At 43.1% G+C, this 72,089-nt stretch overlaps 1 protein-coding gene across 1 annotated transcript; it reads right to left on the reverse strand.

Moving 5' to 3' along the window:
* Window positions 1–29,176: 29,176 nt before the first annotated feature.
* Window positions 29,177–55,123, reverse strand: CA4 (carbonic anhydrase 4). The gene is made up of 8 exons (XM_040422277.1): window positions 55,019–55,123; window positions 48,277–48,315; window positions 41,780–41,944; window positions 38,161–38,306; window positions 37,601–37,693; window positions 35,062–35,125; window positions 31,439–31,602; window positions 29,177–29,380 (listed from the first exon to the last, which is right to left on the reverse strand). Exons 1-8 carry the CDS (start codon window positions 55,080–55,082, stop codon window positions 29,177–29,179), a joined length of 939 nt encoding a protein of 312 aa, XP_040278211.1. The 5' UTR covers window positions 55,083–55,123.
* Between the last annotated feature and the right edge of the window lie 16,966 nt (window positions 55,124–72,089).

Here is a 72,089-nt window from a genome sequence, read left to right on the forward strand (position 1 = left end):
TAAGCGGCCACCTAGGAGTTCTGTGTACGTGAATTTCTTTGTATAATAGCCCTCATAAAGTGTCTTAAATAAACAAGACATTCATGAATTTCTTGCATAAACAGCAGAAGCACCCACTGCTATAAATCCTCTAAAAGAAGCTGATTTAAAGGGATTTTCTGGGTTTATCGTATAAAAAGTAGTTGGGCACTCATACAGTCGGAAGCACATGGAAAGAACATAGGTATCCCATAATAATTATTTTATTAATCTAAAAAAATTATAAATACTAATAAGTAATCTAAACTGCAGACAATCACATCTAAAACTTATGTAAAAAAATAAAAAACATGCATACATAAAAATCAAAGATGATCAGGAGATTGAGTCTCGTCTCCTAATTCACCGCTTTAAAGTACCATGTGACAATTTGTAAGCAAGTAGTTACTAACATATAGATGCTCTGGCATAAAGTGCCATTAATTAATATATATAACGATCTATAAGCCAGTTGTTAGTAGCATATAAACGCTCCAGCATATAAAAGCTCCAGCATATAGAAGTTCCCAATACAGTTTGTAAGGATTCCTGCTTATTAGAATTCCCAATACAGTCTATATCCAATCCAATATTACAAGAAAAATTTGACTGGCATATTCTTATTCATAGTCATAGGTGCATATCCATAAAGCAAACATAATTAATAAAAAAAATAATGGCTGCACACACATATAAGCAGTAAAGCTGAGAAAAGGGGATCATTCTAAATTCAAGTCCTTATTATCAGGGCAGTGAAATGTGCGTTAAGAGCTTCCATTGATCCATTTATGGTAGGTATAGTACCACTTAAATTTAGAATGATCCCGATTTCTCAGCTTTACTGCTTATATGTGAGTGCAGCCATTTTTTTTTTTTTTATTATGTTTGCTTTATGGATATGCACCTATGACTATGTATAAGAATTTGCCAGTCTAAATTTTATTGTAATATTTATTTGAGAGTAGCGCCTCTTTTAGACTGAGCACACGCCCATCTGCCTGGGGCTTCTGAGCAAAGTACAAATGTAGCTGGTTCCTTCACTGCCCTGATAATGTGGACTTGGATAAGTCCAAGAGAGATGGTATATTAGTGATAGGGACCCGTCTGCGGAAGCCACCTTGACGCTTGGTAGATGGGCCCGACACAAGTTTGATCAAAATGTGCGCTAAGAGCTTCCATTGATCCATTTATAGTAGGTATAGTACCACTTGAATTTAGAATGATTCCCATTTCTCAGCTCTACTGCTTATATGTGTGTGCAGCCATTATTTTTTTATTAATTATATCCAATCCAATGACATCGGTTATCTTCACTACTCAATACAACATATACATTCGTGGCGTCCCACGTGTATGATGGAGGTAAGTTATATTACTGTTTCTATTAATAAGAAATAAATCATAACAGATATGTACTTATCTGAAGATATCCGATCTGGTGATCTATCACTCAGTGGTAGGATCTGTAAGCGCTGTATAGTAGTCAAGTGTTCGGCGTCTTTTGCACCACGAGTCTTCGCCGAAGAGCAAGCACCCGGCGTCCCACGTGTTGTAATCTCCGCGGACAGTTAGCGCAGGTATCGTGGGATCGGCGTCTCACGCGCTCAAGATCTTACACAGATACAGCGATATAAGGGATATAGTAATAATAAAGTTATAATAAAGTCCCGAAATGGTCTCTTCCTGGATCCTGTAAGTTCTTATCTTAAGAAAATAGCCTTGAGATCAAATCATTCATAATTGCATGAAGCGCTTCATTTTTCTTCGGAGATAGAGTTACTCACTGTACTCATATTCTCTCTTTGTATTGTCCTTATTCGTTGTGCAAATAATGGTGAAAACACCAGACGCGTTTTGGAGTGTAGCATTACTCCTTCATCAGTGGGTATATTTGCACAAAATGAATTCCAAATTTATATCCTTCATTGTCAAGTTCATAGGGAAAGCTGGACTGGATTTGGGAACATGGAGATAATTCTTAAAGAGATATTTTTATTCTCAAAATGACAATGCTACTTTAATGCGGTTCTAATGCGTTTTTTGAAGTATTAATGCGTTTTCTAGTATATCATGTTTAGACAACCTTTAGATCATTGTCAATGTGTTTTTAAATCGTAAAAAGATTGCCTTATATCAAAAAACAACAAATAAAATGTAAACATAAAAAGAAGAAATGTAAAAACATTTCTATCACTATTTACAACTGTAAAGTAGCATACATGTATATATATGATACATTAGTAATCCCCCGTGTATGTTTTGTTTCTTTTCATTTTGTGGATCACTATAAATTATATATTCATATCAGCTGTGGATTCCATAATAATGTGGATTCCATCATGATGTAGATGGTGGGAGCCCTCCACTAAGGGGGGACCACGCTGATACTGAACAGTCATTGTTCCCCGTCAATGGGGGGAACCCACCATGGGAATCAGAGAAAGCCAGTAGTTGCCAATGGTGGCGGTGGGGTTATGGTATAGGCAGGCGTATGTTATGGACAACGAACACAGGTGCATTTTATTGATGGAATTTTGAATGCACAGAGATACCGTGACGAGATCCTGAGGCCCATTGTTGTGCCATTCATCCACGACCATCACCTCATGTTGCAGCATGATAATGCACGGCCCCAGATTGCAAGAATCTGTACACAATTCCTGGAGGCTGAAAACATCCCAGCATACTCACCAGACATGTCACCCATTGAGCATGTTTGGGATGCTCTGGATCGGCGTATACGACTGCGTGTTCCAGTTCCTGCCAATATTCTGCAACTTCGCACAGCTATTAAGGGCTCTTTCACACTTGCGTTGTTGTGTTCCGACATAGAGTTCCGTCGTCGGGGCTCTATGCCGGAAGAATTCTGATCAGGATTATCCCCATGCATTCTGAATGGAGAGAAATCTGTTCAGGATGCATCAGGATGTCTTCAGTTCCGGAACGGAACGTTTTTTGGCCGGAGAAAATACCACAGCATGCTGCGCTTTTTGCTCTGGTCAAAAATCCTGAACACTTGCCGCAAGGCCGGATCCGGAATTAATGCCCATTGAAAGGCATTAATCCGGATCCGGCCTTAAGCTAAACGTCGTTTCGGCGCATTACCGGATCCGACGTTTAGCTTTTTCTGAATGGTTACCATGGCTGCCAGGACACTAAAGTCCTGTTTGCCATGGTAAAGTGTAGTGGGGAGCGGGGGAGCAGTATACTTACCGTCCGTGCGGCTCCCGGGGCGCTTCAGAGTGACGTCAGGGCGCCCCACGCGCATGGATGACGTGATCGCATGCGCGCCCCGGGAGCCGCACGGACTGTAAGTATACTGCTCCCACGCTCCCCACTACTACTATGGCAGCCAGGACTTTAATAGCGTCCTGGGTACCATAGTAACACTAAACGCATTTTGAAGACGGATCCGTCTTCAAATGCTTTCAGTTCACTTGCGGTGTTACGGATCCGGCGGGCACCTCCCGCAAATGGAGTGCACGACGGATCCGGACAACGCAAGTGTGAAAGAGGCCTAAAGAGGAGTGGACCAACATTCCACAGGCCACAATCAACAACCTGATCAACTCTAGGCGACGGAGATGTGTTGCACTGCGTGAGGCAAATGGTGGCCACACTAGATACTGACTGGTTTTCTGACCCCCCGACCCTCCGTCCAGTAAAACAAAACTGTGCAAATTTTAGAGTGGCCTTTTATTGTGGTGCAATATTCATGCTGTCTAATCAGCACCTTGATATGCCACACCTAGGAGGTGGGATGGATTATCTCAGCAAAGGAGAAGTGCTCACTAACAAAGATTTAGACTGATTTGTGAAATGGGAAATGGGAGCAAAGCCGAAAGTGTTGCGTTTATATTTTTGCTCAGTGTATAAAGCATATAAAGCATATGATACCAGTTTCAATAACACACATCTGCCCTCTGGTCCACCCTCCTTGCCTACTTTATATCAGATCAGGCTTCTGTTAGGTCTGTATCCTGGGAGGGCTGGAGCAGTTAGGCAGATGTGGGAAGTTGGGGGGAGACGAGGTCGGATGAGGTGGGGGATGAGGTGCAGGGGGTAGGGTAGAGAAAGCCGGCACAATAGACATTAAGATAAGAAATGAAGTTCGCTGAAGCAAGGCTGCTCTTATATGGAGATGTTAATTACTACATACCTCTCCACTCCTGACAGACCAAGAAGCAGCGGAGAGAGAGTCATACACCCCTCTAGTTATTAGAGGGAGAAGCAGTTCCGTTACTATCATCCGATTTCCACAGGGCCCATATTTTGAAAAACTTAGGGTAAGACCTGTGTGACCAGCTCATCATTTCTTCAAACCTGCATATCTGGTTAACCTTATCAATCCACTGTGCATGAGTCGGTGGGAGCAATTGTCGCCAGTGCAGTGGTATAAGACTTTTTGCTGCTGCAGTGAGATGAGAGATTAAATTGGTCTTTGACAGCGTATAATCTGTCTCTGGTTTCGCCAGGAACACCATAACTGGAGTCAAAGTGAGCTGCGACCCGCGTACCTTCTTTATACTTTGTTCTATCTTAGACCAAAAGGGTTGTATCAGGGTAAAAGTCCACCAGATATGCAGATAGGTACCTTCATGAGCTGAACATCTCCAACATGTGTTATCCAAAGCTAAATTGTGCCTCAGCAGAAAGTCGGAGGTTCTATACCAGCGACATAGCAATTTGTAATGGTTCTCTCGAAGCGTACACAGGTGGAGAATGCATGAGAATGTGTCAAAATAGACTTGGTATCTGCAAATGATAGGGATGTGCCTAATTCCTTTTCCCAAGCTTGGAGATACAGTGGCTTGTCCTCAGTGTGGGGTGAGACAAAGGAGCGTACTAAAAAGGCCATAGTCCTCGCTGATCATGTTGTAACTAACAGAACTCATTCAAATTCAGTGAGCTCTCTAGACCAGCTATTAAAGTGCGTGGCTAAAGAGCTGTTCCTCTTAAGGTGAGCATAATGAAGAAAGTTGAGAGAGAAAGGCTGGACTACCTCCTGAATGTCTGATTGTTTGGCCATGGTGCCTTTAGGGAATAGTTGAGCGAAAGGGAACCTATTGAGTAGCTGCCACATTGTCTCGTATGGCTGCACAGGTTTTCCAATAACTATAGGTAGCAGGCATTAACAGAGAAGGGGTAGGTGATAGCTCTGGTCCAATTGCCTGACACACTTCACAAATCTCTTGCATCATTGGGTCAAAGTCTGATTTCTTAAACTGCGTTGTGGACGGAAGCCAGAGATCCCTAAGGAAATTATCTCCCAGGGATGTTTGTGCTATAGTCTTGATTTGCCAAAGTCAGTCATTGTTGTAGCTGTATGGCTCTATAATATGCATAGGGCTCCGTTAGTGTCATTCCCCCCTCCGATCTAGACCTGGTAAGTAGGGTGTTTGACAACCTAGGTCTCCTGCCTGCCTACATAGCGTAAGAATGCTTGCTTCAATGTCTTAAAGAAAGTTGCAGGTAATCTGGTAGGTTTCATCTGTATACGATATAATACCTTTGGGAGAATGTAGCTTTTTATCAGATTGATTCTGCCCATCCAGGAGATCATGGGTAGATCATAGGACTTCAAGAGCCCTGAAACCTCAGTTTACAATGGGGTGAAATTAAGGTCATACAGCTTAGAGAGATGACTTGGAACTCTTACCCCTAGATATTTAATGGAGCCAGCGCACCACATAAAGGGTGTGGATGATTTAATATCCTGTACCTCTGAATGTGTTAGGGTGATGTTCATCACTTTGGATTTGTTAGCGTTCATTTTAAAATTCGACAGGCGGCAAAAGTGGTTCAAGAGTCTAGCTACTGCCAGAAGACCAGAATGTGGATTAGTATTCACAAATAACAAATCATCAGCAAAAGCCAGAAATTATTTTTTTAATTATTAAATATTTTATTTTCTTCAATGGTGATTACAAAAACTTTTCAACAGAGCCGGAAACAAAAAGATACCAAAAAAGGCTTATACACATATAAAAAACATATTACTATAGTTTCAACATAATTACAAACAATACCATTAGATCCATCTCTATAGACTCAAACCTAATACCTTTGAGCCCATCCATTCCCCCCCCTTCCCTTCCCTTAGTTGCTGTCGCTGGTAGCCCGAACCCCATACCCCCCATACCCGTCCTGATGGTCCGCCCGTCAAACCAACATAGTCAGTCCATCTCGCCTCTACAAAACAGAAAAGAGTCGCATGCCCAACCTTCTCCGCCTCTCAACCTCCTCATAGATCTTTATTTGGGACATGATCCGTCTCCACTCCTCAAATACCGGAGAAATGGGGGATCCCCATCTCTTAACTATCAAAGCCTTAGCGATCAGGCAGCCCTTCAGCCAGCTCAATTGATGTGTAGAAGAGTTAGGATTTTCTGGTATAAAGACACCCAGAATTACGGAGATCATATCCGGTGCACATGATTGGGGAAAATCCCCCTGCAATGCTGTAAATACCTGCTCCCAAGAGTGCTTTATCACACTACATTCCCATAAAAGGTGAGTGTATCCAACATTGGGGCTACCGCACTTTTGACAGAAAAATTCACAACCTCTGTTGTTAGCGAACTTAGCCTGCATTTGCGGTGTATAGTATAACCTGTGTAAGATCTTAAACTGAATAAATCTATAGCTGGATGCAGATACTACCCTTTTGATGTTTTTAAAGATCTGTGGCCAGGGGAGGGGGGAGGTTTTCAGTTCCTGCTCCCATTTATGTATACTTTTAAAAGGGAACACAGTGGGCAGTGATTCTCGCATTTTTGAATAAATCTGTGCCATTTTAATCTTTTTCCCTAAGTGAAGCAATAATCAAAGAATGAATGTTGTTGACTGATCATGTATGTTTTATTAAGTGTGGCTTCGTGTGCATGTTTTAAACGTGCGTACATAAATCGGTCTAAAAAAGTGTTTGTGAAATTAAAGTCCCCTAAAACTTTAAAGCAGTCTGCAACAAACAAATGTGCCACTCTAGTAATACCCCTAGAACTCCAATAAGTGTAATCAGTTATTTTCAAAAATTCCAGTAAATTCCGATGGTCCCTCTTAGTTTTGTAAATTCATCCCTAATTATTGTGATATCCCCTTGTAACGCAGCCATTGTAGTTGTTAATTGAGATACGGTGCTATTAGTCATATTCACTGCCCCCAGAATCTCAGCTAATTTATTATTAACACTATCTAGGCCTTCCCTATCAACCTCCTTAGCCTCCGTGGAAGCCGGCATTGTAACAATAGGCTTATTTCCTCCCAATTCAGGGTGGCCTCCGGCTTTTTGGGAACCCCCCCTGGTTTTGGGGGTTGGAAACCGCAAAAATTTATCAAGACGCACTTGGGGACTAGTGCCTCCTTTCGGGGGACTCCCCCCCCCCCCCCCCCCCCGATTTCCGAAACTTAGGGGGCATTATAACTGAGTATTTTACCACACTATATCCTAAAGCGTAACCAGAGTTTACATTTACAGAGGGAAGACCTAGGGAGAAAAAAGAAGTTCACTTCATGCAAAATAGATCAAAAGCATACAACCATATCCGTATTTTCAAAGCATAATGATAAACCGCCTATTAGAGAAAGAGTAAAGATTGAAGCAGGTTGGAACTTAAATGTTGTTATAAGATAAATATAAACACTCCATTCAGTCCAAGTTAGTCGAGGTTAGTCTCTGTTAGTGAACATATTATATTTTTTTTTTTAAACTCGTTTTATTGAACGAATCATTAGAAAATTACAGATCATAGTACACATGAAGATCAATGAGACATTCAAATACAAAGTACAACAAAACAGTACCATATTCATACTAACATCCACTTCAAGTTACACTTCATAGTTATAATGGATGCATAAAGCAGTCATGACAGGTAGGACATATATCTATAGTGTGTATACAAGCATTTTACCTTAACATTGTATTAAGGTTATCTATAAATCTGTGAGCTGAATACATCGTATGCATGGATGAACACCAAGATCCCCATACTTTATTAAACTTCTGGGAACACCCTCGGTTTTTAAATACAATATTCTCATAGGACACTACGCTGTTCACAAGTACTTTCCATTGGTTAATAGAAGGTCGTCTATCACCCATCCAGCGAATTGCAATAGCCTTTCGTGCGAGAAATAATGTTTCTCTTAAAAATATTGTACAATGATGTGGGTATACTTCCTCGTCCAGAATACCAAACAAGCACACCTGTGGAGTCAATGCCACAGAAGGGTGCGTGAGTGTATTGAGGAAATTTATAATGTCAGACCAGAAGTTTTGTATATATGGACATTCCCATATAAGGTGCCAAAAATTTGCCCCTTCCGCGTCACATCTGTGACACCTGGAATGTGTCAATTTGCCTATCCTTTGTAGCCGCACGGGTGATAGATAACTTTGGTGGACAATACATAGCTGTATGAATTTATTGTTGATAGATGGGGAAACCAACACAGAGGATTCTAATATATCATTAATTTCCTCATTAGTAATACCTGGTATTAGTGCTTCCCATTTAGATAGCACCAAGAGGGGGGTTCCATGCATTTTAGTATTCAGTAGGTGAGTGTAGAGAGCAGAGATAAATCCCTTGGGGCCCTGGGAGCGTATGACACCAATCAGTGGATAATCAGAAATGGATATTGTAGTATTTCCAAAGTGAGTGCTCATTGCATGACGTATCTGGAGGTATTTAAAAAAGGATGTTCTAGGGAGATCATGGCGATCCTTCAATTGTTCAAAGGAATTAAACACATTACTGGTGTACAAATCCCCCAGTATACCTACCCCATGATCCCTCCAGAACCGTCCATCTATTCCTATGCGAAGGGAAGGAAACATGGGGTTATCCCATAGAGGTACCTCAGGTATCAAGTCTGTGTGAGAGTGCAGTTTCCTGCCAGCTTCCCAGACCTGGGCGGCTAGTTTGTGTATAGGTAGGAGCATTCGACCAAACAGTTTTGGTTGTTCCAGTACTGACCATAATGATAAGATATCTAAGAACACCGCTAACTGTTTTTCCGCTCTGGTTAGAGTACCCTCGGAGGAAATCCATGATCTTAGCTGCCTCATTTGCCCTGCCAGGTAATACAAATATAAATCAGGCAAGGACATACCTCCTTCACCTTTTGGCCTACATAGCACATCAATAGACAATTTACGTCTGTTATTACCCCATATGAATGGAGATAGGAGAGACCTGAAGCGTTGAAATATTTTTTTGGGCACTATGCAGGGAGCATGCTCCAGAACATATAGCCATTTAGGCAAGATAATCAGTTTGATTAGGTTAATTCGACCCGAAACAGACAGAGGAAGTCCACTCCAAATCCTGAACTTATCCGCACTGTAGTTCAGGAGAGGCTGTATGTTGAGGGTGTGAAAAGACGTTACGTCTTTGGTAATATGGATTCCCAGATATTTAAACTCAGATACTATAGGTAACTCTGTATTCAGAGAGGATGGAGACAAGGTATACAGTGGAAATAAAACAGATTAAGTCCAGTTAATCTTGAGACCTGAAAACTGACTAAATGTTTCAATGAGATGAGTGGCTCGGGGTAGTGTGGATTCTACATCTGACATAAATAATATCATGTCATCCGCATATAAACCCACTCTGTCCTCTTGATCTCCTATGTGTATCCCCTGGAATAGGGCATCAGATCTTATTCGAATAGCCAGAGGCTCAATCGCCAAGGCAAATAATAATGGTGACAGTGGGCACCCTTGTCTGGTCCCACGGCCCAGATCAAAGTTCGCAGAACTCATACCGTTCACCAGAATACCAGCTGAGGGATGCTTATACAGTACTGAAATCCACTTAATAAATGCTGGACCTATCCCAAAACATTCTAAAGTCGCCAATAGGTAGGGCCATTCCACTGAATCAAATGCCTTAGCTGTATCTAATGAGGCAAGGGCCCAATGTTTTTTCCATTGAAGGCCAATCTGGGTGACCACCTGTACTCTACGTATATTATCTGTCGTAGACCTACCGGGCAAGAATCCAGACTGATCGGGATGAATAAGATTTACTATAACCCCATTCAGCCTCTGTGCTAAAATCTTAGCTAGAATCTTATAGTCTAGATTCAATAATGATATGGGTCTGTATGATCCGCAATCAGTCGGGTCCTTGCCCGGTTTGAGCAATATTACAATAGTAGCCTCATACAGTGAAGCCGGTAGGACACCCTTTGAGAAGGAGTCATAGTACATTTGCAATAAGGGATTTACCAACTGATCAGCATATCTAGAGTATATTTCTAAAGGTAGCCCATCCGGACCAGGGGATTTTCCATTCGCTAAATATTTGATGGCGTCCACTATTTCCCTTTCCAATATTGGACCTTCCAAAGATTGAGCTAAATTTTGTGAGAGCTTGGGATAGTTTAACTCCTGCAGGTAAGTATTGACTGTTTCCGTAGTATAATTAACACGAGCCTCATATAGATCTTTATAGAATTCACGGAAGCGCTGAGCTATAGCCTCTGGTTCCACTATTATAGTTCCCCCTCCATCTTTAATACGCAGGATAGCAGGAGACGCCTGGTTCTGGTGAACGATATGAGCCAGCAACTTACTAGACTGATTGCCCAATTCAAAAAAAGATTGTTTGGTGAAAAACATTTTACGTTGAGCTTTTTCTTGTAGTAACGTAAGATAACGTCTCCCAACTTGTAACCACTCCTCCCTATTCTGAGATGTTGGGTCCGCAACATACAGCCTCTCCCTTCCAGCACATTCCTCAGCCAGGTCTCTTTCTTGTTTAGCAGAATTCCGTTTGATAAATGAAATGGACGATCTCAGGCATCCCTTCAAATATGCCTTCAACGTCTCCCATACTATCGACCTATCTGTATAGGCGACATGTTCAGACAGAAACATAGACAATTGGTCTGGGATATGATCTGAGGGCGGGAACAATGTTAACCAGAAGGGATGCACCCTCATGGAACGTCCCACTCCCCTGGCAGACATTAGCAAGGACAATAGTATAGGGCTATGATCTGATACCCCTCTAACACCATACTCCACCTGATAGGAGAGTGAACTCACTGTGGAGTTACCAAAGGCGTAATCAATGCGGGACAGGGAGTGATGACTTGCTGACTGGCACGAGTAGACCCTGTCATCTGGGTGTTTAAGGCGCCACAGGTCCTCCCACCCCACTTCCGTCATCAATTTAGATAGTGGTGAGTCTGTCTGAGACACCCCGTGGGGCTGTCCCTGCCCTTGAAAACGATCCAGCAGGGGGTGTAGGGTCATGTTAAGGTCTCCCATACATATGACTCGTGCTGTGGGAAATGAGGCTGCGAAACATATTGCTTGGTGCAATACTTGGAGGGAAGAGGGGGGAGGAATATAAATTCCTAGTATAACATATAATATGCAGTTAATGTATGCTGCCACAAAAATGAACCTTCCCGCATTGTCCACCTGTAGCTTCTCCACCTCCCATCTCAGAGATTTATGAACCATGAGAGAAACTCCCCTTGCCAAGTTGGAATAGCATGAGTGACTAGACCACTGAACCCAAGGCCTACATAATCTTCTAGTCTTATCATGGAGTAGATGGGTCTCTTCCAAACACAGGATATGAGGATTAAACCTTCTGATCGCTGTAAACACCATTGTGCGTTTCCTAACACTCCCAAGGCCCCTGACATTCCAGGACATCAACCGTATTTCTGCCATTGTGGTATATTAAAATACACGCTTCTCCTCCCATCCTTTGTCATACACATCCGTTTCCCATCATGACCCTGCAGATTGTTCACACAGTGTATTGGTACAAATATAAGCATGAAATGGTAGCTATAAACTAGTAAACACCAAACAATTAACATTGGTTTCAAAGAGAACATCATAAAGATGGGTCCAGCGCCAAGCATCCAGGGCATTGTAAGTATGCAGCAGGATGCCCGGCGGTAGATCCAGTGTGGCACACAAGTACACGGGGTGTGCTACTGGTTAGTTTAACCTATCGCACTGTAAATATGATAGGAAGGATAGGAGCTTATGCCCCAACTTTGCACTTTACAAGCACAGTTATCTGAGAGGGAGGCCCCTCATTCTTATACCAACAATCACACCATCTTTTCCCCATAATCAGTATGTTATAGAACACTGCATTTACTGCTGAGATATACGCTGCGTACAGCCGCTAGAATACCATGGTATTACTTACAGCAGTATCATGCCGTGGACACATATGACGCAGAAAAACTGCATAGTAGATGATAAAAGAGAAAAGAGGAAACTAGCAGAAATGGCATAATACTATAGCTTGAGTAAGGCACATCGGTTATGCATGAGAGGAGAAAGAAAAAAAAAAAAAAGGGAAAACCTGGGTAGGCAATAGCATCGAACAGGGGCAGAGAGTGTTCATCTCTGGGGTCTTGCTGGGCGCGGTTGTCCGTCCAACCAGGCCACAGCCTCAGCAGGATTATTAAAGAACTTGATGGAGTCCCCATCCACTACCCGTAGCCTGGCTGGGTAGGCCATAGAATAAGGTATGTTTAACTCATGAAGACGCCTCTTAATCACTGTGAACGTTGCTCTGCGCTTCTGGAGTTCTGCAGAGAAGTCCGGAAAGAGCATAACCGTTACATTCTCAAAGCGGAGCTCCTGCTTGCGTCGGGCCAACTGCAGAATGTGATCACGATCCGCTGATGTCAAAAGGCGCGCCAGCAATGGCCGCGGTGGAGCTCCAGGCGGTAAAGGCTTGGCCGGCACCCTGTGCGCTCTTTCTATAATAAAGGCAGTGGAAAAGGCGGCATCCGGGAAAGTGGCACGCAGCCATGTTGCTACAAAATCACATGGGTTATTTCCCTCTGCACGTTCAGGGAGTCCCACTATGCGCAGGTTGTTGCGGCGTGAGCGATTTTCGTAGTCGTCACACTTTTGCTGCCAATAATCCACCTTCTTCTCCAATTCAGTTAGGCGGGCAGGTATTGGGTTCAATTGGTCTTCTGCCGTGGATACACGATTCTCCACTTCCGCAATACGATCCCGCATATTCTGCATATCATGTCTCAGGAGGCCTATATCTATCTTTACCTCCTCCATTTTCCCAGACAGAGAGGAGCGGCAAATAGCAATCGCCTGAAGCAACTGGTCGGTTACTTGCTTGAGTGAGGGCTCAGCATCCGGTGAACCTTCCTCACTAGGAGCAGGTGAGACACTCCGAGAAGCAACCACTTGTGCGCGTTGTTCAGAGCCGGCGCCATCTTGGGGATCTGCCCTGGCAAATTCTCTGAGTTTTTCAGTCGCCGACTGCGCCTTATTGCGTGCCATCCCTGTTCTCCCTGTTTTACGGGGACGTCCCGATCTCCTCTCCTCCGTGGGTGATATGATTGCGGTCGGTAAGTTCAGGATAATGGCAAAGTCAGGGCTTCAGTGACGGAGCTCAGTTATGCACGTCCGTCCATGTTGCGCTCAGGCCACGCCCCCCGAACATATTATATTTAAGGTTAGATAGTTAAAGAAGGGGGTGACCCCTTCAAGTCTCACCAATCTTCAGCCCTTTTCTCTTGGTTTTCTCAACGAAAGGACAGCATAGAAACTGCCAGCCGGGCCTGAAAGGTTCCAACAATATAAATCAGTACAGTTCAGTGCAGAGCAAGAACGCACGGGCAAGGGCAGCGGCACATAACGTGCAGGCCTCTCCCCCTCTCACAGGGATCCGATCTTCATCCCCATCTGGGGTAGTGCAGAGATCAGGTCGAACTATTAATTACGCAGCCACACCAGAGACGGGGGCAAGTATGAGGCCGTATCCGGACTTGGGGCACTCTTACTCTCACCCAGTGCGCCCTTCAGCCCAGGACATCAACAACCTTAGGGCCCCAAGGGAACTCTACTCCCCACACCAGCACTACACGCCAGTACTGAGAGGGGGAAGCAAATCTGCCCAGTATCTATGGCCTCAAGTCACTACAAGTTAGGGGCACCTGAGAGCATAGAAAGGCTGCGTCTAAGTCTGGCTATACGCCCTCCATCCGTGTCCAGGCCACACAAGGCCCATATACCAGCCCGAAAATATACCAGCCCCAAGAATGCTCCTTTAGTCCGGCGCCTCAGAGTCACCCAATAATAAATGCCGATGCTCCACCTCATATAACTGCTTACAGCAGTAGGAAATGATCGAATAAGGCGAGCACACAGCCGCAACCCAAGCTTCACCAAGTCATCCAGCCATCCTGCTGAAGACTCACGGGCGACGGAGCTGTAAACGGTAAGGAGAAGTCACCTGGACATCAGCGCACTGCAGCAGGGATTAAGGCGGTGATGGAGTGGTACACGAGGTACACACACCGAGGAGGGTGGCCGCTTGACATCATCCGGACATCCGGTGTCCCACAGAGACTAGCGGCGGAGCGGTGGAGCGTCAGAGCAGGAGCAAGGCGTGGGGGCGGGGCGCAGCACGTCCTACATCAAGCCAGAAATTTGAATTTAGATCTCCTGCATCTATATCCCTTAATATCTGGCACTTGTCGAATAGCTTGTAAGAGAGCTTCCGCTACCAGTATAAATAAAGTAGGGGAGAGCGGCAGCCCTGACGAGTACCATTTTTTACCTCAAATGTCAGGGACAATGTTCCTGTCGTGAGGTTTAGCATACAGGGTAAAGACCGCATCTAAAAACTGTGGCGGGAAACGTAACTTCAGTATGGTCTGCTTCATAAAAGACCAATCCACCCGGTCAAATGCCTTCTCAGCGTCGACTCCCAGCAATGCCAGCGGGGTCTTGGTTTTATGAGTCATATGGACAATGTGGAACAGCTTATGTGTGTTATTCTTCCCTTCCCTTCCTGGGACAAATCCCACTTGGATTGTTCCCACTAATAACGGGATGTATGCTTTCTTTCTAAAGGCCAAGAATTTATTCAGGAGTGAGATTGGCCGATAGCTGCCACATAGCTGGGGATCTTTTCCTTCTTTTGTGATCAGGGTTAGGGTACTTTCACACTAGCGTTTTTCTTTTCCGGCATAGAGTTCCGTCCTAGGGGCTCTATACCGGAAAAGAACTGATCAGTTTTATCCCCATGCATTCTGAATGGAGAGCAATCCGTTCAGGATGCATCAGGATGTTTTCAGTTCAGTCTTTTTGACTGTTCAGGAAGGAGATAATACCGCAGCATGCTACGGTTTTATCTCCGGCCCAAAAAACTGAAGACTTGCCTGAATGCCGGATCCAGCATTTTTTTTCCATAGGAATGTTAAGTGCCGGATCCGGCATTCAAAATACCACAATGCCGGATCCGTCCTTCCGGTCTGCGCATGCCCAGACCGGTAAAAATGTGAAAAAAATATATAACGGATCCGTTTCTCCGGATGACAAACGGAGAGACAGATCCATTATTGCAATGCATTCGTAAGACGGATCCGCATCTGGATCCGTCTACAAATGCTTTTCGTTGTTAGGCAGATTGCCGGATCCGGCAGACAGTTCCGGCAACGGAACTGCTTGCCGGATCACTCTGCCGCAAGTGTGAAAGTACCCTTACATAAGCCTTGTGTTTGCCTGTGAATATGAGCCCCATTTAACAGATCATTACACAGTGTGGTCAAGTGTGGATAAAGTTGGTCGGAGAAAGTTCTATAATAGTGTAGTGAGAGGCCATTCCTCCAGTGATACCGGCCCCACTAGTTCTTTAGCAGCTTGATGGTCTATTGTAGGCAAATTCAAGGTAAGCAAAAAGGACTTTATAGACTGATCTCTAGAGGAAATGGATGTTTGGTGGTCTGACTGCTGTAGGTTGTATAATCCTGCGTAGAAGGTTTGAAAGGCTTTAGCGATGTCAGGTGTTGCATTTGCCATCTGACCTTGAGCATTTTTAACTGCTGATATATGAGATAGCGATTTATTTTTCTTAATCATAGATTACATCAGACGGCCTCCTTTATTACCATGTGCATATATCAGCTGTTGAAAATATAGATAGCGCTTGGACGATCTGAGGCTAAGTTGGTTTTTTAGATGTTCTCTGACCTGTCTTAACTCTACCTGAGCTTCTGATGCGCTAGATCTTTTATGGATGTGTTCAATGGATGCTATCTTTTTAAGTGTGTCATCAATGTCTTTTTGGGCTAATTTCTTATATCTAGAGCCCAACTCTATGAAAACCCCTCTAATACTGTATAATATAATCCTTATGAGTCTCCCATATGGTGGGAAAACTAACCTCAGTGGTCTTATTATTCGTAAAAAAGGATTCTATATGTGAAGTCACTTCTTGTTTCACCTGTGTCTTATTTAAAAGTGACTCATTGAGTCTCCAATTCCATGACCTAGGGGTTAGAGCATTCAGTGTGATCATGGTCCAACAGGGAGCGTGATCAGATACAGTAAAAGACCCTATGTCTGATTTCTTTGTGGCCCCTAGCAGAGTTCTAGAGAGCAGGAGGTAGTCCAGTCTTTGGTAGCTGTCGTTAGGTGCTGAATAAAAGGTGTATTCCTTAGTGGATAGAGGGTGAGTTCTCCAAACATCCACTAGGTCCAACTTCTGGAGTTTTGCCTGCAGTTTGCTAAGGGCTCTTTGTGCCACTTGGGATCTGGCTGTGTTCCCTCTAAGCTGCGCGGGTGTGCGGCTGCGTAGCAATTATGGTGCCCCGCTCACAAGTTTTTAATGTCCGCTCAGAGCTCACCCTGCTGGTAAAATGACCACACTTATTTCTCCTGCATCCTACTCCTACAGCACGTTCTGTGTGAGGCTCAGTGAGGCGCCGCCTACCCCATATTGACGCGCTACTGATTCCTCCTCCTTCTTTTTCCAACCGGAAGAGGAGGACTGAGCACGCAGCAGCAGGGAGAAGTAACATGGAGGCGGCGGCAGCGGCGGCGCCATCTGAGAGACTTGAGTGAGTCTCTAATGAGCGTAGTGTTTTTCTTCTCCCTTCAGCTCAGGGTAAATGAATGAGGAGATGAAGTGTCAGGCTGTCAGCTCAGCATCAGCAATAAGAGTTAGAATGCACTCAGCAGCAATACACTGGCCGCATTGTTTCTCCCTGCTAGCACTAGAATGATGGCCTCCTCATTGTATAAAGGTGATATGCGGTATGATGGTATAACCGGGGAATCTCTGCTCCTGTACATAATTATATATGTATAGCTGCTATAAGTTATACATATTGCAGTTATATGGACCATGATGCTGGTATAACCTAGGTATTCACCTGTATTATACAGGAGACTCCCACTTACCTAGGTTATACCAGCATGCGTCATATCACTATATACAAGAAGATGTATAACTTATACCAGTTGTACATATATAATTATATACAGGAGATACTCAGGTTATACCAGCATGGTCCATTACTATATACAAGAGGATGTATGACTTATACCAGCTGCATATATATATTTATATTCATGGGAGATGCCCAGGTTATACCAGCATGGTCCATATCGCTATATACAAGAAGATGTATAACTTGCTGTACATATATAATTATATACAGGAGATATCCAGGCTATACCAGCATGCTTCATATCACTATATGCAAATTAAGTATAACTTATACCAGCTGTATATCTCTATATATATATATATATATATACACTCACCTAAAGAATTATTAGGAACACCATACTAATACGATGTTTGACCCCCTTTTGCCTTCAGAACTGCCTTAATTCTACGTGGCATTGATTCAACAAGGTGCTGATAGCATTCTTTAGAAATGTTGGCCCATATTGATAGGATAGCATCTTGCAGTTGATGGAGATTTGAGGGATGCACATCCAGGGCACGAAGCTCCCGTTCCACCACATCCCAAAGATGCTCTATTGGGTTGAGATCTGGTGACTGTGGGGGGCATTTTAGTACAGTGAACTCATTGTCATGTTCAAGAAACCAATTTGAAATGATTCGAGCTTTGTGAAATGGTGCATTATCCTGCTGGAAGTAGCCATCAGAGGATGGATACATGTTCTCATTCTGTTTACGCCAAATTCGGACTCTACCATTTGAATGTCTCAACAGAAATCGAGACTCATCAGACCAGGCAACATTTTTCCAGTCTTCAACAGTCCAATTTTGGTGAGCTTGTGCAAATTGTAGCCTCTTTTTCCTATTTGTAGTGGAGATGAGTGGTACCCGGTGGGGTCTTTTGCTGTTGTAGCCCATCCGCCTCAAGGTTGTGCATGTTGTGGCTTCACAAATGCTTTGCTGCATACCTCGGTTGTAACGAGTGGTTATTTCAGTCAACGTTGCTCTTCTATCAGCTTGAATCAGTCGGCCCATTCTCCTCTGACCTCTAGCATCCACAAGGCATTTTTGCCCAAAGGACTGCCGCATACTGGATGTTTTTCCCTTTTCACACTATTCTTTGTAAACCCTAGAAATGGTTGGGCTTGAAAATCCCAGTAACTGAGCAGATTGTGAAATATACTCAGACCGGCCCGTCTGGCACCAACAACCATGCCATGCTCAAAATTGCTTAAATCACCTTTCTTTCCCATTCTGACATTCAGTTTGGAGTTCAGGAGATTGTCTTGACCAGGACCACACCCCTAAATGCATTGAAGCAACTGCCATGTGATTGGTTGACTAGATAATTGCATTAATGAGAAATAGAACAGGTGTTCCTAATAATTCTTTAGGTGAGTGTATATATATATATATATATATATGATTATATACAACGATTATCTCTTGTTTGATTGTCCTATCGCCCACCTTTGACTAAGCATTGCCCATCTCTAAGCCGACCCCGCTCAGCAGCTTCCAAGGCTTAGAGGGGACACTGCTGTTGAGGAGGGTTAAGAACCGTACAATCTCTTTCTAACATTACAATCTCTTTCTATATGACAGTCTTTCTATATGATGGCCCTTTTTGCTGCAGCTGAGGAGGCAGCTAAAAGATGGAACTATGCATGTGTGTCAACACCAGAGAACAGAAGAATAATAGGAAGAAAAACAAACAGCAGGTGGCGCTATACATTTTATTGAATAAATTAGTGGCTACAGTACATTTTTCATTAAATTTCGTTACAAAAGTATTTATATCCAGGTGCTGGTTTGAAAACTACAGAATATTTTTTTGTGGGACAACCCCTTTACACCATTTGTCTAGAAATGCTACTCCAGTCTTTTATGCTACCCTTTCCCCCACTGGCGTGACTTTGTGACTTTTTTTGGAACTTTTTAAAGAAAGAACACTAATTGTGATGAAAAGAACAGTAATTGTGATAAACTACTTACCATAGTAAACCTCATCACTTTTCCACACACTTGTAAAAAGTAGAAGAGCAGCATAATATGCCATAAAGTCATAAATGTTGGCACAAAACTGGAATTGAGTCATAATTTGTGACAATTCAATGCCAGAAAATGGCAAGGACCTTTGATACATTACCCCCTTAATCTCTGACCCAATGGCATCAGATGTGCCGGAATTGTTAAGAAGGACACACCTCTTAATAATTGTGGCACATGCCTCTTGATAATGTTGGCACATATTGGGCAGTCTGATGATCCGTCATTAGGGCACCCCAACTACCATCAGGGAGAGAGGAAAGGGTGTGCCCTCCATTTACTGTGCATGGCCCTTAGAGAGCCAGGGTGAGGAATTCCACTATGAACTGTGATTACTACTACCACCATCATAGCCACTACCACATAGCCATCCTCATCTACTCATTGAAGTGGCTGCACTATTACTAAAGATAAAGGATGATATCATATAGCATAGAAATTAAAGGATTGGAGATAAGTATCCAATCACTGAGGGTCCAACCACTGGGACCATCATTGATCACAACAATAGAGGTCCCGAAGTGTTCCATAAGAATGTAGTGGTAGGCAAACAATGAAGAGGCCGCAGTGCTCGCATGTGCGCCACAGCTACTTTAAAAAGTTGATTGTTAGGGGTGCTGTTGTTTGGACCCCCACCAATCTGATATTTATGGCCTATCCATGAACAGTTTAAACCCAGAAAATGAAAGTTAAAAATATGGGAGGCTTACCCCTTGCCAATATGGAAAAGGTGCTCCAAACTAATATTGATGCACCATCAATAATGAATTAAGGAAAATCGTATAAAAAGCAGTTGGGCACTCATACAGTCGGAAGCACATGGAAAGAACATAGGTATCCCATAATATTTATTTTATTAATCTAAAAAAATGATAAATACTAACAAGTAGTCTAAACTGCAGACAATCACATCTAAAACGTATATAAAAAATAAAAAACATTGCTCGTTGGTATAAAACTCCTGAGTTTCTTTATGCACATGGCCTCTCCCCCACTAATCAGTGTTGGAGATGTAACTCTCAGGTTGGGACGCATACTTATATATGGTTGGACTGCACGATTATACGACCCTTTTGGTCTGAAATTGAACGTATAGCAAGAGAAATTTTGGGTACACAACTAACGTTGAATCCAGCTCTGGTTCTACTTGGGTCTTCGTCATCGGACACACGCCAACACTCCTTGGCCTTGATTAATCATTTTTTAGCAGCAGCCAAATCTCTAATTCCCTTGAAATGGCTAAATACTGCTCCCCCCACTACTAACGAATGGCTCGAAAAGTTACATCAGATTTGTAGGTTTGAAGAGATGTCCAGTAGATCATGTCGCACCCATCATAAGTTCCTCAAAATTTGGGACGCTCGGCTGAAATCATCATACTGCAGAGAAACACGTGCCAATCTTGCCTTTAATGCCTAGTGAGGTAGTGTCTGAAATAGCTTCCTGAAATACTCCTGTCATCCCCCTCCCCCCCCTCCCTCATTTGCCTAGCATATCTTCTCCTATATGCATACTAACTCGATACTCTAGTCTATGGATATAAAACAAGTTTGTTACCCTATATGATGTCATCAGGATATGTAACTCAGTATGATGTAATACTAGTCATATGCTGTATCTTTAATATGTCATGTTATTCTTTGATATCCATGACCCCGGTTGTGGTTTGTTTGTATTTGTACTTTCTCATGACCATATTGGATATCTTCTTTTAGCTATCCAAAACAATAAAAACACAGCAAGTAGTTACTAACATATAGACGCTCTGGCATAAAGTGCCATTAATTAATATATACAGTATAACGATCTATAAGCCAGTTGTTAGTAGCATATAAACGCTCCAGCATATAAAAGCTCCAGCATATAGAAATTCTCAATACAGTTTGTAAGGATTTCCAATACAGTCCATATCCAATCCAGTGACATTGGTTATCTGTACTACTCAATACAACATATACATTCGTGGCGTCCCACGTGTATGATGGAGGTAAGTTTTATTACTGTTTCTGTTAATAAGAAATAAATGATAACAGATATGTACTTATCTGAAAATATCCAATCTGGTGATCTATCACTCAGTGGTAGGATCTGTATGTGCCGTATAGTAGTCAATTGTTCAGCGTCTTTTGCACCACGAGTCTTCGCCGAAGAGCGAGCACCCGGCGTCCCACATGTTGTAATCTTCACTGATAGTAAGCGCAGGTATCGTGGGATCGGTGTCTCACGTGCTCAAGATCTTCCACAGATACGGCGATAATATAATAAAGTCCCGAAATGGTCTCTTCCTGGATCCTGTAAGTTCTTATCTTAAGAATATAGCCTTAAGATCAAATCATTCATAATTGCATGAAGCGCTTCATTTTTCTTCGGAGATAGAGTTACGCACTGTACTCATATTCTCTCTTTGTATTGTCCTTATTCATTGTGCAAATAATGGCGATAACACCAGACGCGTTTTAGAGCCACAATGTTAGGGTCCATTCACACGTCCGTAAGTGTTTTGCGGATCCGCAAATTGCGGATCTGCAAAACACGGACACCTGCAATGTGCGATCCGCAATTTGCGGATCCGCACATCACAGACACTATAATAGAAAATGCCTTTTCTGGTCCGCAATTGCGGACAAGAATAGGACATGTTCTATTTTTTCCAGGAACGAAAAAACGGATCCCGAAAAAACGGATGCGGACCCAGAAAAAACAGATGCGGATCCAGGAAATGTGGATTTGCATCCGTTCCAGCCCCATTGAAAGTGAATGGGTCCGCAAATTGCAGAACGAATGCGGACCCAAATTACGGACGTGTGAATGGACCCTTAACGTCAGCAAACTGCTCACCCACACGACGCCACAAACGCTGTCTGCCATCTGTCCTGAACAGCGAAAACCGGGACTCATCCATGAACAGAACGCCTCTCCAACGTGCAAGACGCCATCGAATGTGAGCATTTGCCCACTCAAGTCTGTTACGACGACGAACTGCAGTCAGGTCCAGACCCCAAAGAGGACAACGAGCATGCAGATGAGCTTCCCTGAGACGGTTTCTGACAGTTTGTGCATTGTTGCTGCAGCTGTCCGGGTGGCTGTTCTCAGACGATCATGGAGGTGGACATGCTGGATGTGGAGGTCCTGGGCTGGTGTGGTTACACGTGTTCTGCGGTTGTGAGGCCGGTTGGATGTACTGCCAAATTCTCTGAAACGCCTTTGAAGACGGCTTATGGTAGAGAAATGAACATTCATTGCACGGGCAACCGCTCTGGTAGACATTCCTGCAGGTCAGCATGCCAATTGCACGCTCTCCCTCAAACGTTGCGACATCTGTGGCATTGTGCTGATCAAACTGCACATTTCAGAGTGGTCTTTTATTGTGGGCAGCCTAAGGCACACCTGTGAAATATTCATGCTGTCTAATCAGCACTTTGATATGCCACACCTGTGAGGCGGGATGGATTATCTCGGCAAAAGAGAAGTGCTCACTAAGGGCTCTTTCACACTTGCGTTCTTTTCTTCCGGCATAGAGTTCCGTCGTCGGGGCTCTATGCCGGAAGAATCCTGATCAGTTTTATCCTAATGCATTCTGAATGGAGAGAAATCCGTTCAGGATGCATCAGGATGTCTTCAGTTCCGGACCGGAACGTTTTTTGGCCGGAGAAAATACCGCAGCATGCTGCGCTTTTTGCTCCGGCCAAAAATCCTGAAGGCATTGATCCGGATCCGGCCTTAAGCTAAACGTCGTTTCGGCGCATTGCCGGATCCGACGTTTAGCTTTTTCTGAATGGTTACCATGGCTGCAAGGACGCTAAAGTCCTGGCAGCCATGGTAAAGTGTAGCGGGGAGCGGGGAAGCAGTATACTTACCGTCCGTGCGGCTCCCCGGGCGCTTCAGAGTGACGTCAGGGCGCCCCACGTGCATGGGTGACGTGATCACATGGATCACGTCATCATGCGCATGGGGCGCTCTGACGTCATTCTGGAGCGCCCCGGGAGCCGCACAGACGGTAAGTATACTGCTCCCCACTACTACTATGGCAACCAGGACTTTAATAGCGTCCTGGGTGCCATAGTAACACTGAACGCATTTTGAAGACGGATCCGTCTTCAAATGCTTTCAGTTGACTTGCGTTTTTCCGGATCCGGCGGGCACCTCCGGCAAACGGAGTGCACGACGGATCCGGACAACGCAAGTGTGAAAGAGCCCTAACACAGATTTAGACAGATTTGGGAACAATATTTGAGAGTAATGGGTCTTTTGTGTATGTAGAAAATGTTTCAGATCTTTGAGTTCAGCTCATGCAAAATGGGAGCAAAACTGAAAGTGTTGCATTTATATTTTTGCTCAGTGTATGTGCCCGCATTTCATTTTGTTTACTGCCATAATTTGTGGCTTTGTTTATTTTGTACATTTGAGATGCTTCTTATTAATAAACAAAATTTATTATTAGATATATGCCAGTATATATCCTTGTACGGCATCACAGTAACTATTGCGCATGCGCCGGCTAACGACGCCGATGGACCGCCTCCTTTGTTGTGTTTTTGCATCGTTAGCCGGCGCATGCGCAATAGTTACTGTGATGCCGTACAAGGAATGGGCATCGCAGTGCGCATGAGCCGGCCAAAGGAATGAGTGTGCAGGCGCGGGATATCGGCAGAATAACAAGTTAGTACAAAGGCGGTCAGAGGGAAAGGATGGGCGGGCGGAGGGTAGGAAGGGGCGGGGGGACGCAATGAAAAGGCTGAGCAAGCAGGGCACCTAAGAGAGTAACGCCGCCCCTGGGCACTTGCGAGCCCTCATTTGCATATCTTATAAAGATCGTTTTTGAGGGTTCTATAAGTCCAGGATTGATGCCAGAGGTAACGTTTTTTTTAACTGTAAGCATGCTAGGGAGCTGTGGGAAGGGTTAAAAAAGTGAAATGCTGGTGGCAGACTCCCTTTAACAGCATTACCTACAAAATTGTTAACCTGTTGCCAAGGATCCTCAGCATTCTGTATCTGCATCTCACCAACTCATCAGCATTCTTAACCTTTGCAATTTTCCTATTAGTTTCCTCCATACTGAATGTAAGTGACATTCAAAATATACAAATATATATCAATTCCAATGCCACGATCGAATCCCTCCTACCTGGATTGCCAAATTTCTAAGAAATTATTATATATAAATATATCTTAAATATATACTATATATAATCCGCCTTCTTACTGGGTCTGTAAAGTTACTATCCTCTGAATATACAGATGTTGAGGGCCAATATAAAAGACTGGTGCAAAGGACAGACAGTAAATGCAATCACTCGTTTATGGCAACAGGTCTTACTGCTAGCAGAAAAGGTATATTGCTTCCCCACCCACCATGCTTTTATCACGGATTATTAGCTATCCGTTGGATCATCTACGCCCTGCTGTAGGAACTGTAATACATATTGTGAATGTGCACCCGTTTGGTCGACTTGGAAAGTTGTTTGGAGTTAAAAGACTCAGTGTCAGCCATCTTGCAGTTTGCTATTCTATATTCAGCCTTGGAAAGATTGTGGATTTACTCTGGAGAGGCTGAAGCCACCAGTGTCTTTGTTTATAAACTGCCTAACCTACCTCAGTAAAGAACCAGGATTTGCTATCGCTACAATGGCCTGATTATTGCCTTGCACCACCATTGCACTGCTGCTATTATGCAGTCCTGCACCTACCCTCCTGTCCTGCACCCTGCCAAACGTTCACTTCAAGGGCACTGCAACTACCACCCTGTGGACATCCTCAAAAGGCCCAGCATGTGCCTCAAGCAAAGAAAGGGTGCGCCCTCCGTTCACTGCAGAGTGAGGACAGCTACCGTGAACTACTACTATTCCTATCTGTGCCATTACTACCACTCCTATCCTCTTCACAGCATGCCCCAGCTAGTTTATGATGACCCAGTCCACTGTCTGCTTGAGCAGTAAGTGTGTCTGAAATGGTCATACACATTAATAAATAAGCCCCACATTAGGATTGTAGTTTAGCTTGTGTTAGAATCCTATTGAAATCAGTAGCACCTTGTCTAGTACTCAAAGCCCTACCTGTAGTCCACCTCCTGCATCAGTGTATGGCCCCACCGCAGGTTTAACTCCTAGCCTCATAGATGCCTATGGTGCTGTGAGTTTGATGCCATTAAACCCACGCTCAGACCATGACACGTCTGGAATATGCTCATGTCTTAGGGTGCCGGGGAAACCTATTTTTATTATTTCCCCTAGACAACTGCCTTTACTCTACTTTCACACTAGCGTTTTTGCTGGATCCTGCAGGGTTCAGCAAAAACGCTTCCGTTACTGATAATACAACCATCTGTATCCGTTATAAATGGATCTGGTTGTATTATCTTTAGCATAGCCAAGACAGATCTGTCATGAACTCCATTGAAAGTCAAAAGGAGACGGATCCGTTTTCTTTTGTGTCAGAGTTAAACGGATCCCTCCCCATTGACTTGCATTGTGGGTCATGATGGATCCATCTTGCTCCGCATCCCATGACGTAAAGAAAACCTATTGACAATGAATGGGGACAAAACGGAAGCATATTTTTTCGGTATTTAGACCCTATGAGGGATCTCAATACCGGAAAACCGAAAAGCTAGTGTGAAAGTAGCCTAAGTTATATAGTCCTGAGCTGCATTCACAGTACTGATGGTCGTCATTAGAAACATCTGACAAGTGTGTTGACCACAAATTTCTAAAAACTTAGCTAAGCTCCTTTATTACAACAGGAGCCATTTTTGCTATCTGGATTACTATACAGTGCTTGGTGTAAAGTTTATACTTTCTTGAACTTCAAATCACCAGACAAATGTATACAGTAACAGTTAATAAGGCTGAAAAAAGACATATGTAAATCCAGTTCAGTCTGGTAGAAGCCAATTTTCCTCATTTTTAGGGAAAAAAATTCCTTCCCGACTCCAATCAGGCAATGAGAATACCTCCCTGGATCAGTGACATCAACAGAAATCACCAGAAGAAAGTATGCAAACTTCATAAGCTTGCAGAAGTGAAAATGCAGCTCTGAACCTAAATGTAGGACCAGGGCAAGAGTTTTGATAGGCCTTAAAGGGGTTTCAAGAATTGTGGACAGGTTATCAGTATCCGATCGGTGGGGGTCCGACACCCCGAACCCCGTCGATCAGCTGTTTAAGAAGACAGTGAAACTCTTTGTGCACTGTGGCCATCTCTCTGCTTTTTCTAGGCCGAGTGACGACACGTTCATGTGTCACGTGGCCTAGGAGCAGCTCAGCCCCATAGAAGTGAATGGGGCTGAGCGCGATACTAATCACAACTGCTATACAATGTACGTTGTTGTGCTTGGTAAGCTGCAAGAAGGCAGCGGCGGTTTTGGACCCCGGCCAATCAGATACTGATGACCTATCCTCAGAATAGGTCATCAGTTAAAAAATCCTGGGAAACCCTTTTAAATGGTCAAGACAGATGGTGTACAATCCTCTAAACAAAGCCCTTTTGGAAGAGAACCCTGTCGTCTAGGGTTAAATCTGTGTTGCCAAAGCATTTTACATTCACTTTTAACCCTTTATGAGCACAATGATTTATGTGACTTTTCACAGTGGTAGCTGAATATCATGTAAACTAGAGGAAAACAAATATTTAGCATTACAGAAATATTTCACTCTGCTATTTTGGTATTCTACATATTTTCTATATTGTATTCATGTAGTATTAGGCCTCATGTGCACCACAGACCTGGGACCATTGAGCCTATATGCCGGCATATGATATTCCTACAGTTTTGGGCTTCATGTACACAAACATATTTTTCATCTATTTTTTGTGGATAGCATACTGACCCAATCATTTCTATGGGGACATGAACACATCCGCCTACCTCCCAACTTTTTGGATGGTCAAAGAGGGACACTTATGGTTCATTGTGTGAAAGTCCATTTTTCCTGCATATTTTTACACTTTAATAGTTTAAAGCTAAAGTCAGAATCTAAAGATTTCTAAAATCTAATTGTATCAAATAATGAAATAATATACAAGGCGGGGTCTAATATACAGATAGGAACCAGACCATCAATTTCTGGGTCAATATTGTAAATGTAACAATGCAAATCTATACCTCAGATCAAAAAGAGGCACATTTATGTAGCAAAAAGGGACAGAGGGACTAGAGTCAAAAAGAGGGACACTTGGGAGGTCTTCACCCGTATGCTTTGCAGATCCATTTGGCTGCTCCGTAAATCATGTCCAAAACATGTCCTGTTTGGCCTGCATTGTGGATGAGACATAGGCATATTGATGGGAGTAAAAAAAAAATGGGAGATGCACATGGAAGGTATCTGTATTTTGTGGATCAGTGGTTTGCAGACTGAAATATGGACATGCCTGTGTGCATGAAGCCTCATTATGGAGACACAGGCACTCTGTGTGAGAGCTCTTTGGTGCCTTCATACAGCATTGTATTACCCCATAGAAGCTATGCTTTGAGTCAATATGATGGAACGTGCCACAATTTATTTTCTCATAGATGAAAGTAAACCTCCATGTCCTCCTTATGAAAATGATGTATTAGTATGAGCCCATAGATTTCTATGGATGGTCTTATAAAAATTTGTGCAAGAACATCTTGCCCTATGGAAAGCTATGTAAAGAGCTTTTAGTTACTATTTCAAGTCAAGCCTTAATTTTACATAGAAATGAAGTCATAAGAACAGCACCCAATACAACTTTGATTTCTTCCCGAATATGTTTTTATTTATTGCAATTTTCTCAGAATCCATAATTTATGTATATAATAACATCAGCATTTTCCATTAAAGATCATAGTACAAAGAATAATAAATGCACCAAGTAGATGAGGTTCTGACAGCATTTCATTTTACACTCAAGTCCCTTTAGACTAGAGCAATAGTGCACATTTAGTAAAAGAAATGCAGAAGAAGTGGTTACAAGATGCAGATGATTCCAGTGAACGGTAACACATTTTATACGTATCAGACCTTAGTGCATACATATCATTTATAGAGTTTTATATAGTCACAGTTTCTTCGCTCGTCTGAGCTTACAATCTTATCTTCAGTGGGACAAAGAGTTAGTTGTCCAAAGCAAATATTCATATACTAGGTAACACTTGGCATCATTACTATTAAGGTATGAAAAAAACTAGAGTATATCGACCTGAGATTTATTTTATGTGTTTAATATTTATACCCTTCAAAATAGAAAACATTGCATATTTTTATAACTACGGATTTTATTCCAGTGTATATTGGATAATTAAAGGGGTTTTCTAGGTGTTTGATATTGATGACCTATCCTAAGGATGGGTCATCAATATCAGATCGGCGTGGTCCGACTCCTGGTACCCTTGCTGATCCAATGTTTGAGAAGGCCTCCTTGCAGCTTACCAAGCACAGTGCCATCCATTGTGTAATGGTTGTGCCTGGCATTGCATCTCAGTCCCATTCACTTAGATAGGTGCATAGGCCATGTGACCAATGAATGCCACTCATTGGCTTATGAAAAGGACCGCTATGGCCTCTTCAAACAGCTGATCAGATATTGGTGACCTATCCTGAGGATAGGCCATCAATTTGAAAATATCAGACAACCCCTTTAACTATGTTTATAGTCATAGTCTGAAATGTAAAAAATAACTTACAACATATTTATATATTCTATGCACTCATATATACTATATATTAATTGTTTTAGGTTTATTTTACATAACCTGTATTAATTACATTGTGATTGTATACATGGTTATAATATAATTTGGAATTTGGAGACATCTTATTAATACATTTGTGCCTGAGATGTGTGCTTCTTACTAAGCCTTGGCAAAGGGAGGAAGGAGCTAAATGGTATATGCAGTGGGAAAACCTTATAGTGTTACTATGTACCAACTCAACATGAGTTTAAGGTGGAGGCTGACCCCTCTGATGTTAAATAAAACACAAGCAATGAGATCAGCAAATATCCACTGTAAGGTAAGATCGCATCAACGCCAGAAGTATAGATAGTTCTTTCATTCAGTTTTTGAATAGGCCTGAAATTCTCTGTCATGAGTTTGCCATCAATGTACTTTAGGTTTGTGTAGAAAGCATCAATCTGTAGAAGAAAAAAAATTAGCTTGTCTTATGTGTACTATAAAATTAATGTTGGGGTATTAGATTTATATGCACAAAATGTAATATGTAATGAATATGTATTACTATGGGTATAGATTAGAAGTTGCAAATATCATAGATTCATCCATGTTGGTTTGAAAATGTTCACAGCCTGACCTTAAAGTAGATATTGTATACTTTTAAAAAAAAATAAAAAAATCATCATCATATGTAATAATTGAAGTTCATCAGCTCAATTTATTTGTACATACATACAGTTCAGAAAACTTACTGTTAAACCCAGAGTGCCATGTAGGGCTAGCTCAGCTGAATGTAATGATACCTTTCACTTAATGATCTGTTGCTTCATTCATGGGGAAAGAGAACTTTTAATCCAAATGCAAATAAGCAATTAAGTGCACCATGGGCAGGCCCAAGCCAATCTGTGCACCCTTGCTCCTTTCGCTTCCCTTGCCATACCTTGTCTCTCCTTCTTGAAAAAACCACAGTGACCTCCTGGCAGGGGAACCTGCAATCTAAGATGAAGCTTTTTCAACCACGCAACACCTTTCATTGGTAATGATCAACGTTACTGCCTGAGCTACAGATATCAGATTTTCTATTCCCATACACCAGGCTTGATCTCCTGTGCCCTGGAGTAAGATACGCCTCTTAATAAATTAGGCGCAACTCTGGCATACCGTAGACTTGGGCTATAACTTCAGCTATAACCAGTTTCTGGCATAAGATATAGTTGGCTGTGGAAGGCTCCCCTGTTTCACCACTTTAGAAAAGTGTTGAGATGCTAAAAAAGTTGCACGTTATGATGCAAATATGGCATGTGCCATAATTTGCAACTTTTTAATGTCACAATACTGGCAGAAATAGCTTCAGAAATGACCCTCTCTGTTTATATTAAAGACCAAAAAAGAAAACTATATATAGTGTGTGTGTAGGTCTGTAGGAAAATCAACAACAACAAAAACTGTGCCAGAAGATGCAAATAGGCAACAGAAGCATTGGGTTGTTCGGCTTGTGGAGCGAAGCATACGTTATGTTTTCCAAGCCGCTCCGCTGGGTTCCAACTTCTTTGGCCCCCTGCAACAGCTGCCTCTCTCCAGTCTCTGTGCGTAAACTTTCTGTTTGATGCAGATCACGTGGCCCCTGCAGCCGAGGTGATCACGTGGCCCCTGCAGCCGAGCCATAGAGGTGATATATCTACCATGCGTTACATGGCTCACGTAGGGGTGGGGGGGGGGCAATCCGGACGCAAACTGATGGCATTTGTCAAGACGGATCCGGATTCGTCTGACAAATGCATTGCAATACCGGATCCGTCTCTCCGGTGTCATCCGGAAAAACGGATCCGGTATTAATTTTTTTGGGCATTTCTAAAGGTCTGCGCATGCACTAATACATTTCAATATAAATTAATGCCGGCATTCCGGCAAGTGTTCAGTATTTTTGGCCGGAGATAAAACTGCAGCATGTTGCGGTATTTTCTCTGTCCAAAAAACGTAAAAGGGACTAAACCTGAACGGAATGCTCTCCATTCAGAATGCATTAGTATAAAACTGATCATTTTTTTTCAAGTATTGAGCTCCTGTGATGGAACTCGATACCGGAAAACAAAAACGCTAGTGTGAAAGTACCCTTAGATGTTCCATAGAATGCATATCCTTAATGCATGCATGATCTATCACTGAGGGAGGGGCAGGTTGTTTCCAAAAGAGGGATATGAGACATTTATCTGTGGTGACTATATGGAGAAGCAAGCTGGCACCGGATTTGCTGAAATACTTTGGATGTATGTTTAGCAAGTATGTGAGCAGATCTAGAGGAATACAGAAATAAAACAGGTCTCTCATAGGTTGAGAAGCATATGGACCAGTAGGGAGTGATCAGGAGGCACTCACAGAAAATATGGTTCTAACTTCAGAGTTTTAACACCAGCACACATCTGGCAAATAGTAGAATCGAAATATTACTGACATTTATGTGCAAACTTTATGGATATTTTTTATGGAAATGATTTGCTGAAAATTGTAAAACATTTTACCTGACTTTTTCCAAGCTCAATTGTTGTAGGAAACACTGTCCAAGTGACAGTCTCGTTACATAAAGGAGTAGTAAGTGAGCCTTCATATCTGTAAAAAAGTGTCAGTTCCTCTTCTGCTGGAATCAAGTCTTTGAGCTTTACATCAGAAATGGTAGTTGTATTCCCTAAAATGCAAAAAGTTGTATCATTTTGTTGTCTAAAAAACTAAATATTCCTTATAAAAATGGAGTGAGATTTTATGAAATCTGTCACTGGGGTACAAAAAATTGCAATATTCATGTGACCTCCACTTCCTGACTTGGAAGCTCCAAAAACAGTCTCTTGCCTGTAACTTTAAAGATTTACTGTAATTTTTAACAGGTATGCTCATGCAATTGCTTACCTCATGTACGTCTTCTCTATGCTTTTTTTTCCCATTTGGACCAATTTGGTACTTTGATGTAATCAAAGTAGGGAGTGCTCAGCTTACAAGAGATGAGCAAGGCTGCTCTAGACATCTATGAATGGAGCTACACCATCATAGAGGTGCAAAGTAAAACTAATGCCTAGGACACCTACTCATGCAAAGCACAGTGACACATATGAAGGCACCTTTACCTGCAAAAATATTCGTAATTTAAACAGGATTCTGTCACCTCTCCCGAACACTATTGAGTACTACATGACTAGTACGGCTACCCCTGATTTCCGATCACTAAGTTATATCTCCACCCTGTCCCAATGATGTGTGTCTGCATACTGGTGCTGGAATATATTAAGAGGACTCATCCTAAAATCCTCTTCATTATGTGTGCATGCTCATGAGTCCTCATAATGAATTCCTGCATCGGTTTGAAGGGTGAGTATCCATCTATAATTTAGTAATCCGGAGTCAGTGGCAGTTGTACTAGTTATGTAGTACTGCACTTAAAGGAATTCTGTCACCAGAATCATCACCATTAAACTAAAACTATTGTCTTGCAGCACTTACTACCTTCTTTCCAGATGTGCTTTTCTTTCCTTGCAGCTTGGTTTCTGTCTTGAAAAAATCCACTTTATTCCTTATGCAAATGAGCCAGTAAGGTGCAAAGAGGGGCATTATTTTTGTTCAAATGTGCCCAGGAATGCCCCCATTGAGTGCCCAGGCCCGCCCTCCAGCAGAGCCCAAGCACGCCTCTCCTCGGCTCATACTCTACGCCCCCAGCAGTGCCGTTGTCCCGCCCTCCCTCACACACTATATAACTGACTGCTGATAACCCCGTGCCACCCTTTCTTTCAGCGTTTCTGACAAATCTTGCCACGCTTCTTCTCTTCCAACAGAGGAAGAAACCGTCACTAGGCTCGGCGCATGCCCAGTAAAACATTTGAGGCTGATGCCCTCAGTTGAACCGGAAGAGCGGAGGCGCAGGCAGTGTTCGGAACTGAGGGCATCAGCCTCAAATGTTTTACTGGGCATGCGCCGAGCCCAGTGACGGTTTCTTCCTCTGCTGGAAGAGAAGAAGCTCTGCTGGAGGGCGGGCCTGGGCACTCATTGAGGGTGTTCCTGGGTACCTTTGAACAAAAATAATGCCCCTCTGGGCAGCTTACTGGCTCATTTGCATAAGGAATAAAATAGATTTTTTTCAAGATAAAACCCAAGCAGCAAGGAAAGAAAAGCACATCTGGAAAGGAGATAGTAAGTGCCGCAAGACAATAGTTTTAGTTTAATGGTGATGATTCTGGTGACATAGGGTTTGGGGGAATTGATGGATTCTCTTTAAAGCTCTGCATAATTATTGCCACGTGAACCTCTGGGACACATTCTCTGAGATCCTACTATTAACACATCCATTTACTCCATATATTATTACATGAAAAAAAAAAAAAGTGTACATGAATCTGGCAAAACACAACACTGTATTCTTCATCATAAAGAAGATCACTGAACTTCATTATCAAGCATTGTTTTAATCGTAGGCCATTTTTTTTTTTTACTTCAAATGGAGTCTTTTTAAACTATGCACAATGCCTGCATCCCCAAATTATACCCATACCTTTAGCCACCATATCTAATCCTGCAATCTTCAAAAAACTGACTTTTAATCCATATACAAATTAGCGCTCAAGTGCACTGAGGGCAGGTCCTAGCCACTTGGGACACCATTATTCAACCCCTTTCCCCCCCCCCCCCCCAAGTGTCTTCTTCTCTTGCTTGATTGACAGAGACAGGCTTCTACCTCCTCATTGCACCTGGCCCTAAAAACCCAAGCCTGCACCGTTCATTAAAACTTTGGCGGATGCACAGAACACCTCACTAGCTCAACTCTCAATGGACTGTAATGCGCATTGCACAGGCACAGCATGGAGAAGCTTGGCTCTGTCAATCAAGCAAGAGAGGGAGGCACTTGGAAGGGAAAGAGATGGAGCTATGGAGAACACAGTGGCTTGGGCCCACATTCGAAGCACTTCAGAAGATTTCAGGAGTGGATATGGCATCTAAAGGTATGTTTATAATATGGGGAAGCAGTCCTAGCAGCCATTGTTTAAAAGCAAATTTTGTGCCGACAGACTCCCTTTAATTCGTAAGTATAAGGGTACAACCACACGGAGACTTTCGGGTTGCAGCCAGCTGTGTTCGAGAACTGTGCCGCCAATGAGGCTAAAGCTGCCTTTCATTTAACTAATGAAGACGGCACTGTATAGTCGGTCTGTTAATGGAAGGTGCCGCGTGGCCATTAACAATGAAGACCGGCTATACAGTGTGGTCTTCATTCGTTCAATAAAAGACAGCTGGCCGTGCTGTGTGGTCGAACTCTAAGGCCCCTTTCACACGGGCGAGATTTCCGCGCGGGTGCAATGCGTGACGTGAACGCATAGCACCCGCACTGAATCCTGACCTATTCATTTCAATGAGTCTGTGTACATGAGCGTTTTTTTTCACGCATCAGTTCTGCGTTGCGTAAAAAAACGCAGCATGTTCTATATTCTGCGTTTTTCGCGCAGCCCTGGCCCCATAGAAGTGAATGGGGCTTCAGTGAAAAACGTATTGCATCCGCAAGCAAGTCCGGATGTAATAAGTTTTTCACTGATGGTTGCTCGGAGATGTTGTTTGTAAACCTTCAGTTTTTTATCACGCACGTGAAAAACGCATCAAAACGCATTGCACCCGCGCAGACAAAACTGACTGAACTTGCTTGCAAAATGGTGCGAGTTTTACTGAACGCACCCTGAACGTATCCGTACCTAATCCGTCACGCTCATGTGAAAGAGGCCTAAGGGGGTCACCGAATATGCTCTCCAATTTCTAATTAAAACTAAATGGCTTCTTCCGCCTCAAATGTATCATATCAGTAGGCATGTAAGTAGATTTAACAGAACCAACCAGATTGCATGGGGCATGGTACATATCCTAATAAAAAGCAACCTATCCTTGCTGAGAGAGAAAGAATAGCAAAAGACAAGAAGTAAAAGTAAAGGATATTACCCAAGCAGCTAATGATTAGAAGTTTTTGCAATGATTATGCACAGGGGAAATAGACGTCTATCCTCTTTTATGCAATGCTACAGTGAAATCATTAAACTTGTTTTTTATTCAACATATGTTCACTGAAATAAGTAGGCAGTAAGATAGAAATACTGTATGTATAGTGGTAATTCTACAATACCTAAGTTCACGATGCTGCTGAGGGCCCCAATTAAGTTGGTGTAATGTTCATTGTCTTTACCCTCCTGCAAAGGGAATGACAAATAACTAATGAATGTGTATTATATTGCAGTAAACAAATGCAGACGGACATTGTTCCATTCCCCTAACACTCTACTCAATTCACTATTATAACCAGAAGCGTAGGTACCGTATAGTGGGTGCAGAGGTAGTCACCCCCAGGTCCTGGCTGGGACCTAAAGGCATCTCTGCCACATAAGGCTCTGTTCACATGGTCTCCATCATAAACAGAAAACAAGATGCAGTAAACCTACCCCAGTATTATGCCTCATTCACACATCAGTGTTCGGTCAGTGATTGTGAGCACAGAACAGGTGCAGATCTTTCCCTTATACCTTATGTCTGTGGAGGCTCCACTCCTGGTTTTGGTTCACAATCACTGATGGAAATCACTGACCAAAACCCGGACGTGTGAATGAGGCTTTAGGCATTGCTTTGATAAAAGAATAGCACTGCATGTTGGGCTATCTATGACACAGCCTACTTACGGCGCATCCAATGCAAGTGTCAACACATCCTAAGGCCTCTTGCACACGACTGTATGGCTTTTTCAGTATTTTGCGGTCCGTTTTTCACGGATCCATTGTTCAGTTTTTTGTTTCCGTTTCTGTTCCGTAGTTCCGCAAAAAAATCTCTGTATGGTTTCCGTATGCGATCCGATGTTTGCGGATCGCAAATGGGAACATAACATTTTTTATCATTAATGTAATGTATAGTCATATATTTTAACAGTATACACATGGGAAAAGTGGGCATGGATCCGCAAAAAACGGATGACACACGGATGTGTTCGGTATGCATTCCATATCTTTTGCGGACCCATTGACTTGAATGGAGCCACGGATTGTTATTTGCGGGCAATAACAAGTTCTATCTTTCAGCGGAACAGGAATACTGAAATACAGAAACGGACTGCATACGGAATACATAAAAAAATTTATTGAAATTAATGGTTCCTTATACGGACCACAAAAACGGAACGGAAACGGAAAACATTTCTGTCTAAGAGGCCTATGGCCTTATTTATATGTCCCGGTCCGTGAGAAGATGACTAGTGTTTCATCTATGAAGGGTCCATGTCCGTTTTTTCAGCAGTATTCCACTTGCACTACTAAGCTGAAAAATTGATTTCTATAGCATCTCCTACCAATGGTTAGTGAAAACCACTGACAGAACACTGATGCCATCTGTGTTCTGTCAGTGGTTTTCACAGACCCATAGACTTCAATGGGCATGCTTGGTCTGTATCACAGACCTAAATAGTGAATGCTTCCATCATTTTTCTACTGATCCACAGTTAGGCCTCTTTCACACGGCCGTTTTTTTCCGTTTTGCGGGCCGTTTTTTGCGGTCCGTATACGGTCCGTATACGGAACCATTGATTTCAATGGTTCCGCAAAAAAAACGGAATGTACTCCGTATGCATTCCGTTTCCGTATTTCTGTTTTTCCGTTCCGTTTTAACATAGAACATGTCCTATATTTGGCCGCAAATCACGTTCCATGGCTCCATTAAAGTCTATGGGTCCGCAAAAAAACGGAATGCATACGGAAGTGTATCCGTATGTCTTCCGTATCCGTTCCGTTTTTTGCGGATCCATCTATTGAAAATGTTATGCCCAGCCCAATTTTTTCTATGAAATTACTGTATACTGTATTTGCCATACGGAAAAACGAAACGGAAAAACGGAACGGAAACGGAAACATAACGGAAACAAAAAACGGAACAACGGATCCGTTTAAAACGGACCGCAAAACACTGAAAAAGACATACTGTCGTGTGAAAGAGGCCTTAAGGTGAGTTTAATTTTTTATTATTTTTTTTTAACCTCTCCAGCGCTATTTTACTATGCATTCTGTATTCAGAATGCTATTATTTTCCCTTATAACCATGTTATAAGGGAAAATAATACAATCTACAGAACACCGATCCCAAGCCCGAACGTCTGTGAAGAAGTTTGGGTACCAAACATGCGTGATTTTTCTCACGCGAGTGCAAAACGCATTACAATGTTTTGCACTCGCGTGTAAAAATCGTGCATGTTCCCGCAACGCACCAGCACCTTTTCCCGCAACGCCCGTGTGAAAGGGGCCTTAGTGGAAAACCACTTATGTGTCAACAAACACATTATAGTCAATGAATCCGTGTGCTGTCCCTGGAGAACACATCCATGATATACTTACATCTAAGGGCTCATGCACATGACCGTATGGCCTCCGAGACATAAGGTCCGTGAGCGGGCCATATATGGCCATGTATATTATACACATACATACATACATATCTATATACCAACTACTGTGACATGCACAGTGACATGTCTAGACTCGGGACCTCACAGCTGCAGCCAATAACTGTCTTCAGCAGTAGACCGCCGAGGACAGTGTTTGGCTGCAGCGGTCATGTATATTCTCCTTGTATCGTCGTAGATTTACACATCTAAAATCAGAAAGTATGGTATAATAATTATATTCACTTACTGTAAAGAAAAATCCAAGAACTGCAAGACCTCCAGTTGCCGTGCTCCCTCCACTGGGTTCTGACCGTGCTACTTGTTGATGTACTATATGAAGCTGTGTTAGACAGAGAAGTTACTGAAAATTGGATCAGACTAATTTGATATCACTGAAAGAAAGAGGCTATGCTTACCTATAAAAGGACAGGTTAAAATACCAGTTCCCAAGAGAAGGCAGACAAGAGGGTGATATATAGACAAGGGAGCACATGTGCAAAATACTGCTAACAACTATTTACTTTGCATCATGATGTATATATATATAATGTAGAGACAGGCAATACAGCTGCAACAGGGCTCTGAGGGAGAGGGGCGCACCTATTCCCTTTACTATTCAGTGGGAGAACCTGTGCAGAATAATGAAGAATACAGTGGAGGATATAACACAGAGTGGCAATTGGAGACATCATGGTGGCCGCCTAGTTTGCTCTTAGTCATGGGGGCCCCCTCTCTTCCATGCATGCCACTGCTCTGCCTCCTTAATCTTTTTCTACAGATATTTCATCTTTTATATTGATGTTTTACCTCTATTGGAAATTTTGCTCCATTTAGATGGTGTTCTGATCCAGGCTTGTCTTTGCTACCCCAATGAAAATGGAGCTGTGTAGCTGTATATGTACCAGAAAGGCCTCCTCCAGAAATTTTCATTGCACTATCTAGTTCTAGTTGAGCTAAGAACAAAATATTAAGACCACGTTACCATTTGAATGCATACAGTGAACAATTATAATCATAGTATAGTTTCATTCTATACTAAAAGTGTATAGTATACACAGTACATACATTCTAGGGATTAGACAGACTACCCCATAATGTACACATCTACAGCCCAGTTTAGTCTTGCATAAGAAAACATTATGCACAATCAACGTAAAAAATAAAAATAGGAAATAGCTATCACTCTCTCCCAATGCATGGTACAGCACTTCGCAACATGCTCACACATACCCTTGTGTTCACTTCATAGCCTCTTCTTTAGAGAACAAGAAGCTTTAGGCCTCCTGCACACGACCGTATATCTTTTTCAGTGTTTTGCAGTCTGTTTTTCACGTATCCGTTGTTCCGTTTTTTGTTTCCGTTGTGTTTCCGTTTCTGTTCCGTTTTTCCATTCCGTTTTTTCCATATGGCATATACAGTATACAGTAATTACATAGAAAAAATTGGGCTGGGCATAACATTTTCAACAGATGGTTCCGCAAAAAACGGAACGGATACAGAAGACATACGGATGGATTTCCTTATGTGTTCCGTTTTTTTGTGGACCTATTGACTTGAATGGAGCCACGGAACGTGATTTGCGGGCAATAATAAGACATGTTCTATCCTTCAACGGAACAGAAAAACGGAAATGCGGAAACGGAATGCATACGGAGTACATTCCGTTTTTTTTTTACGGAACCATTGAAATGAATGGTTCCATATACGGCCCGTTTACGGAACGCAAAAAACGGCCTGTAAACGAAAAAAACAAACGGTTGTGTGAAAGAGGCCTTATTCTGTATACATATTAGGTGGCAAGTGTCATTAGCGTGCTTTCAATCTCGGGAAATGATCCGAGTCTGGCTTGGTAACCCCACCCCATGAAACCCCCTTGATTGTGTGACCATCAGATTCGTAGGATGTCACTTGTATCCTGTTTAAAATCCTGTGCATGCACCGTTCGTGCCTGATGTATGTGCAGTATGCTTGTTGGGATGTGAGAGACATTCAATGAGACTTTCAGTGTCAATCGATCAAAAGAGAGGTGCTGAGCAGGCTTTCCAAGTGAGACCCAGAGCAATCCTGGTGATTGGGACCTCCCTAGGGGCATATGACCGCTAATTTGCACACAGAATGAAACTTTTTTCTTGCCAATGAAAAAGCTATCAAGACACACAAAATAGAGTGAACCGGTCCCTAAGCACTCTACCACGCATTTGGAGTAGTGTTCTCCCCAGGAACAAGCCTGAAACAGTGACATCATTGTAACTGCTGGGCTGATTAGGAGAGAGCCCAAGCCAGGGATCATCCCCGGCCTGAGCGCTCTCCTGCTAAGCTGAGCAGGTGGATGACACTGCATCATGCTTGCAGCTGGGGAGAGCATGATGTTCTCCGTTCATCAGGAGAACGGGACTAGTTGAATATTGCTTTTTTATATTTATTAACAATGGGGATTCACTACTAAAGCCACAAAAAAAAAAAGCCACAGAAACTGTTTGCATTTTTTTTTACCTATCACATGCATTTTTTTGTGGCCATGTTTAAAAAAAATTATAATAATGTGAGGATGGTGGGATTTTTTTCAGGCATTTTATCTATAGAGAAGGAGTTGGAAAATGCCTGGAAATAATTCTACCATTGCTACTACATGCTGTGCTTTAGAAAAAAAAAAAAAAAAATGCCACCAAACTGAAAAAGTATCAGTAGCAGAAAATGCTTGTATGTCCTGTATTTCATAATTCCTCCTGTACTTTCAGCTAACATCTGAAGCCAGTGTTTTATTTACTTTTTTTCAGCATGTGCAGAAAAAAACAAATTGCAAAAATGCTGAAATACGCCACTAAAAAGCTATTTGTGAATCCATTCTAAAGCCTCGTGCAGACGTCACTGTTTCACGGACGTGTGCTGTATGTGTTCTCCACGGACAGCACACGTTCCTATTTATTTTAATGCGTGTATTCACACATCAGTGTTTCAGCACGGTCCGTGGGTCCGTTTTTCATCACGTCCATTATAGTCTATGGGTCCGTAAAAACCACGGATGCCATCCGTGTTGCATCTGTGTTTCACGGATCATTAACAAGAGATTCTTTGAAAATTATTTTTCAGCTGTTGAGTGTTAGTGAAACACGGATGCAACACGGACAGCAAAAAACGGACTCGTGGACCCAACACGGATCTGACACGGGAGAAAACACGGATTGAACACGGTCCGTGTTACCACTGATCCAAAACTGACTCGGACGTCTGCATGAGGCATAAAATGTTAATTTTCTCTCTCTACGTGCTTGCTGAGTGGGTGGGCTCTTCCTGGGGAGGCGCTTGAGAGCTGTGCTGTACTGTCGCCATACAGCTGCCTTGACCCTGCTACTTCCCTCTCAACACGGGTATCACAAGCTCAACCATGAACAAACCACGAATCCTGTACAGACACGGAGGGAGAGATACTGAAGCATTTTATCCTTTCTCTTTCTTCCTCACAGTCTACTTTCTACTGTATTACTCTAGAAGGAGGGGACGTCTATAAAAATGGAAAGTGAGTCTGCTGGGAGGAAATGAAAACTACTGTATATGCTGCTAAAAGATGCAGAAGCAACCATAATCACACAGGTCTAACCCTGTCACAATTTAGAAATGCATTTAAAATTAAGGTTATCCTCATTTACTGCTCAGTTTTGGGCAGTTTTAAGCACAACGGTCCTGTGCGTGTAACCTAAAGGGATACAATTCTGTACAGTGTGCTGTCTGCATCAGTATGTCCGTTCCGCAGCCCCGCAAAAAAAATAGAACATCTCCTATTCTTGTCCATTTTAGGCATTGTTAGAATGGATCCACAAAAAAAAAAAAGGATGGCATACGGATGTCATCCGTTTTTTTTGCGGATCGCAAAACACATAGTCGTGTGCATGTAGCCTAATACATCATAATTAAAATCCAGAAAGAAAGCAGCTGCCAGATCTTTTGGAGGCGGCTTACCGAATTTCCATGATAAGGCTACACGCACACGACCGTATGCGTTTTGCGGTCCGCAAAAAAAAAACTGATGACATCCGTATGCCATCCGTTTTTTTGTGGATCCATGCTAACAATGCCTAAAACGGACAAGAATAGGACATGTTCTATTTCTTTGGCGGGGCTACGGAACGGACATACTGATGCGGATAGCACACGGTGTGCTGTCCGCATTATTTGTGGACCCATTGAAATGAATGGGTCTGCAACCTATCCGCAAAAAAAAACGGAATGGACACGGAAACAAAATAAGTTTGTGTGCATGTAGCCTTACAAAGTGATTCGCAGGTTCGGCAGAAATACATCTAATGTATATAACTTTACTGTTTAATCCATAATTTGCATGTGATACATCTTGTGAACAGTTAATCCACTATGCGGAAAATGAAAAGAATGCATAGGGAATGGTTTTTGTCTTTTGGACTAAACTTACCTGAATGGCCATTGTTTTTTAATTTTAAGTTCTTTAACTGATCATATCCTTCAAATTTGAATGGTTCCAGTTTTGAATCAAACTCAGCATTATGTGTAATAACATCAATTGGAGACTGCTTATTTTGTCCACAATTTTCAGATACATCCTTCCATTCACTCGGCACTGGTGATAAGAGATACAAAATTTTATTAATTCCACCAATCTAAAATTATAATTATTTTAAAAAGCATTCGCTTTACTGCACAGAGTAAGAGAGCATATGATTGCACAGGTAACACAGCACCGGGACACCAAAAAAAAACCATAGTTTTAGCAGCATTAGGGCTCGTTCACACGAACGTGTGCTGCCCGTTGCCGTATTGCAGACCGCATTTGCGGATCCGCAATACACGGGCGCCATTCCATGTGCATTCCGCATCACGGATGCGGACCTATTCACTTCAATGGGTCCGCAAATCCGGAGATGCGGAACGGAACACTACGGAAGCAATACGAAGTGCTTCCTGGGGTTCCGTTCCATGCCTCCGCACCGCAAAAAGATAGAACATGCTCTATCTTTTTGCGGAACGGAAGGATCGCGGACCGATTCAAGTGAATGGGTCCACGATCCCCATGGGGCTGCACCACGGACGGTGCCCGTGCATTGCAGACTGCAATTTGCGGTCCACAGCACGGGCTTCCCACGTTCGAGCCGTTAGAAAGTCAAAGTCACAAAAAAGTGAGGTATAACAGGATTGCCTTAGGGCTCATGGATGTTTTGCGGTCTGCAAATTGCAGATTCGCAAAACATGGATATCGGCCGTATGCATTCGACATTTTTATGGCCGGCTCCTATACTTGTCCGTGATGCGGCCTCACTGAAGTGAATGGTTCCGCATAAAGGGCCGCAAGAAAAATGGAATGAACACAGAAAAAAAATAAGTTTGTGTGCATGAGCCATTACTATGTGTAGAAATCAATCCGTGTGTGTATAGAGGTAGTCATTCTGCATAATCCAATATATTTAACCAAAGAACCAAAGAATAGTGTGTTAGCCTCACCATGTAATATATTGTCATATGTGAAGAAATGTCATACAGCGCCTAGTTGGCACCCTCACAGATCAGCAGGTTCAGGAAGCCAGGGTGCTCACAGGAGCTCCGATGAGCTCTGCTCTGCAGCCTCCCAGCAGCTTTCCAAGCACAGTGCCATACATTGTATAGTGGCTGTGCATGGTATTGAAGCTCAGCCCCACTGACTTAAAGGCCTGATGCACACGACCGTTGTTCTGGTCCGCATCCGAGTCGCAGTTTTTGCGGCTCGGGTGCGGACCCATTCACTTCAATGGGGCCGCAAAAGATGCGGACAGCACTCCGTGTGCTGTCCGCATCCGTTGCTCCGTGTGCTGTCCGCATCTGTCAGCTACAATGGGCCGCCCGTTCTGTTCCGCAAATTGCGGAAGGCACACAGGCGGCTTCCGCTTTTTGCGGAGCGCAAAAAACGGCACGGTCGTGTGCATGAGGCCAAAAGCGATTGATGCTAAGGGTGCCACGATTTGTAGCCCCTTTGATCTGATATTGATGACCAATCATCCTGAAGATAACCCCTATAACCAGTGAATGTAGAAACAGATCCAGTCTGATGAATAAAATGTATTCCTTTATTTCACATCATAAAAAATTTGATACATCTTCATTGACAAGGTTAGCGTATATGTTTTTACGGAGTGTAACGGTCGTAGCCATAGCTTAAAATGACATTCACAATCCCCTCTCTTTAAAAGGTCTGTGCTGGCAATCACAAATGTGCTAGATTCATGTATATAGTACAGAATTAAGGCGAGAGAGAGGCATAATGAAAGCTAAAAAAGGCCACAAATATGAACCATATTATTACACTGACCACATGCACCAACATACTGGGAAATAATATTAATAATGGAACGTTAAACCTTTACGATAGTTGAGACCTGCTGGAGAACAGGTATTTAGAGTCGTAATCCAAAATGACTCATGATCCACTTTTCAGACACTGCATATAATTGATCTAAATAAATATTTTATTAATCACATATTAGATAAAATAAAAAACAGTAGCTGCGGCATACATCTACAGGAAAGAAAGAAGAACCACAATTGATATGTCACATACAAAAGAACCTGACCCCTTGATAATTAGTACTAATCTTTGGTCTCCCTTAGGGCCCATTCACACGAACGTGTGCTGCCCGTTGCCGTATTGCGGACCGCATTTGTGGATCACGGATGCGGACCGATTCACTTCAATGGGTCCACAAATCCGGAGATGTGGAACGGTGCGGAACGGAACACTACGGAAGCACTACGGAGTGCTTTCTGGGTGTTCCGTGCCTATCTTTTTGCGGAACGTACGGATCAAGTGAATGGGTCTGCGGAACGTACGGATCAAGTGAATGGGTCTGCGATCCCCATGTGGCTGCCCCACGGACAGTGCCCGTGCATTGCGGACCTCAATTTGCGGTCCACAGCACGGGCACAGGCTTCATACAGTTGTGTGAGTAAGCCCTTAACATCATAAGAAAACTGCAGAGTGCAGCCTTATCACATAAATAAACCCAAGAACATACAAGGGGAAAGTCCAATTTCTGCAATAAATGTATAACAATAAAGTGCCTAGTGTGGTACGTCACATACAGAGTTCATCAAGGAGTACATAGTGAGATAAGTAATACTGACCAGTGTGGTTCTGACCCGGACGCGCGTTTCGCGTTTCGCGTTTCACTTCCTCAGGGGATAATAAACATGTTTACCCTATCAGAGATTATATTAATAATAATACTGAGTCTGATGTATTTATGACCACTTATGTCAAAAGCACTATGTTGGGAGCACATCTAGACGGTTAAAAACTCACACTTAAAGGATATAACAAAGTATCAGAACCACAGCGTTTCTAGAGCGTCAAAACACTCAGAGAATGCAATGGAAGTAATCTTGCTTCTTTAGAGTATATGGAATTGTGAGAGTCAGAGCTCCCCCTAGGGGTGGTAATATTAAATATCGCTTACTTGACTATGAGTCATTTTGGATTATGACTTTAAATACACGTTTTCCAGCAGATCTCACTATCAAAAATATTTTATGTTTTATTATTAATAATATGTTGGTATGTTGGTGCAATTTGTCATTGTAAATTCACTTTAATATGGTTAATATTTGTGGCCTTTTTTAGTTTTCAATATGCCTCTCCCCCACCTTAAAAGGATATTCCAGTTGTTTGAAGTTATCGCCTGCCCACAGGTTCTGGAAGAACCGCTGGGACCTCCACCGATCACTAGAACGGGGACCCCGAACCCCCTGAATGATTGGGCGTGTGTGTGGCTGCTCCATTCATTTTTATGGGAATTCCAGAGATGGCCAAGCACTGTACTCGGCTGTCAACGGAACTCCCATAGGGGAGTGCAGAGAGTACAGGGTCCCTGATCTCATGATCAGTGGGTGTCCCAGTGGTAGGACCCCACAGATCTAATAGTTATCCCCTATCCTGTTGATAGGGGATAATATCAAACAACTGGAATACCCCTTTAATTCTGTATTTTATACATGAATCTAGCACATGTTGATTATGCAGTTGAAACTGGCAGCAAAGGCCATTTTAAAGGAGATGATTGTTAATGTCAGAGGCGTACTAAGGGGGGGGGGGGGCGGGGGGGGCGGTCCCCCACGGGTGTCGGCTCTCAGGGGGGTGCCAGAAGCAATGAGTGCTTCCATCAATACAGATGGAAGCGCTCATTGCTGGAGCCCTGGGAGTTGTAGTCCTGTCACTCACCGCTCAGCTCCCAGCGCTCCTCCCCTCCTTCAGGCCGGCGGCGCACAGAATGGTGAAGCAGGAAGACTTCTCCCTGCTCCACCATTCTGCCTGCAGACACAGATTGAGCTGCCAGCCACACTGTGTGGATGGAGCCTGCAGACCGCAAATCTGCATAAGCTCCGCCCACACAGTGCTGCAGAGCGATCTGTGCCTGCAGGGAAGAGAGGAATGTGAGCTTTAGGAGCGAAACAAGGTGAGTAGTTACTGTGTTGTTGTTTTTTAATACAGAGGGAGCACAGAGGGCTTTATTAGTATGGAGGGGGCACAGAGGACTTTATTACTATGGAGGGGGCACAGAGGGCTTTATTAGTATGGAGGGGGCACAGAGGGCTTTATTAGTATGGAGGGGGCACAGAGGACTTTATTACTATGGAGGGGGCACAGAGGACTTTATAACTATGGAGGGGGCACAGAGGACTTTATAACTATGGAGGGGGCACAGAGGGCATTACTTCTATGGAGGAGGCACACAGGGCATTACTAATGTGAAGGGGGCACAATGGGCATTTCTACTATGGAGGGGGCACAGAGCCAGAGGGCATTACTACAGTGAAGGGGCACAGAGGGCATTATTACTGTGAAGGGGGCACAGAGCACATTATTACTGTGAAGGGGGCACAGTGGGCATTTTTACTGTGAAGGTGGCACAGTGGGCATTATTACTGTGAAGGGGGAACAATGGGGATTTCTACTATGGAGGGGGCACAGATTAGCACAGTGGGCATTACTACTATTAAGGGGACACAATGGGCATTATTGCTATAAAGGGGGCACAATGGGGATTATTACGATAAAGGGGACACAATGGGGATTATTACTATGAAGGGGGCACAATGGGGGTTATTACTATGAAGTAGGCACAATGGGGATTATTACTGTGAAGGGGACACAATGGGGATTATTACTGTGAAGGGGGCACAAAGAGGGCATTACAACTGTTAAAGGGGCACAGAGAGGGCATAACTACTGTGAGGGGGGCACAATGTGGGCATAACTACTGTGAGAGAACACAATGTGGGCATAACTACTGTGAGGGGGCACACATTTGTACAAAACTACTGTGAAGGTTGTACAATGAGGGCAATACTACTATGAGGGGGTACAATTTTTTTTAAGTATTGGGAGGGGGGGGGGGGTGCCAGAGAAAGGACCTGCCCCGGGTGCCAAATACCCTAGGCACGCCACTGGTTAATGTTATTTTAAGACATGACTAAAACCATTACAATGGGTTGAAACATGTAGCTAACCTTGTCTGCGAAGATGTATCAACACTTTTTATGAGGATAAGAAATAGCAGAATACATTTTATTCATTATTGATCTGTTTGATCAATCTGTGGATCTGCATTATATTTAACATGCGAGTGGTTTGTCCTTATGCGACTTGTTCACATTGGTAATCCCTTTAATCCCTTAGAGGCTGTGGTCAATGTTTGCCGCATATTGTTAGGGTGCCAATGGGCTTTTATGGTAGATGGGGGCACATAGGGGTTTGCCTATTAGGCTGTATGCACCACAATGCAGAAATATTGCAGTGTATTATACAAGCAATCGAATGATCACATGGTAATAGTAGCCCCATAGTGGGACAAAAAAATTTAAAAGAAAATCAAGGCTACATGCACTGACGTTTTTTCACTAAGGTCTTTCTGAGAAACGGATGCTAAAAACAGTCCCTTTCAATTGTATGGGGGCTGTTGTTCAGTGAAAACGGACATGATAAAACATGTTTTGTTTTCTGATGTCCCTTATTCACTGGCCACCAAAAAAACTTCCATGTGAATAACCCCATAGACTACTGTTCTTAAAATTGATGTGTGACGGCTGTAAAAAAAAAAAAAATTATGAAAAAGTTAACCAAAATTAATCCTCAAGTAAAAAAAACACTTTTGTCCGATTGATATGCAGAATAAAGTTATGTCAATTGTATCACATGGTGATGGCTGTAAATACAAAACTTAAAAAACTATGGTGGAATTGCTGTTTTCCCAACCGTCCTAAAAATAAAGTAATGAAATACAATGTAGTCCCAAAATTGTGCAATTAAAAATACAACTGATCCTGTAAAAACAAGCATTTATACAACTATAGGATAATCCAAAAGTTATGTCTTTCAAAATAAATTACTGCATACTGAAGTCCTGCATCATTAAACACTTAATTAAAGATATAGCAAACTAAAGTTTGCTGCATAATGGTATGAAACACATTAAGGCTTGGTTTATTACATGTTCAGATTTTTAGATGCAGTTTTCAAAGCCAAAGCCAGTGAATTATGAAAAGAGGAGAGGGGATATCTGCTCTTTATATGTTCTCACTTTATCACACATGGCTTTAATTCAAATACTGCAGCAAAAAAAATTGCTAAAATTTTAGCAAACATTTGTGGTGGTCTTAAACTTCAGGTGCCATGATGATTATATGCTAAACTGTAAGGTCCTAAGGTTAAAACATCCTTTTTGGATATATGATATCAACTTCATATACAGGATAGCCTTACATGTATTTGGATATGATTAAAAGAAGATTACATTAGAGAGATGAATTACAACTATTACAATGTTGGCTTTAATATTAACTTTTATTTCTTAGATACTAGGCTAGTTGATGTTATACTCTGTTTATGACCTTGACCTGGCACCCACATCATTCATCATAGACTTTTACCTTTGCAGGTTTCGGATGCCCTGATTTCATAGCACCATTCTGAAAGAGAGTTAAAATTCAAAGCCAGGTTATCTATAATGCTTTTAAATGCACGTAGTAACATACAACCAGATGATTTTTCCCTATGTCTTATTTGCATGCAGCGATACAATACACATGGAACAGTAGACAATTATTAAATTAGTACCGAAATAAGTAAAATTTATGAAATAAATATATACGCTTGATTGATCTGGCAGAGGAGCAGACTACCAGAGTTAACATATCTGTCATAACCAGATCCAGCTGGATCCCCTTATTATAATGAATGGGAATTTGGCGTTGTCCAGCTAGTAACTCCGATAGACTACCAGATTTACCAAATGTAGATGTGAAAGAAACCTTGAAGAGCAAGTTCACCTTTAGACAAGTTGGATGTAAGTTTTGACTCTAATGTCATTTCTTGTTAGTACTGTTAAACTGCTGGGGATATTTGCTGCTGGTGAACCAAGTGATTTGGTGAATGAGTAGATCCTGACAGTCTCTTTGTAGTCAGGTTCACTAGAAGCTCCTCACAGGCTCTAGTTATTTCTAGTCATTGATTCGACAGCTGCATCATCTCACAGATGTCACACAGTAGGCTTCAGTAACTGAGAAGAACTATCTCATTGGCAGTAGAGAGAAAGAGGGGGCTGAATAGACATTACAGCTGACTTTGGTGAGAGGGCTGCCTCAGAGAAGGGGAGAACAATCTCACACATAAGGTGGGGAGTGTGTAGAATGTGCCACACTACATATGAGAATATGATCACACTGCAGGAGGTATGAGGCATCTGGTATGTATACTGGAAAGGTAATGCTCAGTGATTTATTTCTGACCCTTAGCAGTCTCAAAGAGCCCCTTACCAATCAAGAGAACTGGGGTCTTTCAATTAAATGGTAAACTGGGAGTATAGGACAGATCATAAAATCACTTTCTAAGTTTTTAATGCAGAACTTTCTAGCTTAAAGAGAACCTTTCACCGGTCCAGACATTACCATATAAATACCAGGCAGTGTATTTATGAGATGTGATAACACTTCTTTTTTTTTTGTGGTCTGCTCCATTCCCCCACTGTGCCCCCTGTTCTGGTTTCCTGCCCTGTATTCTAATCCATACTATCAGTACAGGGAGGAGGAGACTCCTGTGTTTCTCTGGGGGAATCTCCCTCTCGCAGCAGAGCACTACACAGCCAGAGAGAACACAAAGCTCACCTTCTCCCTGGCTGTGATGCTCTCCACTGCAATTGGCCAGCTCAAAACCGGGGAGTGGATGCGATTGCTTCACGTACATGCAGTTCTTCACCTCCACTGATGAGCAGGCAGTTATTGAGTAGGAACTTCCTTCCTTCCCTTCCCAATCATTTCTCAGCTCATCTGAGCAATGCAAATGCACCTTTAAACACTTGGCCTATTTCCCTGCATGCCAATCTTGCACGATCAGTGTGTGGATGTTATTTGTTTAAGCTTACAGCAAGCAGCAGGAAAATGCTCATCTATTTCCAGCTTCTCGCAGTCTAAAATAGGCTACTTACAAAAAGTTGAGCTTGTAACACTATATCCTGGAACATTTTCAAGCACTTTGACACAGAAGAGAAGATTTCTTTCTTCAAAAGTAGCACAGACCTTTATCATGAAAACAGATATTGTTCTGCAGTCTGATTCAAGCTGACGTTTCTAAGCATTCATTTAGAAATTACAATGAAAAACAATGAAAAACAGAAACAAGGTCCACTCAACTGGAGCACAAGGAGAGAGAGAATGATATGCGCTAAGCACTCAGACACCCACCGATAACAACTTTTGATATGTCTCTGACATATCAAAAGTGTGTGAAAATTTTAGTATTTAAGATGTGACCCTGGTTATTGAGCTTATTTTAAATGCTAACAAAAGATTTAAAATTATATAAAGATTTAACTGGCATGAAATAATGGAGATTTTTTACAACTGTACAAAAGAGCACTTCAGAAAAGTGTGTGTGTTTTATACTGGAATTTGTACTCTGTGCAGTTTACAACCTCTTTTCATGTAGTTATTAGCATTAAGGCAAGCTAACCTTGTGCTGTTTTTATTAATAGTGATTTGATGACTAGAGATTAGATACAGTATGACAGGTTTGCTCCAGATAAGCCGTCCATATCTTTTCTTGTGGTTCTCTTACCTTGGGGTAAAATTGCTAATTTACTACAAATAACAAAGCTTATTGTATAAAAGGCACACAAACCAAACACTGGAATAGGAGAGACAAGTTCATTGTAGAATACCTATTGACTTTCGGTAGTCAATCTCTCCAAAAGGTTACTTATTTATGGGTTCTTTTAAAGCCTTTAGTATCCACTTATACATTGCATATTTATCATGTATACTGAGCTATAGAGTATTTAATGTGGATATTAATCCCTATAATGCCTCAGCTCTTTTCATAGACTACATTTCTACAAAGTTTGATCCAATACACAACTAGGATCTACATCTATTAACATATAGTAACACCTATCTTTAACCATAAGCTTTTCTAGCAAAGACCAGTAACTAGTCACATGTCAAATCATTATAATCCCTATAGACATATAGCACACCTTTTTTTAAGGTGATTTAGAGTAGGGGGGCTGCATTCAATGTACCAGGTGACCATAACTGCTGATTATACTGAGCTGATCTGTTAGAAATAGGCAGCATATTAGACAGGTCCAAAATTGTCTGAGATTGACAATCATGAACCTTTCATGAGTCATGTCCTAAAGACATTAGAAACTCCTATATCTCGTGGGTACATGGATGATAAATAATCATCATACTCATCTTTTATGTGAAAAATAATACAAACATTTCTCAACACACAGGAAAATGTGCATGTGCAGAAACTATTGCTTCATAGACTTAAACGTTCATTGTACTTTTAACAAACTTTGCATAAATCAATAGCACAAGAGCAACATGATGCCTCAGTGGGTAGCATTGGTGTCTTGCAGCGCTGTGGTTATGGGTTCAACCCTCACCAAGGACAACATCTGCATGGAGTTTCATGTTTGCATGGGTTTCCTCTGGGTACTCTGTCTTCCTCCCATACTACAAAAATATATAAATTGGATTTTTCTTCCCCAGAAATTGATTCTGATGTGTGTGGGGATGAGCGCCTATATGGCAGTTACTGACTTCCCAGGGAGTTGCCCCAGCTACACAGCCATCCCTGTGCTTTGAGTGCCCTATATGAGAAAAGTGCACTTCAGTTGTTTGTCAAAGTGAATAATAAGGCTAAAACAGACTAACTGTCTGCTACGCATAGCCAAATCCCCGTCCCCATACAGTAGTCAAGGGCTGCATGCTATGGTAATACCTCAGTTCTAGCCACACAATTGTGGAGACATTAACCACTGCATATCAGACATTTTTCAACTAGGTGTGGCAGCTGGACTGTCCATTCTTATCCTAAAGAACTGTATCATATATTTTGTTAAGAAAATTCCTCTTTCTCCAGTTATGAACTACTTCCTCTCTTACAGCCCCATTGCCTCTTGCATTGATGAATAACCCACAATTTACTGCCATAATTCACAGAGAGACATAAGACAGACTATCAGCTCATTGAGAGATCAGGTTACATGTTGTCAATAGACATCTATAGAGAGGAAAGGGACAAGGAGGAGAAGTGAGCTGCTTGAGGTAGACAGAAGCATAAATAGACACACTGATGCTACTGCAGCTCTGTCATGCCTAGTGCTGGATTCACAGGTACACTGCTCAGTACTCCTAAATCATTTCCACTATGCTGTTGCTCATGAGAAATGTAAAGTCATACAATGGCCAGACATAATGTTAATATTTATATGCACACATGGCAGCTTATTTTGAAAAGCCGCCTGAAATGGCTAGTGTGCTTTTAGATATTTGTATCTCCTCATACACAGTTGCATAGTGTAAAGTTGTCCATACACATGCAATAACTGTTGGCTGAATTCTTGGCCAAGCATGCCTATCTAGTGAATCGGGAGAGAAGAGAAAGGCAGATGTTATCTACCTGGTAACAAAAGGATTGGGCATTGAAATCCATCATGACCGATCCTTTTCTCCCTCTAAATCAGCCATGGGGGATTGAGGGTAGTTGGGAGACCACCACTCACATTAGATGTTCAGCTAATACACCTTTTATGTGTGTTACCCTCTTAAGTGTTGAACTGATTGTCAGATAGGGAGTTGTTTAGTTATACCTTATTTTTTATGTTGTTAGACTATAATAGTGCCTTGTAAAAAAAATTACTCCTGGTAATCCACTCATTAGCTATTACCTCTTATAAAATGGCATTCTAGATCTAGTATTACTGCATATCACTGTACATATATTGTGCTAATAAATCTTTATATGATTCCCATATTTTCTCTGTTTGTCATCTGTCTAATTATGGAGAGTGTCAGTCGTAAGTGCATTCATCTTAAGTGTTCAGATTTTGGCATCATGAGCTGGAAGCTTTCCTGGGGTTAGCCAGGACAATACTTCTTCCTTTTGTATTCATAATTAAATATCTTGAAAGGATCTGCTACTGTGGGCAAAAAAAACAGCACCTGAAGCGAACAAGGCAGCATTTTGCTATTCTCAGCTGGTCATGTGCTTTGTTATCCTGAGGAGTTATGTCATTTGATCTAATTTGACTTATTCTGTTTGATTGGCCACCTTTCTCCAAGTGGTTATATTTCACTACTACTTTTCAACTGCTACCCCTTCACTTAATAACACCAAAATAGATTGAGTAGATAGATAAATATGAGATAGATATAGATATGAGATAAGATATTGATTGATAGATGATAGATAGAAGATAGATAGATAAGTAGATAGATAAATAGATAGATAGATAGATAGATAGATTAATAAAATTCTGTGTATGTACACCACTAAAGCCGAGTGTGTAGTCAACACGTAATGTGTGATGAGATGTGATATTGCAACGTTTCATAGTATCCACAGATAAAACATTGCATAACATTGTAATAAATAAGGAAGAGCAACTAGAGCTATTGCATATTACCACATTTCCCTAGCCAAGGGGATTTGAAACCTACAATTAATCCTAGAAATGCCAGGTATTGCATCTAGACAGCTCTACTAGAAAGCAATAGCCACACTATCCAGAGATATACACATTTACAATATTACACACGTCATGATACCATTTTAATTATACTTTATGTATATTTTAATATCAGGTCTCATGTGTAAATAACAGCTAGTGAATTGTAAGTGAATTTTCCTACTAGGTTGAAAATTCTATAGATAGGACCCTGGTGTTTCAAGTTACACATAGCAAACTAGACATTTGCACAGATAAATTGGCACTTTCAAGGCTATACTTCAGCTGTATGGTCATAAGGTTCAGTAGGAATGTATCCAGCCAGGTAAACCCCCCATCCACAAAGAGAAAAAACAGTCAGACATAATCTGTATATTGGGATTTTTATTATTTATGGCATATTTTGGGACCTTCAAGGAATTCTTCATCCTAAGCCTAGCATAATTATATACTGTAATGTTTTGTTTTTCTTGTATTCGAATGAATCTGACAATAATATTAGGCACTATGACTTATTTGGCCAAACATTAACTACAATTCCAGTAGAAACACAGCAAATCCAGCCTGTAATAAAACAGGGTGATCCTTTTGAATGAAACAAGTTTGATATTGGACAGTCTGGTTCAATGTCCCCAAAAAAACTTGCTTCAAGCTTCAGACTTCATAAAAAGCTTGACTACTGGTCATGACACATCTATGTTACAGACATATTAAACAGATTAGGTTAATTATTTAACCTCATGAGCACTTCTGTTAAATGTTCCCTCCTAATAACAAACAGGTGAGCGTAACAGCAACTACAGGTATCAATTCTGTATAGCTTACAAGTCTTCAGAAAAGACTTGGATAAGCAATGATTCAAGGCAGTAAACAGAACAATTCAATGACTTAAATAATTTTGACATTGACAAATCTGATCTATATGTAAGAGCATTGCCATGAAATTTCAATCATGTATTACTATGATGGCAATGAAAATACAAATGAAACAATATAATATAGGACAGATCTTACTTTATGTACAGTATACAATGCAAAAAAAACAATCTACTACTTCTCTAGTTCCTAACAATGTAGAAAGCATTTCCATGCAAATTGTAAAAAAAACATGGTATTCTGGTAGGGGTAGGGAGTCTCTTGTCTTTATTCATTTTCTCTTGTATTGAATCAATTTTTTTTATAGTACAGAAATTCATAGGATTTTTGTATAATATAAACTGTTTAATAATAATGTTACAGTAATGTAATCTATGGTGTATGGAATAGAATAATTACCACTGACTGTCAGATGACAGGATTAACAGACAAGTAGATGAGGTGACATTACATCTAAGGTCCCCAAACTTTTAGCAGTAGTTTAGATTAGCTTCAGCTGTTATACAGTATATCTGATAGAGATATAATATGTCACAATTAAATTTTTTAGTGATTCAATAGTCAAATTTTCTTATAAGTTCTGCAGTACAAATCCTGTCGTTCAGCATTTTTACTGCAGCCTTCCTGCGAAAAGGTTACACTGATAAATGATATATGAGTCTTGTAATAAGCTTGGATTTGCCCTTTTGTCCTTATTTTGTGTATAGTGAACAGCCTACAAAGCAGTTTATCAGGGAGATTCAAGGTAGTAGGGAAAAAAGAGAGGAGACCTGGCTTACCTTCTGAAGCATAAGATGTGATAAGATGCAGGGTGAAGGAGAGAAGCAAATATGAGAATGCCATTTCTGCATAAAATGATGCCTTGAGTCCGGATTAATCAGCACCTTACACTGTCACATCTCAGCTAAGACTTTTTATACAGGAGAGGGCACATTGCAAAATAGGTGAACTCCTCCTTTTCACTCCTCCTTCTGAATATGCCTTGCTTTCCACCAATAAATACCACATCATATCCTTGTAAAATTGCACACTGACTGTAAAAAGATTTACTCGTAGTATGAACCAGGAAAATGTATGCATGTTCCATGATGTCATTGCGAGATATGTTTAATACAAAATCACATGCTCCTAAAAATCATTGGATTTTAAGTTGTCAAATTACTGCACCTTTATCCATGGACAATCAGATGCACATAATTTTACAGTTAAAGCATAGTGCAGTACAAAAATGATCACCAAAAATACTCTACTATACATTCCCAGTATTCAAGTTTATTAGTCAAGAGGAACATATTGGTACCCTGAGGTCAACCTCAAAGGACACAATAATGACCAGAGTGACCACTGAGTCAGCCTTGGCACCACCATAACATGACAACCACAATACACCCAGTGCCTACTCTCAGAAAAAACTCCAAATGAGGTTAATCAGGTGCCCCCAGCACCACTCATGCTAGCCCAAGAGTCATCACAGTGCCCCCACAGTCAGTTCAACCATAAGGATGACAACTACAATTTTGGCAGCCATAATTCTCCAATAACAAGAATAGGCTTATAGCTCACAGAGTCAGCCACAGTGCCACCATAACAATGACAACCGGAATGCTGCCAGTGCCAGTCACACTGCTAGTATAACAAGGGAATCCCCAGCTACAGTAACAACAGCAATAGCCTAGAAGCCCCAGAATCAGCCACAATACCTTTAGTGTCAGCCATATTGCCCTCAGAAACGCAAAGTGCATTCAATATCACCCTAGCGCCACAACCACCAACTGTTTGTAACCAGTCAGCCATGGTTGGCCTAATGGAATATAAAGTCAACTTGAATGTTAATATGTCATCAAGCTTATCAACAATCACCATACACCAAGCGACATTTCAGCTTATACAGAAATTTTTCTCAGGCTTAAAAACAGCTTCTGTGTAAGCCAAAACTTTGCTTAATTTATGGTCAGCCACAGTGATTTCAATTTCAGCAACAGTACCCACAGCAGGAGCGGACTGACCATTCGGGCACTCGGGCATGGAGCCGGCAGCCACTAGGGGGAACCGTGAGACTCAGAGGCTCCTCCTGCAGGGTCTACTAACTGTACTGTACTACTCACGAGTCAGGAGTCCCTTCACTAATACTATCCAAGTAGCGCAGCACTAGCAGGCAGGCCTGGCCGGACGGCAGCGTAAGCGGTAACGTCACTCACTTTGTCACACGCGCCTGCTCTGCCTGCTTTATTAATAAAGTGGGAGGAGCAGGCGTGTGACCCAGTGAGTGTCGTTAAGCTGCCGTCCAGCCGGCCTGCTGCTACGCACAACGCTAGTACTGAGAGTGAGTAGGGTATATTCAATGTCAATGTCGAATTCATTATAAAATCATTCAAAACGGTCAAAAACCTCCTTCACCAGGCGGTGTGTGTGACAATACATGAGCACTGACCATGCCCCCGGACAGGAGATGGCACAGGTGGATAATGGATTGGATATGTATTAACCCTAGTATTAACATTGCTCCCCCCTCCTCCTGTCACCCCACTAGTGACCCTGCTCCCCACTCCTCCTGTCACCCCACTGGTGACTCTGCTCCTCCCACCTTCTGTCACCCCACTAGTGACCCTGATTCCCCTCCTCCTGTCTCCCCACTAGTAACCCTGCTCCCCCTCCTCCTGTCACCCCACTAGTAACCCTGCTCTCCCTTACTAGTGACCCTGCTTCCCCCTCCTCCTGTCACCCCACGAGGGACCCTGCTCCCCCTTCTCCTGTCATCCCACTAGTGACCCTGCTCCCCCCTCCTCTTGTCACCCCACTAGTGACCCTGCTCTCCTTCCTCCTATCACCCCACTAGTGACCCTGATTCCCCCTCCTCCTGTCACCCAACTAGTAACCCTGCTCCCCCCCACTAGTGACCCTGTGTGTTCCTTAACAGATAGGAGCCTGGCTGGAGTGTGGTGAGGCCTAGCTGTGTGTGTGTCCCTGTGTGTGTGTCTCTCCCTGTGTGTGTGTGTGTGTGTGTGTGTGTCTGTCCCTGTGTGTGTGTCTGTCCCTGTGTGTGTGTGTCTGTCCCTGTGTGTGTGTGTCTGTCCCTGTGTGCGTGTGTGCGTCTGTCCCTGTGTGTGTGTCTGTCCCTGTGAGGGTGTGTCTCTCCCTGTGTGTGTCACCATCACCATGCCCACAGTGTTCCTATGTCTTGACGCAGCTGCATCAGGATGTTCTGTGCGGAGCAAGAAGAAGAAGATGGAAGAGGAGGCAGCGCCGCCAGCATGGAGTCCGTGGGAGAGACACAGGGAGGCAGACTAAGGACGAAGGTAACACTACCACATGATCTAGACTAGTATTATCTGTTGTTTTACATAGGACTGCAGGTAACACTACGACATTATCAGCACTAGTGTTATCTGTGGTTTTACATAGGACTGCAGGTAACACTACCACATTATCAGGACTAGTGTTATCTGTGTTTTTACATAGGACTGCAGGTAACACTACCACATTATCAGGACTAGTGTTATCTGTGTTTTTACATGGGACTGCAGGTAAAACTACCACATTATTAGGACTAGTGTTTTCTGTGTTTTTACATAGGACTGCAGGTAAAACTACCACATTATTAGGACTAGTGTTTTCTGTGTTTTTACATAGGACTGCAGGTAACACTACTTCATTTTCTGTACTCAGATAGCCATCACTGTGTTATCTGTGTTGTTACATAGGACTGCAGGAGACATAGACTACAGGGAGTGCAGAATTATTAGGCAAGTTGTATTTTTGAGGATTAATTTTATTATTGAACAACAACCATGTTCTCAATGAACCCAAAAAACTCATTAATATCAAAGCTGAATATTTTTGGAAGTAGTTTTTAGTTTGTTTTTAGTTTTAGCTATTTTAGGGGGATATTGGTGTGTGCAGGTGACTATTACTGTGCATAATTATTAGGCAACTTAACAAAAAACAAATATATACCCATTTCAATTATTTATTTTTACCAGTGAAACCAATATAACATCTCAACATTCACAAATATACATTTCTGACATTCAAAAGCAAAACAAAAACAAATCAGTGACCAATATAGCCACCTTTCTTTGCAAGGACACTCAAAAGCCTGCCATCCATGGATTCTGTCAGTGTTTTGATCTGTTCACCATCAACATTGCGTGCAGCAGCAACCACAGCCTCCCAGACACTGTTCAGAGAGGTGTACTGTTTTCCCTCCTTGTAAATCTCACATTTGATGATGGACCACAGGTTCTCAATGGGGTTCAGATCAGGTGAACAAGGAGGCCATGTCATTAGATTTTCTTCTTTTATACCCTTTCTTGCCAGCCACGCTGTGGAGTACTTGGACGCGTGTGATGGAGCATTGTCCTGCATGAAAATCATGTTTTTCTTGAAGGATGCAGACTTCTTCCTGTACCACTGCTTGAAGAAGGTGTCTTCCAGAAACTGGCAGTAGGACTGGGAGTTGAGCTTGACTCCATCCTCAACCCGAAAAGGCCCCACAAGCTCATCTTTGATGATACCAGCCCAAACCAGTACTCCACCTCCACCTTGCTGGCGTCTGAGTCGGACTGGAGCTCTCTGCCCTTTACCAATCCAGCCACGGGCCCATCCATCTGGCCCATCAAGACTCACTCTCATTTCATCAGTCCATAAAACCTTAGAAAAATCAGTCTTGAGATATTTCTTGGCCCAGTCTTGACGTTTCAGCTTGTGTGTCTTGTTCAGTGGTGGTCGTCTTTCAGCCTTTCTTACCTTGGCCATGTCTCTGAGTATTGCACACCTTGTGCTTTTGGGCACTCCAGTGATGTTGCAGCTCTGAAATATGGCCAAACTAGTGGCAAGTGGCATCTTGGCAGCTGCACGCTTGACTTTTCTCAGTTCATGGGCAGTTATTTTGCGCCTTGGTTTTTCCACACGCTTCTTGCGACCCTGTTGACTATTTTGAATGTTCGATGATCACGCTTCAGAAGCTTTGCAATTTTAAGAGTGCTGCATCCCTCTGCATGATATCTCACTATTTTTGACTTTTCTGAGCCTGTCAAGTCCTTCTTTTGACCCATTTTGCCAAAGGAAAGGAAGTTGCCTAATAATTATGCACACCTGATATAGGGTGTTGATGTCATTAGACCACACCCCTTCTCATTACAGAGATGCACATCACCTAATATGCTTAATTGGTAGTAGGCTTTCGAGCCTATACAGCTTGGAGTAAGACAACATGCATAAAGAGGATGATGTGGTCAAAATACTCATTTGCCTAATAATTCTGCACTCCCTGTATATTATCTGTACTCAGAGAGTTATCACTGTATAGGGGTGCCCACTAAGACTTTATTGCCCAAGAACCCACATGAGCCTGGAGCCGGCGTGGCGTGATATGTGGGTGGGGCTGTGTGTGGGTGGGGCTTGAGGGTGGTTGATCATTAATTGAATACCACACATTAGAATGGGTGGAGACGTCCCTAGATGGGCGGTACTATATGTTATATATAGCTTGATTTTTCTGTTTTGGATGTATCTGTTGAGAAAGGCTTGTATGCCGAAACCGGTCCTGGTTGTAGGACATTCTACTTTGAGAAAATAAAAAGAGGCTTATTCACAAAGACACAGCAGCTGGGATTCCTTTATCTTTGGTGGGGACACAGGGGCCCCATAATCTTCTTTTGCCCGGGGGCCCCATGAGTTGTCAGTCTGCCCCTGACCCACAGCTAGTCTCGGTGCCATCAATTATATCTAGAGATGTAGTATCACACGAATAAATCGCTATAGTCTAAGCCTTATAATTGCATCGGTAACCAAACTTAACAGAACAATTCACATAGGGTAAGTAACCGACATTAAAACCTAACATTTAATGTATACATTGTTAAAAATATGAGTCCAAAGTTGAAAGTATTAATAAAATACAAAAGATTCAGCCTTCCCACACAAGATGTAACCTACAGTCAACCAGGTATACATGGGAGAATGCCGACTGTGACAAAAATATCACAATATACCATATGGCACAAGAAAACAACTAGAGAGCACCAGGGTATATAAGAATAGAAAAGAGGTATTGGAGAGACAAGGTACTGGGTCTATAACCCTATATCGCCTTCCTCAAACCCCTCTCACTCAATGTCTCTATCTTTCCCTGCTCCAGACAGGACAGTGATTGCCCAGCTTCATTAAGGTATATCAGGAAAGGGAAAGAAGAAGAATATAAACAGCTGTAACAAAGATTTCCCGACGCGTTTCCTTGGCTTGCGCCAAATCATCAGGGGACCAATATACCAAGTGATGTTACAAGGTGTGCCAGGAGGAGAGATTAAAACAAAAACATTTCGCAAACCGACAGCGACTAATTTACTCCTGGATTGGGCAAGTCACCATCCCTCTTCTCTAAAACGGGGTATTCCGGTTGGACAATACCTCAGAATGAGAAGAAATTGTTCCACATTCAGGGACTTCAAGGAACAAGCTGATGACTTGCGGAATAGGTTCCTGGAAAAAGGATACCCTAACCCCGTACTAAAGACAGCGTTCAAGAGAGCCCATGAAACTAATAGGATGGCCCTACTGCACCCCAAAACTAAAACTATTGAGAACAACCAAATTCGCTTGATAGGCACTTTTAATACAGCAGCAAAAGAAGTGAGAGCGGTTTTAAGCAAATATTGGGGTATGTTACAGTTAGATCCGGACATTAGTAAGGTCATCTCAGACAGGCCTCAAGTTACATACCGCAGGGGGCGCAGCTTGCGGGACCGTTTGGTTCATAGCCACTTCAGCGAAGCACCAACATCAAAAAGTAATACTTGGCTACAACCACCTATTGGCTGCTATCGCTGCAGTGGCTGCATAGCCTGTACTTATATTACTCAGGGACGCCTTTTTACCAGTAGGATTACCCATAAGGAATACACTATTAGACATTTTAGAAATTGCAAAACCAAGGGGGTTGTCTACAAGGCCACCTGTGGCTGTGGTCTTAAATATATTGGGAAGACCACTAGGGAACTGTGGAGGAGAGGTGGCGAACACCTGAGTGATCTCAGACATAGAAAAGACACCCCTTTGGCTAAACATATTGAAATGGCACACGGTGGAGATTTTTCTAAACTCAAATTTAACGGTATCAAGGTTGTGCAGCCACTCAAGAGAGGGGGAGACTGGGACAGAAAAATACTCCAACGTGAAACTTGGTGGATTTTTGAATTAGAAACTGTTCATCCCAGGGGACTGAATGAGCAACTGTTATTTGGCTGTTTCATTTAATCCATCCCCCCTTCGAGTCCCTTTCATCTGGGATATACCATGGGGTGCCGCCCCCCCCCCCCGCCCCCTCCTCTTTCTTTTTTACATCTTTTGCATCATGTGCCCTAGAATAAAATATGCATCCATTAATGCATTTCTATACATCTGCTAGTGCATATGTACTGTATGTAGAGTAAACTTTGGCATATGTGTCCTTCAGAATCGTGTATAATGCTGCACTTATTTTGTATGTCTACATTTTTGTGCAGCATTTGAGCCACTTGAGTCGTTTAGTGCTACATTTGATTTATTCTTTACCTGTGCTTGAATTTAGTATCCGCCTATTGCCTCTTTAAACAATTGTGCCTGGAACAATCACTGGTTCCTATTTGGCACATGATACATCTGTAAAAAATAGGGCAGGGTGTTAATAGTGGGAGTGAGTAGAGCTCAATCGCCCCCTACATATCAGCCCAGTGTATCCGCTCACCTCTTCATGTCACTACAGCGGGCGTGCCTTTATGTTAGTGACGTGCTCTTTTAATCACGCGGGATGCCACTGTAGTGAAGTGTCTTGTTGTTAGTGACGCGCTCCTCCGATCACGTGTGATATAGTGTCAAGTGACCGCACACGTGACCGGACATGTGACATAATGAGCGTATAAGGAGTGGACCGGCGCGCTATTTAAAAGCAACCATGTCCGTCGCTCAAATTGCTGCTGCCACACGCGGAAGGCCATTTTCATGGACTGCCATACGCAGGACCTGTACTGAAGTTCTACGGCTGACCTACATTTTGGAACTCATTGGACAGCTAAGTAGTTTTGTTAAGCAATTGATCATTGTTCTATATTGATCATAATATCACTGACTTTAACCTTGTAACATCACTTGGTATATTGGTCACCTGATGATTTGGCGCAAGCCAAGGAAACGCGTCGGGAAATCTTTGTTACAGCTGTTTATATTCTTCTTCTTTCCTTTTCCTGATATACCTTGATGAAGCTGGGCAATCACTGTCCTGTCTGGAGCAGGGAAAGATAGGGACATTGAGTGAGAGGGGTTTGAGGAAGGAGGTTATTGACCCAGTACCTTGTCTCTCCAATACCTCTTTTCTATTCTAATATATCCCGGGGCTCTCTAGTTGTTTTCTTGTGCCATATCGTATATTGTGATATTTTTGTCACAGTCTGCATTCTCCTATGTATACCTGGTTCACTGTAGGTTGCATCTTGTGTGGGAAGGCTGAATCTTTTGTATTTTATTAACTTAAGTAATGATACTTTCAACTTTGGGCTCATATTTTTAACAATGTATACATTAAATGTTAAGTTTTAATGTCGGTTAATTACCCTATGTGAATTGTTATATCTAGAGATGAGCAAATTTTTCAAAAATTTAAGTCACCGGTTCACCGAATGTTTCTGAAAAAAATTTGGTTCGATACGAATATATTCACGGCGAATCGCGTTAGAAAATGGCTATTTCCTGGCTGCAGTGAGCCTTTATAGTGGTGTAGAACACTGTGCCTTGCAGTAACACGCAGAGGGAGTCTGCTTTGGTAGTGAAATAATACTGTGAGTCCGTATGACATGCAGGTGACAGGCGTCGCACTTAGAATCACTGCACACTTCACTTATTTGGGCAGTCATGGGGCCAAAACTGACCAAATAATGAAAGTATGAACTCAGCCTTACAGGTCGATGTTAGCGCCAAGAAGAAGCGCACTCCTTTTACACCGTCGTCAGCTGATTTCACATAGATGTCTACAGAACCTGTTCTATTAAACGCTTAAACAAGTAGAGCCCCCCAACAGAGTGGCGAGGGTGTCAGCAGTAAGTTTGTGTTGACGCTAGTGTTGGGCGCGAATATTCAAATAGCGAATATTAATTTTGAATATCGGCACTTCGAGAATTCGCGAATATTTTTAATATAGTGATATATATTCATAATTTCAAATATTCTAGATTCTTTTTTCATCAGTAACCTCCCTTCTTGCTTGTGGGCCAATGAGAAGGCTGCAATGTCTTTGCCTGAGCTTAGCAACATCACTAGCAACCAATAGGAAAGTTGCCTACCCCTTACTATATAAGAACCTCCCCAGCAGCCCTTGTATGCAGTATTTTGCAGATCTGAGAGAGACAGCAGTGTTATTGCTGTGCTCTCTGCTTTTCTGTGTCATTACATTTGATAGTTAGTTAGCTTATATATATATATATAATACAGATAGTTAGTGGGAGATAGTCAGTGTAGGTTAGATAGTGATATAGTGTGCTGTCCATACATACATGCTACATACATAGTACTGCATGTATGTACTGTATGTATGTATGCTACATACATACATAGTGCTGTGATGTCACAAGTTCACAACAATACTTCGTGCACCAATCACTAATAAGTAGTCAGACCTGTTAAAATGTGAAGTTGCACATATTGCGCCAAAATATTCGCATCATTAGTGCCGATTTCGCAATCGCGAATATATTGGAGCACTCCATCTGCATATAAAGCTATTGTAATGTTCTGCCGTGCCAACCATTTTCTCCAGTCTCAGGAAACTTCTAGCAGCTTGAAAAATGTAGCTATAATGACCCACGTCTGTATTTCACGTGCATTACGCGAATATTACAATGCCGATTTTTCACGATCAAGAAAATAATCTCGAATTCGCGAATATATGACGAATATTCTACCAAATATTCACGAAATATTGTGAATTCGAATTATTCCCCTGCCGCTCATCACTAGTTGACATCAATGATTATTTTGCCCTTCCTCTGATCCGTCAGAACAATTACCTCCAAAAAACGAATCCTGTCTGTGGAGCATCCGCCTTCACTCGTTCAGCATTTGGTCAGTAATCCATTCATGCCAAAAAAAACAGGAGTGGATCCAAAACAGAGATGACACGTGAATGGAATATTTGCATGTCTTCTGTGTTTTGTACCAACTCCTGCTTTTAGCTACCAAATCACAAGCCAATTCTGATGGGACCATACAGGCCTTACAGCTGCTACACAGCCAGGATCCATTGTGCGTCAAATTTTTCCTTCCTTCTGACAGATCAAAAGAAGGGTCAAATAAATGATGTCAGCCAAGCCGAAAGGCAAAATAGTGGCCCAGTCATGAAGTCGGGAGGGTGGGAACAGCATGAGAAGTCCACAGAGTGGCGCTATGACATAGTGGTGAGGTGGAAGCAGCATGAGGAGGCCACAGAGTGGCCCAATGACAGAGTCTGGAGGTGGCGACAGCATCAGGACGAGGCCACAGAGTGGCACAATGACAGTGTGGAGGTGGCAGCAGCAGCATCAGGAGGAGGCCACAGAGTGGCACAATGACAGTGTGAAGGTGGTGGCAGCATCAGGAGGCCACAGAATGGCAAGCTGACATAGTATGGAGGTGGCAGCAGCATGAAAAGGCCACAGAGTGGCAAGGTGACATAGTGTGGAGGTGGCAGCAGCATGAGGAGACCACAGAGTGGCAAGGTGACATAGTGTGGAGGTGGCAGCAGCATGAGGAGACCACAGAATAGCACAGTGACATAGTGTGGAGGTGGCAGCAGCAACAGGAAACCACAGAGTGGCAAGGTGACATAGTGTGGGGGTGGCAGCAGCATGAGGAGACCACAGAGTGACAAGGTGACATAGTGTTGAGGTGGCAGCAGCATCAGAAGACCACAGAGTGGCAAGGTGACATAGTGTGGAGGTGAAAGCAGCATGAGGAGACCACAGAGTGGCAAGGTGACATAGTGTGGAGGTGGAAGCAGCATCAGAAGACCACAGAGTGGCAAGGTGACATAATGTGGAGGTGGCAGCAGCATGAGGAGACCATAGAGTGGCAAGATGACATAGTGTGGAGGTGGTATCAGCATCAGGAGGCCACAGAGTGGCAAGGTGACATAGTGTGGAGGTGGGTGGCAATACCAGTACTCGCTTAAGATGGTGGGTGAATGATGGAGTACTTGGCATCAGATGTGTGGCATCAGGCAGGTGACAGCATCAGAATAAGAGCTGAGGTAGGTAGCCAAACGAAACCAGTCTCTTTTGTCAAAGTGTTGGTGTGGCACCATGGATGATCTAGTCTGATGCATCAGGCATTGGTGGGTGGAAATCCTGGCTCATCCATGCCTCTTGACAAAGGTCAGTCTCTTTACATTCGCCTTGTGGACAGGCGAGTTCTTCTTGGGGTAACTATGGCCCCCGCCACACTAAACACCCGATCTGATGCCGCACTACTGGCCCCTCAGGACAGCTTTTCCAGGGCAAACTCTGACAGTTGCGGTGTCACGCCGGTGACAGGTTTGAGAAGGTCTGAAAGAATATCTGCATTAGTTATCTGACAGCCTCTTTTGGTTTCACTTTGTCTGTGTGTTGCTGGTATGTCCACACCCCCTGTTCAGGTGTGGATCATGTGACCTTCACCTCCCTCTATTTAGTCTAACTTTACCCATCACTCCTTGCTCTGGATAGCTTAATTTGGTTTTTGGAAGAGCTGGAGTGTGGTTCATGGTGAAGTCCTGTTCGTCCATCATCCATCACCCTCAGAAGTTAAGTGTTCCGCTTGTTGTGTTTTGTATTCCCCCCCACCTTTGTTGTTTACTAGGCTTTAGCGAGACGCTGGTTCCTTCACCAGGGAAGGAGCGGGTTGTCTCTGCCCGGTCATTACTATTAGGGCATCTGAGGGCCACCAGGGTTTTCTAGGTTCCTGTGTATGGGCATCTCTACCATTGAGAGGTGCCCATACGGATAGGAGTTAGGGCCAGGAGCAGGGTTTTATAGGTGGTGACCCTTTTCCTTCCCTAGCGGTGAGGCCTAGTGTCTTTTCCCTTCCTTCTTGTTGTCCTTTGGTGTTTTCCCCTACAACATCCGTGACATGTTGCCACAAATCCAGTTTGGCTGCCCAGTAGTCCGGCGGATCTTCAATGTGCAGTGGCAGGGTGCTCTCCAAGTATGCCACCACCTGCTAGTTCAGGTCCTGCTCCAGGTCTAGCTGCTGCTGCTGGTGAGTACTTTCTTCACTATGCGGGTGAAGAAAGCTGCTCATCATCGACTCTAGACTCAGGCTGCTGCTGATGGAACTGGTACTGCTCCTGCCACCCCACCCCTACCTAGCAGCCATGGCAGTGGAACATGAGCGCAGAGGGCCCCACCGGTCAGACCTGCGAGAGGATGGACGATGGCGCAGATAGGCAGCGGCCAACTGACTACATAGAATGTCTCGGTAGTATTTCAGTTTGTCCTCCCTCTCAGCGGGTGTAAAAAAGACCCCCATTTTGGACCAGTAGCGAGGGTCCAACAAGGTGTAGAACCAGAAGTCATCCCTCTGCCAAATGGTGACAATTAGGCTGTCACTACGCAAGCAAGTGAGCATGTATCGGGCCATTTGTGCAAATGACTCAGAGGGACACCCTACCTCCATCTCCACTGCATACTGCCACGGTGTGTCTTGGTCCTCTGCCTCCTTTTCCTCATGGCCCAGTAGCTCCTATGGCTGTTCCTGCTCCTCCTCTCCTGTGTGTGAAAACCACCCATTTCGCTACACATTGCTTGTGCTCCAATGTTCTCCTCCAGTTCAGCCCCCACAGGGCTCATGTGACCGTGAGATCTAGGCGCCATGTCTCTAGTCCCATGACCAGCCAGATTTACCAGCATCTGTTCCAGGACATGAAGCAGTGGAATTACATTGTTCATCCCGTAGTTCTGGCGACTGACAAAAAACGTGGCCTCCTCAAAGGGCCTGGCTGACATCAAAGTTACACAGGGGAGTACTCCTATCTGCTTGGATCATCAAGAAATAGTTTATGGCCTTTCTCTGTCCGTACAGTCGGTCCAACATATGGAGGGTGGAATTACAACGGGTGGAAACGTTGCATATCAACCTATGTTGGGGGATGCCATTCTGCCGCTGCACCTCAAGGAGGGTGTGCTTTGCGGTGTACGAGTGGCTGAAGTGCATGCAAAGTTTCCTGGGCATTTTTAGGATGTCTCGCAGATGGGTGGAAGACTTCAGGAACCGCTTGACAACCAGATTAAACACGTGTGTCATGCAGGACCCATGGCTCAGCCCCCCTTGATGCAGCGCCGACACCATGTTCTTCCCATTGTTGGTCACCATGGTTCCGATTTTCAGTTGTCACGGAGAAAGCCAGTATTCTATTTCTTGATTAAGGACACAGAGCAGTTCCTCCCCTGTGTGACTCCGTTCACCCAGGCAAACGAGGTGCAGAACAGCGTGACACCGCAGTGCACTGCAAATGTGGTATGCTGGAGAGGCCCTGTGAATTGTCCCTGCAGTGGAGGCTGAGGACACAGTGGAGGATGAGGAGGCAAAAGCGGACATTGTCGCCGGACCAACGGCGTCACCTGGCCAAGTTGCTGGTGTGGCTGTGCAGGAACCACACCCAGTGGGCCGTAAAGGACATGTATTGTCCCTGACCGTAGTTACAGATCCACACGTCGGCACTGCCATGCACTTTGGCAGACACCAACAGGCTCAAGGACTGGCCCACCTTCTGTTCTACATACCGTATGTGTGCAGGGCTGGTACTGCCTTTTTGGCAAAGATGACGGCTTGGGACTCTCCACCTCGGCTCGGCACAAGCCATCAGTTCTCTGAAAGGTGCAGAGTCCACCACTTGGAAAGGGAGGGACTGCAGCACCAGCAACTTGGACAGGAGCAAGTTCAGCTTCTGCGCCGTTGGATGAGTGCAAGCATACTGTTGTCTCTTGACAATCGCTTCGGCGATCGATTGCTGACGGAATGACTGACGAGGAGGAGCAGGAGCATCAGGACCAGCAGATGATGGGAAGGACAGACAGCTCCCTTCGGCTGAGGTGGTGGAGCCTTGACTGCCTGAAATCGGGTGCGTGCCACTGGGTGATTCAGCGGTTGCTGCGGCAGGGTGGACCACCACATCAGAGCCACGGTTCTCCCAGGCCACTTTATTGTGGGGCTGCATATTTTGACGCAGGGCTGTGGTGCCAACATTGGCACCCTGGCCACGCTTCACCTTCTGCCCACAGATTCTACATATCGCCATGTTCTCCTCCGCTGGCGGCTTAACAAAAAAAACTGTCACACCGCCGAGTAGGTGATTTTACCCCCAACACTACGCACTGAGTGACTGCTACCGCCGCTGCTTCCATAAACCTGTGCACCACTACTTTCTGGGCAGGTAGGTTCCTGCGAAGCGGGTGGTCTACCCCAGGCACGTTTGGCTACCGACCTCCCACTGCTGCCACCCTGCTGACTCCCGGCCACGCTAGCGACTTCCTGACTCTGCCGCTGACTCACGGGCAAGCTGCCACTCTCCTCTGCCAATGATGAAGCCCCTTCGTCACCCGGCTCCCAAGTGTGATCAGCTTCATCATCATCGAGTACTGTCTGCACGTCACTGATGTCCTCCTCAACGGTCTCTGGGTCAGGAGCCTGACCGCTCACAACACCAGCTCCCACGCCACTCACCTTATCACGACTTGCCCGCCTAGCGGAGGAAGCGGTCGATGTCTCCTCCACATCTTGGCTGGCCAGTAGCTGCTGACTGTCCTCTAGTAGTTCATTCTCACTGTATAGTGGGGCTGAGCCCACAGCATATAATAGTTCTCTGGCTGAGGCAACAGAAAAGGACAGAGGCAGGTTGAGGACAGGTGAGGGCACAGAGCCTGCTCCCGGGCCATGCCAACTAAGGGTTGTGTCTGACGAACCCATGACTTTTGCCTGAGGGTGTCTGATGTCACTTGGGATAAAGTGGATGACCGAGTCAACCATTCAAGAACCGCTGGGTTGCTGGTCAAGACACGACCGCTAGATGACACTGGGAGCTCAGGCCTCTCGCTGCGAACCTGCTGCCACGCCCCCTTACTCTGCTGCGACCTGTGCCTGCGCCAGAAACACCTATGACTCTGCCACTCCACTGTGCAGGGCCTGGCACTTCTCTGTCTGACATACTGTTCAAATAAATAAATAAAAAGGAAATTAAAACACACCAAAAAACTCACAACAGGCTTTAGAACAGATAACTGCAAAAGGCTTTAGAACAGATAACTGTACCGCTGACCGGCAAATATATTTTTTCTTTTCCATTTATACATGCCACAAAAGGCTTTAGAACAGATAACTGCACCGCTGACCGGCAAATATATTTTTTTCTTTTTCCACTAATACACGCCACAAAAGGCTTTAGAACATATAACTGCACCAATGACCGGCAAATATATTTTTTCTTTTTCCACTAATACAGGGAAAAAAGGGCTTTAGAATAAATAACTGCACCGCTGAACGGCAATTAGGCCCTAATTTTTTTCCATGTTTACACTACACAAGGCATATAAGTGCAATGCTGAATGGCAAATATATTTTAATTTTGCCACTAATACACGACAAAAAGGGCTGTAAATTTAGCACTTCACCACACAACGGCTAATTTTAGCACTTCACACTAATACAAGCCAAAAAATGCTTTAGAACATATAACTGCATCCCACAAGGGCAAATAAGACATAGAAATTGACATAGAAATTCTTGTAATAAACCCTGTTCAAACAGCATTTGCACCCTAATAAGAATGGTTTGCTGGAATTACAGAGCTGTATAATGTCAATTTGGATCCCCTGTCAGTGCAGGAAGGTACCCAGGCTGTAACCTCCCCTACTGAACCCTGTTCAACAAAAAAATGCTGTGGAATGATTCGCCCTATCCTTTCCCTACACCTTGAATAATCTTGCCCTTCACTTGTAAATCGATTTTTTTAGCACAATGAAGTTTTTTCTAACACTGTCCCTAGCACCTGCAGACGTCTCTTCCTGCACTCAGTACACTGGTAAATGGCAGAATCTAAGGCTACTTTCACACTAGCGTTCTGCTGTCCGCTCGTGAGCTCCGTTTGAAGGGGCTCACGAGCGGAGCAGAACGCTTCCGTCCAGCCCTGATGCAGTCTGAATGGATGCGGATCCGCTCAGACTGCATCAGTCTGGTGGCGTTCAGCCTCCGCTCCGCTCGCCTCCGCACGGCCAGGCGGACAGCTGAACGCTGCTTGCAGCGTTCGGGTGTCCGCCTGGCCGTGCGGAGGCGAGCGGATCCGTCCACACTTACAATGTAAGTCAATGGGGACGGATCCGCTTGAAGATGACACAATGTGGCTCAATCTTCAAGCGGATCCGTTCCCCATTGACTTTCAATGTAAAGTCTGAACGGATCCGCTCAGGCTACTTTCACACTTAGAAAATTTTCTAAGTTTTAATGCAGACGGATCCGTTCTGAACGGATGCAAACGTCTGCATTATCGGAGCGGATCCGTCTGATGAAACATCAGACGGATCCGCTCCGAACGCTAGTGTGAAAGTAGCCTTAGATGGCTGATGCTATTTATAGGGCTGTGACATCACAGGGCTGGCTGGCTGCTGATTGGCTGCATGCATGGCATTATGGGTGCTCCCGCCTTCCCATATTTCCTTTCTCCATGTCCTCAGCCATTTTAGGAAAAATGCGATTCGTTACCACATAGCGCGAGGAAATTTGGCTTTGGTACGAATCAAATTTTTCCTGAAATTCGGATCGAATTCCACTTCGTCAGCTTCGATTCGCTCATCTCTAATTATATCCATGACGTCCCTATTGTAAGGCACAGTGCAATTAAGTCTCACCTGCTCTCCCTGTTTAAACTGCAGTATCCTCAATATCAGCTCAGGTGCTCTCGAGGTGAGCCAGGCTGCCCCTGGTGTAGAGGCAGACTGGTCATAGACCCTACAGGAAAATTCCCCAATGAACCAATGCCCAGGCTGCTGCCCAAGCCTTAAGGCCACCAGCTGAGTACAAACAATCTGATGCTCTCAGAATTAATTGACTAAACATGACTAAACCCTTCCTTAATTGGTGCAATTAGAAAAATAAATACCAGATATGTTGCTATTCTGCAGATATCAGGTAATGGTAATAATCTTAATCACATTACTAGGCTTAATGTAGATAAGATTTCCATGTCCAAAATCCTCCAGACCGGGGAATTCAGGACATGGCAAAATAGAGAAAGTGACAAGCCAGACAGGACCCAAACTCTTAGATCACCATATCCCAGACAGTAGGGAGATCTGATTAAAGCAGTTTCATATGGCAGTTCTATATGGAAAGTGGGCTAAAGCTCATTACCAATAGTCATTGTCAGTGACAATACATTATGGGAAGCATTCATTTATTAAATATTAAAAGCAGTTGTCTCACCACAATGACCCCCATCTTGGCAATCATTTGATGGTATTGTATTTCTAGCTTGTCTGGCTTTTGAAATGTCCAGTTATGAGCTTCCAATGTTGCGGAGAAGACATTTTATTACCAAGCACACTTTCTCTGTAGCAGCCACTGCAGAACAAGTTTAGTATCACATGGCAGCCATTCGAATGAATGACCTTCTATATTATAAAAAGATGAGCAGGGACAACCAGAGTGAGAACCTCGAATACTGGATCTCTCCTCTGACTCATGAAGAGGGATCGTGTTCAAGAGGCCCACCTCTATGATGTCCATATGCCAAAAAGGGTTATCTTAGTAAGACAATGCTTTTATAGGTGTTGTAGCCATGGTGGAGAGGGCAGTTTCTTTTCACCCTCTTTATCAATGTTG

This window comes from Bufo bufo, chromosome 3 (assembly GCF_905171765.1).
Source record: "Bufo bufo chromosome 3, aBufBuf1.1, whole genome shotgun sequence".
NCBI lineage: Eukaryota > Metazoa > Chordata > Amphibia > Anura > Bufonidae > Bufo > Bufo bufo.

Bases quoted from the DNA above. Each gene is read 5' to 3' on its own strand.
- CA4 (XM_040422277.1), bottom strand. From the start codon at position 55,082: ATGGCATTCTCATATTTGCTTCTCTCCTTCACCCTGCATCTTATCACA. The intron at 31,603-35,061 runs GTATTGTAGAAT...TTTGCATTTTAG, and splicing joins CAGCAGCATCGTGAACTTAG to GGAATACAACTACCATTTCT. The intron at 29,381-31,438 runs GTAAAATGTTTT...TTTCTTCTACAG, and splicing joins TTGAGCTTGGAAAAAGTCAG to ATTGATGCTTTCTACACAAA.